Below are 56,803 nucleotides of genomic sequence, written 5' to 3'. Positions count from 1 at the left end.
AAAAATATTATTCAGAAGCTTTTTATTGCAATTTGCATAACGCAACAAACATTGAAGCAATATTTTTGTAACTCGTTTTATACCACAGTTTGGTAAAAGTCTTCTTGAGATGTCAGTCAATTAGAATCATAATTCAAATGTTTAAGCGCAAAATAAGTTAAACAAGTTTCATATATGTATGGAATATCTATATTTTTGCTTTTTTACAGTTTCCTACTTTAGCCAAATTTGAACTTTTTTAACGCCTTACGAAATATGATTGGTTAAAAATTTGACAAAATTTCAATTTTCAATTACTTTTGAACGTTCAACATTTCGGCTATTTGTTTCGTAAAATTGGTATCAAAGCACGGAATAACTATTACATTTGAGCAGTTCTCTACGAAATTGGTCTTTTTCTTAAATTTTAATTTTTGTATTTTTTAATCCGACTGAAACTTGTTTGGTGCCTTCGGTATGCCCAAAGAAGCCATACAAATTTGGCAGCTGGCCATACAAAAATGATGTATGAAAATTCAAAAATGTGCACTAATTTTAAAAATGAAAAACTTCGACTATTTTCAAAAAAGTCACCTAAAAATGGATTTAACTTAAAAACGGTGCACTTTATCAAAATTTCACTAAAGTACTTTTTGATTGCAAAATTGATTTTACATCGAAAAATGAAGTTGAAAAATTTTTGCGACCAATTTTTCGATTTTTTGAAAAAATCAGTATTGGTTCAAAAATTCATAACTCGCTCAAAGATTTTTGAACAACCTGGAAATTTATGAAAAGTTGGCATTTGATGTCCTCTAAAACATATCAAAAAATAAAAAAAATAAAAATAGTGTTTTTTTGCAAATCAAGTTTTAGTGACAAAAAGTTAAATAAAAAATCACCAAAAATGTTTTACCGTGTATCATTTTTTTCCAGTGTAGTCCATATCCATACCTACAACTTTGCCGAAGACCAAATCGATGAAAAAATTTCTTCAAAAGATACAGATTTTTGAATTTTCATACATCATTTTTGTATGGCCAGCTGCCAAATTTGTATGGAAAATTATATGGACAAACTAATGATGCAAAATGGCTTCTTTGGGCATACCGAAGGCACCAAAAAAGTTTCAGTCGGATAAAAAAAATACAAAAAAAAAAAAAAAATCGAATTACCGAAATTTGAGAGAACTGCTCATTTATATTAAAAAAATAAATAAGGTTCACAAGAAAAGAAAATGTCATTACAAATGGATCAAAGGGCCATTTTACATGATCTTTCAAAATGGATCTGCGGGCCACAAAAAATCACCTCGCGAGCCATACTTTGGACCCCCCTGCCCTACAATGTAATTTTTTCAACCATAGCCTAACTTCGGATACCCTTGGATTTTTACTCAAATCGTAACACGGCTTGTATAAAGGTTATTTTTTATAGAACTTGAATGAACCTCGCTAATTCACCTTGGAGCTTGTTTGGGGGACTGTCCCGACTGTTTTTCAAAATCTTCTATCGGTGAAAATTGGTATTTACTCAATTTTATATAAATACTATAAATATGCTTAAATCTGTTGTGAATGTTGTCATTTTTAAACCACACTGCACAGAAAAAAATCAATTCCCGTAATCGTGAATTAAGTTCACGAATGTGAGATCCACGAAGGAATTTATTCATGAGTATGGTGCATTTGCACCATAAACGTGAATATATTCCTTCGTGGTTCTCATAATCGTGAACTGACTTCACGGTTTCGAGAATTGATTTTTTTATGTGTGACGTATCAGGAACCGTCCTAATAACCAAATGAATGCAATTTTGGGCAGAGAATCCCGGAAATTTGAGGCTGATCCAAGTGAAATTTTAGTGACATTTTCTGGATTTGAAACCCAGCACGCCACTAGTCGAAACCCATCCCCTACCGGTCAGTATTCCCAGTGATCTAATCTAATCTAATCTAATCTAACACAAACGCAGCCAGTCCGATGAAAGCATGCTGGAAAGTCTCGTGATTAGATTACGCCCCAAGCACTTTTCTTGTCATTATTAATAATTGCAGTACATCCGAGAACACCCGAAAATGTATTGCAAAAATTAAAGCGGCCAGCCCTACTACGTTGTGTTTACCGCAGAGAGGATTCTGAGAACGGATCACATTTCACAGAACCTACAGGGGAGGAAGGATGCGTGGACATACCGTACCAAACGCTCCTGTTTACAGTTTCATTTGTGTTTTGTATGATGTGTTAAGTGTAAAATATAGTGTGGTTATATAGTCAAATAAATATAATAATGCAATATAATGATCATTTAATAAAATCCCTTCACCTATATATAATAACCAAGCACCCCAGCACACAAACAGCGGCACAAAAGAAATGAAAATGAGCATGCAAAAACAAGACAGCGCGTCCCCGTGGTCAGCGCACTAATGATGCCATTATTTAATTATAATAACCACGCACCCAAGCACACAAACAGCGACACAAAAGAAATGAAAATGAGCATGCAAAAACAAGACAGCGCGTCCCCGTGGTCAGCGCACTAATGATGCCATTATTTAATTATAATAACCACGCACCCAAGCACACAAACAGCGACACAAAAGAAATGAAAATGAGCATGCAAAAACAAGACAGCGCGTCCCCGTGGTCAGCGCACTAATGATGCCATTATTTGATTATAATAACCACGCACCCAAGCACACAAACAGCGACACAAAAGAAATGAAAATGAGCATGCAAAAACAAGACAACGCGTCCCCGTGGTCAGCGCACTAATGATGCCATTATTTAATTATAATAACCACGCACCCAAGCACACAAACAGCGACACAAAAGAAATGAAAATGAGCATGCAAAAACAAGACAACGCGTCCCCGTGGTCAGCGCACTAATGATGCCATTATTTAATTATAATAACCACGCACCCAAGCACACAAACAGCGACACAAAAGAAATGAAAATGAGCATGCAAAAACAAGACAACGCGTCCCCGTGGTCAGCGCACTAATGATGCCATTATTTAATTATAATAACCACGCACCCAAGCACACAAACAGCGACACAAAAGAAATGAAAATGAGCATGCAAAAACAAGACAACGCGTCCCCGTGGTCAGCGCACTAATCCTACCGGTCAGTATTCCCAGTGAGCACATTTACTCTTTTAAGGGATCTTTGCTGAGCCAGACAGAAATCGAACCCAGAACCTTCCGCTTACAAGGCGAAATCCGTAACCTCACGGCCACGGTAGCTCAGCGATTGAATTTGAAAATAATGTTGAATTAGCAGAAAATTTCACAAACGTTCTATTTCAAACAATTAAAATCTAATTTCTAACTATATCAAAAAACTAAAAGATATTGTAAATACTGCGGAAAACAAGACACATGAAGAAAAGGTCATGTACAGTATGTAAAAAAATATTCACACCCCTTGGGCACAATACACATTTTGTGATGAAACATGTTAACAATTTAAAGTTTGACAGAAACCCAGTACAACCTTTTGTTCAGAAACTCATGCCGAACATTTTGCTACAAAAAGCTTATGAAAAGATGATTTCTATAAAAAGTTATATAACAAATACTATTACAGAAATCAAAAAAAGGTGCAAAAAAATTTGTACACCTTTCGAAAAATTTACATAAATAAAGTTATTTGTTGACAAATCACCACAAATCCAGTCTCCCAACTCTAACTAGGCATCCTTGACTGGTTAAAAAAAAATAATTTGGATTGAATATAAAGTTTACTAACTACTTAGTATAAAAGTTTACATAACTCTGTAAATTCTATATAAAACTTATCCAAACTGAATTTTGCAAACTTTTAATTTAACTAAATGTCAATATATTACCATAGAATTGCTAAATTAACATTCTGGAGTGGGTATGACACCGTTTTGGGAGTCTTTGTATCGATAGAATAGATTTATCGTTGGAATTTCGTACTAACCCGGAATTACGTCGTCGGGAAATTCGCCAGCATCCGAACCGGTCCACGATTCACAAGCCAACCTATGTGGCATCGGAAAGGGCTTAAAATTTCCGATCTTTTGATACCCAAACATCTACGGTTTCTATAAAACCCACGTTTTTAAATACCTGTATCTTCCCAAGGATTGGACATAGGACAATTGTCAATATGGAGACTTCTATGTAAAAATGTCTGGTGAATCGATCCCCACTACTGGTTTTAAAAAATATAGACGTTTAGACCACTTAAAAAAAAACAGTTTTAGTAAATGATTTTTGTATTTTTTAGGAAAGACATACCATCCTGCATTTTTCGTCAGTCTTTTGGTAACATTTTAGGCTATTTTCTCAAAAATTTTGAACAAAAAAAAATCATAACATCACCTTTAAATTTAAGTTTTAGACTTAAAAATCTAAAAATCTCATTGCTGTGGCGTGTATTTTTTTTCAGAAAGCACGTCCAATTTCCTAAAAGTTTGTCTTTGGCCACTTTTTGATACGACGCAACGGCTTCGAGATACAGTAATTTTTAAATTACAAAATACAAAAATATTTAAATACCTTACGCCCTCCTCAAATGTTATTTTCGAGTACTATTGGCTCCATATACACAAAAATGACTTATATAGGCCTAGGATAACATGTCTACAAAGTTTCATTGAAATCGGAGAGGGTCGTGTAAAAAGTACCAGAAAAATTCCTGATTTGAGCTGGAATTGCTCATAAGTACTGTTACCATGGGCTGCGGACTTTTTTGGTTGGGAAAATATCCTATCGTGCAGCTTTAAAAACTTGACAAAGTCGTTGATGACTATACCATTGTTGTACTTGGTGAGTCATTTCTAGTTCAAAGATCGAACTTGAAATCAAGCAGCCTCGCCTTTATGCCATCTTAGTCTGGCTGCACAAGAGATTCTCGACCATTCTCTCAATTAAACGCAAGAGTAACGTAACCGTACTGATAAGGCGTTCTTCTGTTTACTATTCTTATCAACTCTTTCTCCCTCCAACAAGACAATGCCAGCTTCTGAAAGTAAAACAAACACCGTAACTTCTGTGTTTAGAACACTCTGATTGCATCGGCCAACAAAACTCATTGAGTTAGGTCGCAATTTAATTTTCTAGTTCACTGTCATGCGATCTCGATGGCACTTGAGCTTGAAATAATTCAGCGGGCCAAACATTTCCCATCGAGTGGTGTTTGGGTAACATTTGGCCGCAGGAAATGAAGTAAAATAAACATTGCGATGTATCAAGTTTTTGGCGCGCGCTTCGAACAAACTCGGGAATTGTTAATTCTCGCTGAAAATCGCTACACAGCTTGGCATTATAAACAAAACTGATATCCCTTGATTGTTCTAGATTTTCCTGTTTGTTTCAGAACTTACATTTTTGCTGTAATTTAGACTGACCCGTTAAGGGTTAGCAATACCTGCCTTGCTGGGTTTATCCGATGAGCTACTGCTCCGGTGTCGATTGTTATGAGCTGTGGAAAGCTGCTCATGACGTGAATGGTTCAAATATTTTCGGCCAAATTGACCTGGAACCGCTCCGAACCGACAGGCGAATCGAATTTTCATTTTTCAGCTGCGGTTTTAGGTTGGTTTAGGTACCGTGAAGTGAGTTCATCTGAACCATTCACAGTCATTTTTTACCAACTTCAAAAGTGTTCAAACTCATCTTCCAGGCACGGTAACTATGCACCAATGGATGGTGCATTCAAATTGCAGCCGGTCGCGACGTGTGAATCCACGCTAGAACTTGATACGCGAATGTTGGCACGCGTTCAACAGCTGATTCAGAGCAGGGAACTGCTGCTGAGTGCAGTGAATGAAGAGATCCTCTGCAGTAGACAACCAGAAATTTTTTGAAATGTGGATGGATATTGACGAACGGTGAAGGAAGTTGGCGGTTGACAATCGAAGAAATTGTTGACCTTTTATTGCAGATGATTATTTTAAACGAATTTGAACTCCGTTACATCCTGCTGTTTCTGCGAGATGCAGCTGTTAATTTCAGCTAAAGGTTAACCTCATTTGACCTATTTGAGTCGTAAATAGCTTCCGTAATCGGGCGAAAACAGAGAACTGCAATTGAAAGTAATTTGGCCTCAAATCTGGTTCAATCCGGCCCAGTATCAGTTCCAGCTGTTTTATATGATGCAACAATTCTGACTTTAAAAGTGAATCAGCGACATGGATTTGTTTCACGACGCTAATCTGAATGTTGTGCTCTATGGAGAACATTCTGTGTGACCTGGAGAGATTTGTTTTTGGCTAGCAACGTTAAACGGCGATTACAGTTCAGTGCACCAGAAAAATAAAATGCCTAAATTCAAAAGCTGTTTTATTGCAAAATAAAAAAAAAATCATCAAGAAACATTCGTTGCATTTATTCAAAATTTGCTATCTTGATTCTGGTTGTCACAAACTTTCAAATACCGTAAACCCGAGCATGGGTAAATAACAAGGGAAATGCGTAATAATACCTTTCTCTGGTATCAATACCAAATTTTGGTATTCCTGGACCCTTTAAAATTTGTCTTAAGGATTATGCAAGAGCAAAATGTGGTATCATACCAATTTAAGGTATTGCACAGTTGGCGAAATGGAACCCAAAATCGGACTTAATTGAACGCGGCTGGTTCCCTGGTATGAAAAATAGTGTTTCTTATGTAAAAAAATCCGGGAAATTGATTGGTGATGGTTTCATCCACCGCACGAAACGGCAAAGGGTCCATTTTGCCCCAATTGCCCATTTTTTCACATTTTTTCTTGAAAATCGGTCTGTATTTAGAGCGGAGGCTTTAAGCGGCCATCCAAAATGCACTTAACTTATGTGAAAATGTCCCAGGAATCCAGAAAAATAACCACATGCACCGCAAAAATTATCTAGGGTCCATTTAACCCCAATTCCACTATAAAAGCATTTTTGGCCATTTTCAAATGTTAGGTCAGATTTTACAAATCTGAAAATATTTTTTTCGTAAAGATCAGACAATTTTACATAAGAATGACGATTTGCATTTGATAGTTTAACACATTTATGTTGATAAAAATAAAAATTATGTAAAAGGCAGTTTATTCTGCGTTTGGGAAAATTGGGCCGCAACTGATTCTTCAATCTTTTTATTTAGTTTAATTCCTATATCAACATAAATATGTTAAACTATCTAGTGCAAATCGTCATTCTTATGTAAAATTGTCTAATCTTTACGAAAAAAAATATTTTCAGATTTGTAAAATCTGACCTAACATTTGAAAATGGCCAAAAATGCTTTTATTGCGGAATTTGGTTTAAATGGACCCTAGATGATTTTTGCGGTGCAAGTGGTTATTTTTACTAGATTCCTGGGACATTTTCACATAAGTTAAGTGCATTTTAGATGGCCGCTTAAAGCCTCCGCTCTAAATACAGACCGATTTTCAAGAAAAAATGTAAAAAATGGACAATTGGGGCAAAATGCACCCTTTGCCGTTTCGTGCGGTGGATGAAACCATCACCAATCGATTTCCCGGATTTTTTTACATAAGAAACACTATTTTTCATACCAGGGAACCAGCCGCGTTCAATTAAGTCCGATTTTGGGTTCCATTTCGCCCACCGTGTATTGTTTTGATATTGCAAAATTGCAGAATTTGTCAATGGTCGAACACCACATTTTGGTATTCTTTTGGTATTACAGTATTTTATCAAATTCCTCTGAAACTATGGGAAAATTTTGACCACTTTTGACCAAATAATTAAAAAATGATGTCTCAAAGCGAATGCCTTCATTGAAAACCGGAAATTTCAAACTTGATTTTAAACATTTTTGACATACCCCCTAAAGAAATGACTTGAAATTGCGGTAAAATTTTCGAAGTCAGGATGGTACATTTTGGTATTATTTTGGTATTGAAAGGTTTCATCAAATTCTTCAGAAACTATGGGAATTTTTTTTATAAATTTTGACGAGATGATTAATTTTGCACTAAAATTACTTGAAACCCAAAAATGTTAAAGCTGATTTTATTATTTTGTAAATACCCACAAAGATTTTTTTTTAGAAACGTTGAGATTTCTCTAAGTCGGAAAAACCAAATACTTTGAAAAACGAGTTAATCGACAGATTATTGAATTTTGGTGAATTTCAATTCAGTTTCATTTTAATAACTCTTATTTTTCAATCTTGTTATTTTTCAGAATCTTCAAGAACTAAAAGCACAGGCCGTTCATCAATGACAAGTGCATTCGATGTGGTGAAGAATATCACTAAGAACAATATGGAATCATCAGGTGAGTAGATTTGGTTGTTGCATATGGATCATTTCCGTTTTTTCACTAACTGAAACTGCTACACTAAACATGGTATGAAAATACCAAATTTTGGTATTACTTGTGCAAATACCAGCGACCAAAATGTGCTCTTGGTTGCCCAGTAATAGATGGTAAAATACAATGAAATCATACCAAAATCATTTATGTGGACCACAGGAATACCAAAATCTGATTTTCCAAGGGCGCGGTAATACCTAAAAATAAAATCATGGTAATACAAAGTTTTGGTATTCAAGCAATGTTCAAAAGTTCAGAAGACCTCAACTTGGTATTGAAATGGTTTTATTTTGAGGTGGCGTTAATAACATATTGAAATTTAAATTTAATTTAAAAGACAATCAAATATTCAAATTAGACTAAAAAGGGGTCGCTCATCGGGAAAAAGTCTTTCAATATTAATTCCAAGATGTACATAAAAGTAAAAACGAGATAATATTGATAGCACTTCAATTTATTTTACAAGTATTTTACTACTGTCAACCCCATTTTTTTAAAAATGCTCATAGTTTTCATGAATACTCAGAAACCTTATATTTAACCCTTTGAGGCCTGACTTTATTTTTTTATATTTTTGTAGTTAATGATGGGAAAATAATTCTAATGACCATTAACCATTTCATGGTTAAATGTCCTATTATTTATGTTATGAAAACATTATAATTATTTACGAATTAAAATAAAAGAACAAATCATAATATTAAATGTCCCATATGCAAAATCAACAAATAATTGCATGACAAGTTTGTCCTACACATAAGGCCACGTGGATACTAGATATAATCTAATTTTGTGGAACAAATTACTTCAATTTTTTTGTTTTATTGAAACTTCACTTGATTTAAAATCATTCTGCATTATAAACTAAAATATGATACAAATGCATATGGGACATTTATACGAACAGGGGTAGAAAAGCTTTCAAAACAACAGAAAAAACTTGTTCAGGCAGTTGCTTTGTTATTTTACCATTTCTGTATTATGCAGTTGAAAAAGTAACTTTTTAAACTTAAAAGCAAAACAGAAATCAGACTTCACCCCTGTGGACTTTGTTACACAACAAAGTTCTCCCGTGGGTAACTCAAACACACACACACACATTACTGTACAGTAGGGTAAAATCCATGTGCCTCGTATTAGATGATTCGTTATGAAATCTCGTGCGAGTGCTCGTATCGGAAGCCACTCTCATCCTGCGCCGTAGAGCGAACGCCACCCGTCCATCATCAACAGGCTGCTGTCGGCAAGTGCCGCTCCTCCTCTCTTTCTCGTTCGCTCTCTCAATCGATACCTTCTCATCAAAGTCTTTGGTCGCTGCACGGTTTGATAACAATAATACGGGGAAGCGGTGTTTGCGGCTGAATAGTTTGAGGAAAAGCAATGCAGAAATAAAACCTTTTAAAAATAATTTAAAAAAAAATAAAAAATGTGTTTTTTGTATGTTTCTTTTTATGTCGTTGAGCTCAAATTTGACTCCAAAAATTCATTAAAGGGAAATTTAAAATATCAAAGTAAGTAAAAAATATATATCGTTATTGGATGGTTCTACCAACTAATATTTAGAAGTTTCGGATAATCGAAACTTCGGAAAATTGAGACTCCACTGTAAAAACTATGTGTTATATGGGTCGTTCCATCTCAACTAAGCACGAAAAAGTGCAAATTTGAAAATTACCCTCTCCGATCCTGCTCAAATTTGGCAGAGCTGTTGATACTATCAAAACATGCAAGAATCCCGAATTTTATCCAAATCCGACCACCCCCTCTATTTTTGTACCTCCCCAAAAATTCGACTTTTTGGCGATTTTTTACCAAACCTCCTAGTTTTAAACGGCGATAGCTCAGGAACCACAAATCTTAGAAGGTCGGTCTTAGACTCAATTTTGAAGGCAATTGGACATCAGCTTCATTCACCGCTAGAGCGTCCAATTTCCCGGGGTTACAAAATTCCCGGGAAACGGGAAATTTTCAAAAAAAATCCCGGGAAATCCCGGGAATTCCCGGGAAATTTGAAATTTAACGAAAATTATTCTTATCCTGTTTCTGATGAATCTTTTGCAACGAAATTGTATAGAACAGCAACTTTAATGGTCAAAATGAGTGTGAGGATCAATTAATGGCTTGACTGCTTGTAAAAAATCATGCAACTTTGAGAAAATATATAAACTTTCTAATTTTAAAATCTTTCAAATCGTCCCAAAGGAAAAAAAATATTATTAGTATTTTTGTTGAGAAGGATTTTTTAAATCATTGTGTTTGGACAGTGAAAATCTATGCGCCACAACCATAAAATTTGTCTCAGTGACCATAAAGTTAAAATTAAAAAAACCAAAAAAAATCAACTTGTGAATAAATAAATAATCATTGAAATTACCTTAAAAATCTAATTTCTAGCGCTTTTTAACCTGAAACACTATTTTTCAACATGAAAATTTGATACGATGTTGTTTTTTAATGGTTTTTCATGGTTTTATGATATTACTTTAGTTAAATGGTATTCAGCCTAATAAATCAATTAGATTAAAATAATTTTGAGCATTCAAAAGTGGTTGAAATTCAACAAAATTTTTCTATATATAACCCTCTTACGCCCTTGGTAGCTCACGTGCTTCATAAATGTATAACTTCAATCTGTAATTTCTTGAATACTTAGAAACAAATTCTTCTTACACAAACCTTTTTTAAAAAATTAATTATATAAGTTAAATTTCCATCCAACATGTTCAAAGTAAAAAAAAGTCAAACAAATCTCAATGTTGATCTTGGCCAGAAGATGTAAATATATTATTTTCAAATGATATTACAAAAAAAACATTAAAAAAGGTTGTCAAAAATAAAATAGCTTCTATTCATTCCATAACAGCGTAAGTTTTGTTGTCCAACATATAAGCAAACAATATTCCTAGTGGTGAATGCATCAGAAATAAATATTACCTGAATTAAATCTTGACATGAAATATACAGACAAGCTGATTTGATAATATGAACAGTAGATGGAAATAAAAAAATCAAATCTCGAATTATTATTTTTTGTATAATTTCAAAACATTGGTGCAAAAAGGGTGGAAAATGTATACTTCTGCTTGTATTTCGGGAATTCCCGGAAAATTTACAAATTTCCCGGGAAACGGGAAATATTTGTTTCCGGGAAATCCCGGGAATTCCCGGGAATTTTTTTCCCGGGACGGGAAATTGGACGCTCTATTCACCGCATCTGCTAGAAGCACACAGGCGGGCTGATCAATAACTGCTACCTGGTGTTCTGGGAGATTATTAATTCAATTTATATTTTTATAATTTTACGCAAATATTTATTCAAATGGCTAATAGGGTATATTCTCGTATGTTTGGCAGGTTAAGTCCTTGCTCCTAGTTTCGTCAAATTTGCTCATTTTCACTATTTATACAACAAATTTTACAAAACTTTTTGTAAATACTTGCTTGTTCACTTCTTATTGAACTATTTATCACTCGATTTCAGTTGAAAACGTTTCTAACCAGCTGTAATTGAATGCCAAAGCGCTGATATGGCAACATTATAAGAACGCTGGAATTCGATGCTGTTCCCCTACCTTGATCAATCTATTTTTGTGAAAGGATTATTTATTGGGTTATTTTGAATGCACCGTTTTTTACGTGTTGCTAACCGTTTTAGAGTACCTCCGAGGCATTTTTTTCAGTAAATAAAATTTTGTTTTATTTCGTCGCTTTAAAATCCAGGGGTTTACAGAGTAAGGGATTCAGCACATCTGCTTTTCAGGCTTAGTTATTACGGTGTTCAAGTGAACTGCAATTTTTAAACTAACTCTAAAGTCTACATTGCGCATTTCAGGCTGCTGTTTTTTGAATTATTAAAATATCCTACCTAGCTTAATCAGAAAGCAACTCCTCCGAGGCTATGACTAGGGCCTTTATCGTGACAAAATAGTGCCATTCAGCAAAAACCCCAAAACCTGCTTTATTATTATTATTATATTTTATTATTGACACTTTACCATAATTTGGCAAATCTGATTTATGGTTTAATAGATTGATCATATTAAATCAATTTTTATATTGTGAGCCAGCTCCATTTCAATAAAAGATGATTTTGGTCAAGGTACATTTAATTTCAAAAAATTCTTATACGCGAGGACACCCAGTCAAATCAATCCGAATTCTGAAACGGAATCTTTATTGGTTTGTTATTGCAATAAAAACATAATAACAGTTTAAGTTATTCTTCGAACAAATCTTTGTTATTGATTTTTTGTTATTTTAACAACTAATCCGATCATCCCAATAACATATTTCGATCTTCTCACAATATCAAAAACTGACCTTCCCAAGTTATTTCCGTCTGCTCGGGTATGTATATGGACAACACTGAAATAAATGATAAAAAATGGTGTTTTTTTATTTAACTCTTTGTCACTAAAACTTGATTTGCAAAAAAACACTATCTGTAATTTTTATTTTTTTATATGTTTTAGAGGACATAAAACGCCAACTTTTCAGAAATTTCAAGGTTGTGCAAAAAATCTTTGACCGAGTTATAAATTTTTGAATCAACACAAACTATTCAAAAAATCAAAATATTGGTCGCAAAAATATTTCAACTTCATTTTTCGATGTAAAACCAAATTTGCAATAAAATAGTACTTTAGTGAAATTTTGATTCCCTTGTGGACCACCAATCAGTGAGGTACTCCTCGATATTAGCTCCTGCAAAGTGCTAAAAAGTGCAAAAAATGCCTCACGGCAAGAAAAAGAGGGGGTCCTCACCAGCAGGATCGGCATATTTGAAGAAGCTAAAGAATGCCGAAGCGCTACTTGCAAAGCCAGGCAGTTTGAGCAAGGACGCTCAAAATTCGTCCAAAAACCAGTTCGCTACCCTCCCTGTGGACGTGAGCGAGAAGGAAGAATTTGAACGACGGGAAAAGTTGCCACCCATTTTTGTGAAAACATCGTCATCGGATTCGGTGCGAAAGTGGCTGACCGGGTTTATCAAATCTGGTGCTTTACGAGCTTCCATTCGCTTGTGTGCTGATGGACTACCTAGCAGAAAGGATTACAACTACGTTTGGGGTTTCTTGAACGACACAAATATTGAATACTACAGCCATGACGATCCAGGTAAACGCCTCATGAAACTGGTCCTCAGAGGACTGTACGCCATGGATGTTAGTGTGCTGAAAGAAGAGCTCAGAACTCTTAAGTTGAACGTGATCGAAGTCTTCAAGATGACGAGACACAACAAGGACATCACGTATCGTGATCAACTGTAGGGGAGTTTGGGGTAATATGGACAGGGGGGGGTAATTTGGACACCCCTTTAAAAATCACGTTTTCTTCGGATATAAAGTGATAATGACAATTTAAGTGATAAGGCTAGTACTAGTAATGGCCTAGGAGTATGGACAAACCAAGAAAGTTAGAATAGGTTTAGTAGTTTTGGTTTAATATGTAAAAGTTTCATAAGGCCGGTTGGCACTGCCTTAAATTCTAATATTTGAAGGTTAGGAAATAAGGTTTTGCAGGAGTTATATGGCAAAAAAGTGGACATTTTATGTTTAAGGGGGTTGCTTGGACGATTCCTGAGATATGTACGTATCAAAATTGTGCATTTTATCCATTTTTATCATCAAAAATTGCAATTTATGATAGAATATGCTATGGGGGTAATTTGGACATGGCTTGTGGGGTAATTTGGACATACCTGAAAGTCTACCTGTCAGGCAACAAAAAAGTAACTTTCATGGTTGAATGAGTTTTTAAAGCGATTTAGATAAATTAAGAGGGATTTAATATGTCAAAATAATCAAAAAGAAATGTGAGCAATGAGAACTTTCACAAAACTCCTATTTTTTAACTTAGATAAATTTATTCCAATATTCGAATTGATGAAAATCTGATAACTGTACATTTGGCGTTCAACAAGACTCTAATGTTGATTGCTTTTAATTAATTTCTTTGACATTTCTAATTTCTATGCTGGTTTACAATAATATTTAAATTTAAAGGGCTACAGAATGTAAAATTAAAAAAAAATGATATTTTCAGGCTAATAAATTTTATATAAAGATTGATTTATATAAACATAGACGATACCTTAAACACTAAAAACTATACTTAGCATTAGCATTAGCATTTGGAGGACGCCCCACCACCGGAAGGCTCCACAACGCTTATCCCACTGTTTGGTCTGGTTGTGTTAGACCCTCATCCGGAATAATAATCCAACACGGGAGATACCATGTCTTCATCTTTTGATGAGTGTGTAATACAGCCCAGGGCATAAGGGGGTCCAGGCCGGGTCCAAGCTATCCTCAGGGAAGGGGAGGATCGTTAGTAAACACCTATCTAAAGTGCGCAAGGACCCCTACGTCATCTTAGTGGTATAGATGTTTGTAGGGAGGTTTTGGACTCAATATTAGTAGGAGAGGTAAAACCCTAGGATACACCTCGAAAGGCGTTGCGGGTTGGTTGTAACAGTATTCCTAATTCCAGTTTAGGCTCACCAAGTCGCCATGGCCTAGTGGTTAGCATTTTTGCTTACCAATCCAAAGGACGGGGGTTCGAACCCCGCCACAAGTGACTTTGATTTTTCGTTCATATTCAGCATTTTCAAGTTTTTCTATGTCCTTAACTTTCTCGATAGGAGCAGATGGGAATCGAACCCAGAACCATTCGCTTACAAAGCGAACACCGTAACCATTCAGCCACAGCCGCTCCTACTAAAAACTATACTTGTGCCTAATCCAGAATCAATTTTTAAATCATTTCAGTATTAATGATTAAATTATATATACTACACTGAACTATTTGTTATCTTCCTATTGAATTATAGTTCTATCAGAAAATCTTTATTTAAACCTTTGATGAAATATTGTGAGCAAAACAACTCTTCAAAATATAAAGCAATTACAAAACCAGGTTGAAGGATAAAAAACATGCTCAAAAAATCAAATGTTAAACTTATTCTTCAACATGTGTCCAAATTACCCCTCAAAAGGTGTTCATATTACCCCACAAGGTATGTCCATATTACCCCACAAGGCATGTTCAAATTACCCCACAAGGCATGTCCAAATTACCCCATAGGGGTGTTCATATTACCCCCACACAAAAATGTGGGGGTAATTTGGACACCTTTTAATTTTTGCGATAAAAATGGGGTTTTCATCAAAATTTATCGAAATAGATGACATTTCTCCATCAAATATGGTCTCTATTATCCTCTGGTGTCATCCACATTCCTTTAAAATATCCATACAGCCCGTGACAGAGCAATTTCCTTAGGGTGTCCAAATTACCCCACACTCCCCTACCTGGTTCATCTCGAGCAAGGATCGACAACGCCGTCTGAGCTAAAAGCAGTTCGGGCTATTTTCAACATCATCGTGTCTTGGGAACGTTATCGTCCAGTGCACCGTGATGTGACGCAATATTCGAACTGTTTGCAGTTTGGGCATGGTGGAAGGAACTGTTTCATCAAGAGTCATTGTGCAACCTGCGGAGTAGAGCACAACACTCAAGCTTGCAACACAATCAACGAGAACATCGAGGCCAACTGCTTCAATTGTGGTGGTGACCATTCGACCAAGAATTGGAGCTGCCCAAAACGAGCTGAGTTTGTAAAAAATCGGCAGCAAGCGTCGACGAGGCACCAGCCAAATCGTCGCAAAACACCGACAACTTTCACGGACGTGGATTTTCCTGCTTTGGCGTCACCTGGAGCGGGATCTGTTCGAGTGGTTCCAAATCTGCAGCCATTGCCGTTGAATCAGCGGCTATGAGTTGCAGAGAATACAACATCTCCAGGTTTCAGTCAGCAACCGAGGGAAAACCAACCAGCATCAACGGGTAAAGGCAGTAGTGACCTGTTTTCACCACACTTCTAAACATTTTCATTGAGATGACAACAACACTGCGTGGTTGCAAAACTCGTGCAGAACAAGTGAGAACCCTTGGAGGATTTATCTTAAAATACAGTTCGTAGTTCACTCGTTCTAATGATTTTGAATATTTCAATGAATTTGCTTTTTTAGTTTTAAGTTAGGATTAGTTGTTGAAGTGATTTTTTTTCTTTTTTACCCAAATGTATTCGATTCAATTCAAAAATTTAAAACAATTTGAAGTAAATAAATGAATGTGAACAGTTAATAAGAAAACGAAAAATATAACAAAGATGAAGAGCATGTAGCCATACCACTTGGAATGTAAAAGAAATGTAATTATTATAAGCAATTTCAATAAAGACATATTTAATTTCAAATAGAATTTTCAAAATATTTTCAAGAACCTTAATTTTATCATTTTTTTCCAAAGCAAAACATCGTCCTCGCAATCACCAGTCCACTTACGAACATCTGTTGTTTTTGTACCTGCGATGGGTTTTCCACTTCTCTCATCAAAAGAAAAAAAAAGTTTCTCAAAAGGGAGAGAAAAATCTCCGGAAAACTTCCTCTCACCAACCGAATTCTCTCTCACGAGATTGAGTACCCCGTGGAAAAGCTAACATCGAACCAGCAGCTAGGCCAGAGCGCGTTTGTTGTGTTGTGCTGTTTTTTCCCGAAAGACGACCATCGCGGGCCGCCACGTTCAGTACTCGCGCACGTTCCGTCGGAATCTTGCCTTTCGAGACCAAGTAAATCAATTTTCACCCCGCTCCACACTCATCCGCCCCTCACTCATCTCTCTGTGTGTGTGTTTGTTTCCCAGCCTGATGGCCGATCAGTGAGTAGTGTGGGGTGGGAAAATCTGTGTGTGTGCTTTTTCCGTGCACAATTTTCCTGCATTTTCCACGGCTATTGTTTTCGTGTGTCCGAGGTGGGGGAGGAGAGCTACCTGAGCTGGCAAAGGTGCAAGCCTCGGCCAATTGGTTGGCGAAGTCGGGATTTTTTTTTGCGATGGAAAACTAGAAGAAAGGAAAATCGCGGTGGAAAACTCGGCTTCGGCAAGAGCCTCACCTGGGAAAGTGTTATTTAGGCAAACTCGCACAAGTGCACTCAACTTTGCCAGAAAGACGGCCGAGGAAAGTTTGGGGGGCACGGAGGTGGCCCGCGGAGTGTGAATAGTGTCCAGGTCAGTGTTCTTAAGTGCCGTTCACGGGGTGGGTTCTGCTGCCAAGAGAGGATTATAGAACCCGAGGCCGAGAAAAATGTCTGCAGTCCGCCGAGTCGCCAATTGATTACGACGGCCAAAGTAAAGTGAGTCCTGTTAAGGTGCCTTCACGAACGGAAAGGACCTGTCCAGACGCGGCACGTAAACGAGGAGGAATTTTCCTGCCGGAATAGAAATGTAAGAAAATCGAGATGAAAAGTGCTGTGCCATATTGTAAGTGTGTGTGTGTGTGCGCATATGGTTGGATATATTGATGGAAAGTGGAAAATCGCATACATCATTAGTGGATAATTAATCGTTGGGTAGAATATTCCCCATCCCACCCGTGATTTCAGCTGCTAGAGCTGAGTTCAAGTGAGCAGAGGTGGGAAAGAAACAAATGCCCCTAAATTTATGCATCAGCGAATCTTAGCACAAGAGTGGATCGTCATTGTCGTAGTCACCATCGTCGTCGTCGGAAACGTTTCACGCCAATAATGCTAATAACAACAACAGCACAGCAGCAGAGGAATTCTTTACGAAATCAGTTTTTCAGACATATTGTTTTGATTTTTTTTGTGAATAAAAATGTTAATTAACGTCAGTTAACGTGTACATTAGGGTGACAATAAAAAAACGACATCAGGGATACCCTCTGGATTCGATTCCTTAGGCATTAATAAGTGACTGAGCACAGAAAAAAAAGTAGAATTTTGGAATGTGGAAAATTTGGTAGGTTGAATATTTCCTCGTTTTTTGAGTAATAAAACACAAAAAAAATGTGTAAAAATGTGAACCTGATGAATATTCATCAAAAACTGATGAAAATTCATCATTTTCTGAGGTAAAATTAATTATTTTTTTGACACAAAATCTGTCACCATTTCCTGATGAATATTACCACATTTTTTTCTGTGTGCCAATTCAAGCAAAACAATGCCAAAGGGCCGTTGTGGGTTTGTAAACAAAGAGTGTGTCCTGCTCACGCTAGAGGATGTTTACATCTGGCATGAAAGGGATACACTCTTTGTTTACAACCCCACAACGGCCCTTTGGCATTGTTTTGCTAGAATTTTTAGCCAAATCGGTAATGGTTTAAGAGTCGCTTTGTATCGTTTGTATGGGGAAAAACCCAAAATCGTTTCAGTATTTTTCTGCCAGGTGGCGCGGGTATCGCCCAAAACTTTCCAAGTGTTTGATTCTTGTAGAAAATTTATAAAAGTTGAAAAGTAGAACTTTTCAGCATTTATTTTGAAAGGTTTCTATTCGATTCTGTTTTTTTTTGGTACAGAAGAGTAGTCCTTTTCGTCGTTCAGGAATGACAGGAAAAGTAAGTAGTTTCACGACGGAATGGCAAAAATGAAGTTGTACTTCAGGAAGACGAGCAACTTTTTTTTCAACATGAAAACATTGATAACTATTTCATTTGAAAATGTTTCTTAGGTGGTCTTATTTGCTAACATTCTTTCGCTCAAAGCCGTTTTCAACAACAAGAACTTTATTATAAAATACTTTCAAATAATCAAAACAAAAAAGGAAATTTTTAATTTTATTTAATTTAACTGAACTTAATTCTCCAAAACGAGGGGCAAAAAATGTTAAAAATAAATAATGAATAATTTGAGTTTTCAGACCACAAACCGGAAAAAGACATTATTTTTTTTCTGGAAAAAATATACTGTCATAAATTTATTGATATTTTGCTATTCTTTTGTAGTAACTGTAATTATGTATACAGTGATTCCACGACAAACCAGCACGATCATTATTAAAAATATCTTATTTGGCTAAAATTGGAGTTTTTTATGTCCAACAGCCATGCCAGATATCTGTATTTTACAGATTTTTCGATGTAAAATATCCAAGATAACTGTACGTACAGTTATTTTTAAATGATTAAATTCAAACATTTCAACAATTTAGTAGTTGCATTACGCTTTAACATGACTAAAAATCTTAAATCTTCAGTTGAAAATGTAATAATTCCATCTATGGCTCCGAATTTTACACGAAACAGATAAAATTAGAGCGTCCAATATCCCGTCCCGGAAAAAAAATCCCGGGAATTCCCGGGATTTCCCGAAAAAATAAATTTCCCGTTTCCCGGGAAATTTGTAAATTTCCCGGGAATTCCAGAAATTCAAGTGGAAGTATACATTTTCTTGACTTTTTGGTATTGTTTCTTAATTTACAAAAAAAAAAATAAAAATAAAAATAATAATGAAAGAACTCAATTTTCTTTTATTAAATTCAATTTGCTGTTCTTATTAAACTTTGTCAGTTCGTCTAAAATCTCCATGTTAAGATTTATTTCAGATTACATTAATTGCTGAAGCATTCACAACTGAGAATAGATTTTAATTATTTGCGGGGCAACACAAATTACGATTTTATGGAATAATATCAAATCATTATAATTTTGGTATTCTTTTAAAACGAAAATTGATGTTATATCATTTGAAAAAGGTACCTCTTTCTGCCAATATCAAAATTAAGCTTCAAAAAAAGTTTTTTTTTTCGTTTTTTTACCATGTCTAAATTAGATGAAAATTGAATTGGTTTCATTAAATGTCTCAAAGAGGGTTGTGCAAGCAGCATTACGTTAATTTGTTCAAAAGTGTTCGAGGAATTACAGTTTCAAGTTGAAAATTTATAGATCACAAAAGCTACCAAGGGCGTAAGAGATTATTTTAAACTACTACTAAACTACTAAACAACTTTTTCAGCCATGAAAATTATTTTAACCAAAGTCATTTACTAGGCTAAATTATTTAAAAATCATTAAAAAAAACTGTTTCGTATTATATATAGCTCAAACCAGTAAGATTTGTTCTGGAATAAATATTTGCCATGAAAAACATAATTACTTCATTTTTTTTTCTCTCATTTCAACTTAATTATCAATATTATTCTTTATCGTATTCTTTTCAAGTGGCAAATTTAAAAACAATTGTGTGGTGTTAATACCAAATTCTTTACAAAAAATACTTATCACAATTTTTCAATATTTTGAACGAATTTAAAACTGTATGTTTTTTTTTTACAAGCAGTCAAGGCACTCATTGATCCTCACACTTATTTTGACCAATTAAGTTGCTATTCTATACAATTTTGTTGCAAAATATAAATCAGAACTAGGATCAGAACAATTTTTGATAAATTTCAAATTTCCAAGGAATTCCCGGGATTTCCCGGGAAATTTGTTGAAAATTTCCCGTTTCCCGGGAAATTTGAAATCCTGGGAAATTGGACGCTCTAGTAAAATACAGACTATTTTTAGGAAAATACAGATATCCCATAAAATAATCTGGCATCGTTGATATCCAATAAATATCCAATGGCGAATTTAGCGATCCAACTCGAACGGGCTTTTACCACCCAGTCCATTAAGACAGATAAATGTCGGATGGACAATAAAATAAAAATAACAAAATAACAAAATAACAAAAAAACCAAAAAAATAAAAAAAAATATAAAAATTGAAATAACAAGCCATGGTCTCAACATTTGAATGGAAAAAGTGTTTTAAAGTGCATTTTACATCTGCCCAGTTGTTTTGCAACCATTAATTATTTCAAGTATTGAAGAGATTTTTTGGGGTTCTTTACATTGGAATTCCACAAAAAATGAAAAATGAGATATTTTGCGGTGCATTGGAATTCCAAAAAAAAAATGAAAATATTTTGATCGACCCCAGACATTCTAAACATGATTTGAAACGCAAGAAAATGCATTTGTAATTGTTTTCAGTTAGTTAATGACCTTAAGCGCTGTAATTAAAGTACCATGCGTCTCCAGCAAGATGTACTGAGACATTTAGTACATTTGGTTTGATTGATTTACCGAAATCCGATAATTATTTTTTTCAGAAATTCATATCTCAGATTTCTATTAATGTATTTTTCTTTATTTTTGGATTTGGTACCGAAAACATAGAAACATATTTTCAGCTATCAAAATTTTAATTTGATCTGTAGGAAATGTGTTTTTTATCGAAAATCCTTGAAAAACGTCCTTTATTGGACTCCACCTCAAGCTAAACAAAAAAAAATAGGTTCTCATTACTTTGGCCAAAGATTTCCAAGCCAAATTTGAGCCAAATCGGAGATTGTTTGAGTTAGGTCCTGCTGGTTTGACGTGGATTCACTGTATGAAATGGTTTTTCATATAGCTTGATATAAATTTATTTAAATTTTGCTTAAAATTTATTTTTTTCCCAACTGGACAAAAGGATCACTCTGTTTAACGAACTGCTCGTTTCAACAGAATTGTAAACAGAACAAAATGTAAAAACTATTAAAGAAATATAATTGTTTTGAAAGATTATAAAAATAAAAAAAAATAGTCAGACCAGACTATTGCTTCTGATTTCCTTTGATAAGGTGCTCATGCTTAAAAGAACGGAAACGACCTTTCTCCTATCAAACTTATGTCTTTCGACCTTTTAACATGTCAATCAAACCATCCACATTAACGACCCCCGGGTCTTTTGTGGTCTCTATTGCAAGTTTCTGCTCGAACCAAGGAGTCCGAAGGCTTGAATGGAGAGAGCACCCAAACCTCTTTCTACTCTAAGGAACCTTCCACCCCAGTGTTTGAACTGACGACCTTTGGATTGTGAGTCCAACCACCGCCAGCGATTCCACCGGAGTAGGCTTGGTTTGGTGTGTTGTTTGTACTTATGGCATGGAAACGACTCCTACACCTGGAATGACTTAACGGCCTAACAACCAAGGCCGGGACCGACATTTTACTTCCTCATCCGATGGAAGGTTGCAGCAGATGGGAATCGAACCCAGAATCATCCGCTTACAAAGGGACAGCGCAACCATTCGGCCACGCACTGCCATGTATCGAACATGTATCGATGAATATTTTTTCCTTTATGATAATTAACTTTCGATTATAAAACCTCAATTTATTATGAAGTTTCAATACTTAATTCAATATTGCTGATTCCAAAGAGAATATCTCACTACCAACGTCAAATCGGAGGCCCTGAAAGCATAATCAGCACCATCGCTTCGTCGTCCTCGTAATGGTGGATGGGTGGTTGTTGTGCTGTTGTTGTTGTTGTTGTTGTTGTTGTTGTTGTTGTTGTTGTTGTTGTTGTTGTTGTTGTTGTTGTTATTGTGACAGGAGCATTAGCCGGAAACGCGTGTGGTGTATGTGACATCGAGAACCAATCAGGCGATGATGGGTTCTTCTCATCTCGGGTTGACGAGTCGTGAATGTCATTGCTGTGCCCGCGATGGATGATTTTGATGAAGGATTGATGAGTTTTCAACTTCAAACTTGAAAGGATTTAATGTGGGTGGGGGTGTTTTTTGTGCTGAGTGGTTCCGCTCATGGCGCAAAAGTGGGAAAACGCACTTAAAATAATAACACACCAAATATTTTGATATAAAAAATAAAACAATTTAAATAAGTTTTAACTTTTAGATCAAGCAGACAGTAACGTTATTTGATTTGTCAGGACTTTTCAGAAAATGCATCTTTTAATCCCATTGGAATGACTTCTCACAGCCCTTGTCCAAATTGCAGCGCACATTTCCACTCGACATGAGTTGTCTTCTGGTTTCTTCACAATATTAAAACCTTTGCCTGTATTCCGTCAGAAAATATGAACACGTTACATCAAAGTCCCGACAGGTCGGTCTCAAAACGCGTCCCGTTCGCCCCTCTATGGAAGAGTCTCGACGGGCTCTTCCTTCGAGGATCACACTACGTCCGTCAGACGGTTTAATCAAAAGTTCTTTTTTTGCTCTCCTCCTGGCGTTACATGTCACTGTTTTACGATTCTTTTCATAGTTTTTTTGTGTGTGTTTTTGTGAAGCAAGAAGAAGAAAAAAGTTTTGGATGACTTGGGGCAAAAAGATACTGGGAAATGTGCCCTTGCCCCACACTCCACGTGTCCTGCCATTGAAAATCGAGAGGAAAATTCCACAAATGGGACTCCCGGTGTGTATGAATGTGTTTGTGTTCGTTTGCGGGTGACTGTGACATCCTTTGAGAGTTATTCCGGCTCATATTTCGGAACAAAGATATGACTTCATTCAACGAGGAATTATTGCAATGCTTGTTCTGATTATCTGATGCATTTCGTTGTATGCATTTAATAGTTTTCATGTTATTAATGATTCGTTTTATGATCCCTATCCCCGGTGCAAAACTATTAACTACAGCTAATGATTTTTCATTGCAATAAAGAAATTTTGCGGTTTATCCCGGGCAGGTGGAAATAACAAAACGGAGGTTATTCCAATAACAAGCCCTGTAAAAATATGTAATTTTGATTTCCGATAATCATAATCATCACTTAGTCTAAAAATGTTATTGAACAGATCTTATGAGAGAGTTAGTTATCAACAACTCGAAGAATATGAAAAAATACATTCAGTCAAATCTGTTATTATTTTTTATTGTTGAATTTTACTTAAACTATTAGAAAATTTTGAGCATTATTCCATCGGTATCAAATTATACAACCAAAAATCAATGCATTGATTGAAACATTTCGTTAGCTGTGTGCTACCTATCTTGTGACAGCGACCGTTTAGTACTTTTCGAGAAAATCGATTTTTAAAGTTTGATGATAAATATTTTCAAACCATGAATTTGTACACTATCGCTTAACAAACGCTCCAAGTTTTAACTAATTTGGTTACACCAGTTAAAAGATACAGTAAATTATTTGATCAAAAATCTGAAAAACACGTGTCACAATTGTGTTTCGGAAGTAGATTTGTACTACGTGTCACAAGTGTGCACAGAATTGGGTCCTAAAATGAAGCTTAGATTGCTGATATTATTGTTTACAGCGATAAAGCTTATTTTTCTGAGTACAATGAACCTTTGTACGATCACAAAGAATTTAAAATGGATTTTTAAATCAATTTTGAAAAATTAACCTCGCGGTCCTTCTTGACAGAAAAGTTCCTACTTGACAGCTCGTTTCAAGGGGACCATAGTTGATCCATCGAAAAAATGTTGTCTAGTCAAAAAAAAATTGCATTAAAATGAAAAAAAGTGATCAGAAATTGTTTTTAATCGTGTTATTTACCGTTGTACATAAAAATTGACATAGGGCTTTAGTACCCAATTCCCATACAAACTAAAATAGGCTCAAATCAATAGTTTAACCGACTTAATCAGTATATTTTCAAAAACAAAAGATTGCATTGCCTTTAGAAAGTGTGTATCAACAAAAATTTGTGAAAAACATTAAAAAAATTCCACAGTTTTCCAACAACAATCATGCACAATCATTTTGATGAAAAATTGGCCTATGTCACAAGTGTGTATTGCGATATCCGGGAAACGGAAGCGAGTTTCCAAAATCGGGTTAAAGCATCTTGTAGTGTTTGTTAAGTATAGCAAAACGCCATCATTAACTCATTTTCGACCTAAATGGTCTATGTCACAAGATAGCACACAGCCGACGATTTGTTGACAAATTGAACAATATTGATATCGAGAAGATCGACAGCCAGATTGTCGACTCTAATTTTTATTTTGAATAATATGGCTAGAACTATGGGAAAATTTTGACCAATTTCGTCAACGACATTATTTTGGCCATGAAATATAGTATTTGAACCAAAACTTTTATGAAATGTGAAACATTTGAAAACTAATTTTTAAAATTATTGGCATACCTCCCAAAGTTATCAATAGTTTGATTGTTTTGCAAAACTAAAAAACTTTACCGTCATCTGGGGCGAATCGTGGCTCATGGAGCGAATTAGGACAGCCGTGTTTAACCATATTTTTGCACAATCTTTTGAAATTTGTTAGTGATTTCGGCAGAAGAGATACAAAACAACAAAATTACTGCAACAATTTTCTCATTTTATGCCAATATTTTTTTTTAAATTACTGTTTTATTAAGACTGTAGACCCGATTCGCCCCAGTTGATGGTATTTTTAATGCTCAGTTGAATATTTTTCCTGGACTGTGTTAAGGTGAAGCCGTTGATCATTTTCGAAGGAAATCAATCATCATTATAAATAATTTTGTATTAAATTCAATTTAACGAATTTCAGCACCAAAAGGAATCAGCATGTTCCGGTTGTTGCCTTCTTGAAGCCACTGAAGGAATTTTTGATTTAAATAAATTGTGCTTCAAAATTTATATAATTTTGTGGCACAGTCATTAACGCCCTAGTTGTTAATCATTGATTAATGACGATTTCCATAACTTAACAAGGAATGGGATAATCGTTACCAAAAGGAATCAGCATGTGTAGGGCACTATTCTAAACAACTTGTTGAAGGAATTTTGTCATAATATTGAAAGCGACGCAAAATTTATATCTTTGAAGGAAAAAACATGACAATGATGGAAGTCTTCACGTTAACTTTCACATTTTTTTTCAAATGTAACTGATTTTATTCAGTATTTGAAAATAATACGTTATTTTTGAATGTTTGGCCCTTTTGAACAGTTAGTCTTGATTTGAAAATTTTGAAAATATTGTTTTCGAAAAGATCGGAAAATTTCACTAATGGTTCATATGTGAACTTTGTAAATCGGACCATTAGTTGCTGCGATATCGACGTTAGAAAATGGTGGGTTGTTTGGGTGAGTCTAAGAAAACATAAATTTTCATGTTTTTGAACCATTGCATGGCAATATCTCAGCATATAAAGGTCGTAATAACAAAGTGCAAAAAAGCAAAAAATAGAGACTTTTCTCAGCCTTTCAAAAATATTTTTTTCAAAAGTGGCAATTTACACTAATTTTAAAAAATTAATATCTGCGACTTTTTTTCAAAAAAGTTACTTAAAAATGGATTTAACTTCAAAACGGTGCACTTTATCAAAATTTCACTAGGATACTTTTCGATTTTAAATTTGATTTGAATTTGAATGAAGTTGAAAAATTTGTACGACCAATATTTCCATTTTTTCTGTATTGATTCAAAAAATCATAACTTGATCAAAGATTGTTTGCACTACCTGGAAATTTCTGAAAAGTTGGCATTTGATTTTCCCTATAACATATCGAAAATAAAAAATAAAAATAATGATTTTTTGCAAATCAAGTTTTAGTGACAAAAAGTTAAATTGAAAATCACCATTTTTTTTACCGTGTAACATTTTTTTCAGTGTAGTCCATATCCATACCTTCAACATTGCCGAAGACACCAAATCGATCGAAAAATTTCTTCAAAAAATACAGATTTTTGAATTTTCCTAAATCAGTTTTGTATGGACAGCTGCTAAATTTGTATGAAAAATTATATGGACAAACTAATGATGCAAAATGGCTTCTTTCGTCATACCGAAAGCACCATAAAAGATTAAGCCTGACTAAAAACTTCAAAAAAAAAAAAAAACGAATGACCTAAATCTAAGAGTATTGCTCGTATGGAAAACATACAAATATTTTTATCTCCTTTTAAAATAAACTTTATGAAAATTTACATTCGTATGCACACGGGATCAGTTAAAGTAGTCTTCACCAAAAAAAATTTTGAGCCAATTTGATCAAAGTATAGTGTTAAGGATTTCGTGCATTTAACCAAATGCCTTCAAATTATTTTTTAATTGCTAAAAATGTTTATTGTAATGCCCTGAAAATATATTTGAAAAAATTGTTAGTGTGTGCTCATACCAACTCCCGAGCAGACGGAAATAACTTTGAAATATTTTTTTTGTTATTTGAAAATACTAGGCTAATAACATTTTATGTAAATAATAACACGATTTGTTATTTATTGTTATAATTTTTTTGTTATTGGATTCCCGCCCGGGCGGAAAGTGAGTTGGTGGATATAACTTCGAACTATCTTGGCTTGTTTATTCGCATCTTGCTGTAAACTCTTCGAGTTATGACGACTTTTGAAACCGACTGCGTATCATGGAAAGTATATTCCATGATCATACTGCATTATCTACAGTTGATATTGAGCTGTTAGTGGTAGTTTTTAGACTTAGCAAAAATTTCGAAAATTTTATTTTTCCAAAATTTTACCCGAACATCATGAAATGATTATTTTGACTTTATTTCAAATTTATACTGGACTTAAAATTTGCAGTCACTGACAGAATTTTCAATTTCCGACACTTCGAATAATCTTCATGAGCTGATATTTTAAAGCTTGATTTTATTTATGCTGGACTTTGAAATTTTGCGTATATTTTTAATTCTTTACTTTTTACAGGAAAAGCATTTTTGGGACTTAGAACATTTTCGGGAGTTTGGAAACATGATAAATTATTTTGATGTTAATTTTGCTTTGAACCAAAATTTCGGAAAATCGACGAAATTACAGAAAGTTTTTGTCCGATTTTTACAAAAACATCAGTTTGTTCCTAAAATAATGTCCCTAACAAAACTTCTTCATTGAAATTTTGAAATTCGAAAGTCGGTTTTAATAATTATTGATATACCCCCTACAAAAATCGTTCCGGCACTTAGAAAATTTACGGGATCCGTATCACGACAAGATTTTCAGTAGAATTTATTAGATTTTCAGGACTTAGCAAAATTTTGGCTTTTGGCCAATAAAATTTCGGAAAAATCGTCGAAATTACAGGAAATTTTCGTCCGATTTTAACAAAAACATTAGTTTGTTCCTAAAATAATGTCCCTAACAAAACGTCTTCATTGAAATTTTGAAATTCGAAAGTTGGTTTTTAATAATTATTGATATACCCCCTAAAAATCGTTCCGGTACTTAGAAAATTTACGGGATCCGTATCACGACAAGATTTTCGGTAGAATTTATTTGATTTTTTGGACTTAGCAAAATTTTGACTTTGGCCAGTAAAATTTCGGAAATCGTCGAAATTATAGAAATTTTCGTCCGATTTTACAAAAACATCAGTTTGTTCCTAAAATAATGTCCCTAACAAAACGTCTTCATTGAAATTTTGAAATTCGAAAGTTGGTTTTAATAATTATTGATATACCCCTACAAAATCGTTCCGGCACTTAGAAAATGTACGGGATCGTATCACGACAAGATTTTTGGTAGAATTTATTTGATTTTTGGACTTAGCAAATTTTGGCTTTTGGCCAGTAAAATTTCGGAAAAATCGTCGAAATTACAGGAAATTTTCGTCCGATTTTTACAAAACATCAGTTTGTTCCTAAAATAATGTCCCTAACAAAACGTCTTCATTGAAATTTTGAAATTCGAAAGTTGGTTTTAATAATTATTGATATACCCCTACAAAAATAGTTCCGGCACTTAGAAAATTTACGGGATCCGTATCACGACAAGATTTTGGTAGAATTTATTTGATTTCTTGGACTTAACAAATTTTGGCTTTTGGCCAGTAAATTTCGGAAAAATCGTCGAAATTACAGGAAATTTTCGTCTGATTATTACAAAAACATCAGTTTGTTCCTAAAATAATGTCCCTAACAAAACGTCTTCATTGAAATTTTGAAATTCGAAAGTTGGTTTTAATAATTATTGATATACCCCTACAAAAATCGTTCCGGCACTTAGAAAATTTACGGGATCAGTATCACGATAAGATTTTTGGTAGATTTTTATATTTTCAGTACTTTGCGAAATTTTTGCTCTCAGCCAGTTGAATATTTTTTAACATTTTGAAAATTATTTTGATAAGAAACATTACCAGGCTTTTGGAATTTTACTGTGATTTTGGACTTATGCAATTTTAGGAATATTTTCATAAACTTTTATTTTTAATTTAAAAAATGGAATATAGAGACTTTGGATTTTCGTGATTTGGAAAATTATTATGACATTTGGCAATTCAACGCTTTCTCCACAATTTTTTAATGAGTTTTAAAGTAAAATAATGTTTCAACTTTGAAAAATCTTGTTTTGATGTAAGTGCGTATATTCCTGCAATATTACTCATATTTGTGAAGAGGAAGAAGGGGAGGAGGGGGTCTGAATTGTGGCGGGGTGCAATAAAACCAATAAAATTATTTTGGGATCAAAATCTACTTTATGAACTTGATATGATTTTGGAAGATTTCAGTTGTTTGCTACTATAAACTCAACTTGATGTGGCATTGTTGGTCAAATAAACTCAACAAGATTTTCGCAGATACGCCTCGAACAATTTATGTTCGTGGCCATGTTCGGTTATCTCTTAACCATACCCTGGGGTGAACTTGACTTGTTCGTGTTTTTACGAACATGGGTAGATTTTTCCAAGATGCAACTTTCTGCCCGGGCGGGCAGAAAGTTGCATCTTGGAAAAATCTACCCATGTTCGTAAAAACACGAACAAGTCAAGTTCACCCCAGGGTATGGTTAAGAGATAACTGAACATGGCCACGAACATAAATTGTTCGAGGCGTATGCGAAAAATCTTGTTGAGTTTATTTGACCAACAATGCCACATCAAGTTGAGTTTATAGTAGCAAACAACTGAAATCTTCCAAAATCATATCAAGTTCATAAAGTAGATTTTGATCCCAAAATAATTTTATTGGTTTTTATTGCACCCCGCCACAATTCAGACCCCTCCCCTCCCCTTCTTCCTCTTCACAAATATGAGTAATATTGCAGGAATATACGCACTTACATCAAAACAAGATTTTTCAAAGTTGAAACATTATTTTACTTTAAAACTCATTAAAAATTGTGGAGAAAGCGTTGAATTGCCAAAATGTCATAATAATTTTCCAAATCACGAAAAATCCAAAGTCTCTATATTCCATTTTTTAAATTAAAAATAAAAGTTTATGAAAATATTCCTAAAATTGCATAAGTCCAAAAATCCACAGTAAAATTCCAAAAGCCTGGTAATGTTTCTTATCAAAATAATTTTTCAAAATGTTAAAAATATTCAACTGGCTGAGAGCAAAAATTTCGCAAAGTACTGAAAATATAAAAATCTACCAAAATCTTATCGTGATACTGATCCCGTAAATTTTCTAAGTGCCGGAACGATTTTTGTAGGGGGTATATCAATAATTATTAAAAACCAACTTTCGAATTTCAAAATTTCAATGAAGACGTTTTGTTAGGGACATTATTTTAGGAACAAACTGATGTTTTTGTAATAATCAGACGAAAATTTCCTGTAATTTCGACGATTTTTCCGAAATTTTACTGGCCAAAAGCCAAAATTTGTTAAGTCCAAGAAATCAAATAAATTCTACAAAAATCTTGTCGTGATACGGATCCCGTAAATTTTCTAAGTGCCGGAACTATTTTTGTAGGGGTATATCAATAATTATTAAAACCAACTTTCGAATTTCAAAATTTCAATGAAGACGTTTTGTTAGGGACATTATTTTAGGAACAAACTGATGTTTTTGTAAAATCGGACGAAAATTTCCTGTAATTTCGACGATTTTTCCGAAATTTTACTGGCCAAAAGCCAAAATTTGCTAAGTCCAAAATCAAATAAATTCTACCAAAAATCTTGTCGTGATACGGATCCCGTACATTTTCTAAGTGCCGGAACGATTTTTGTAGGGGGTATATCAATAATTATTAAAAACCAACTTTCGAATTTCAAAATTTCAATGAAGACGTTTTGTTAGGGACATTATTTTAGGAACAAACTGATGTTTTTGTAAAAATCGGACGAAAATTTCCTATAATTTCGACGATTTTTCCGAAATTTTACTGGCCAAAAGTCAAAATTTTGCTAAGTCCAAAAAATCAAATAAATTCTACCGAAAATCTTGTCGTGATACGGATCCCGTAAATTTTCTAAGTGCCGGAACGATTTTTGTAGGGGGTATATCAATAATTATTAAAAACCAACTTTCGAATTTCAAAATTTCAATGAAGACGTTTTGTTAGGGACATTATTTTAGGAACAAACTAATGTTTTTGTTAAAATCGGACGAAAATTTCCTGTAATTTCGACGATTTTTCCGAAATTTTATTGGCCAAAAGCCAAAATTTTGCTAAGTCCTGAAAATCTAATAAATTCTACTGAAAATCTTGTCGTGATACGGATCCCGTAAATTTTCTAAGTGCCGGAACGATTTTTGTAGGGGGTATATCAATAATTATTAAAAACCGACTTTCGAATTTCAAAATTTCAATGAAGAAGTTTTGTTAGGGACATTATTTTAGGAACAAACTGATGTTTTTGTAAAATCGGACAAAAACTTTCTGTAATTTCGTCGATTTTTCCGAAATTTTGGTTCAAAGCAAAAATTAACATCAAAATAATTTATCATGTTTCCAAACTCCGAAAATGTTCTAAGTCCCAAAAATGCTTTTCCTGTAAAAAGTAAAGAATTAAAAATATACGCAAAAATTTCAAAGTCCAGCATAAATAAAATCAAGCTTTAAAATATCAGCTCATGAAGATTATTCGAAGTGTCGGAAATTGAAAATTCTGTCAGTGACTGCAAATTTTGCTAAGTCCAGTATAAATTTGAAATAAAGTCAAAATAATCATTTCATGATGTTCGGGTAAAATTTTGGAAAAATAAAATTTTCGAAATTTTTGCTAAGTCTAAAAACTACCACTAACAGCTCAATATCAACTGTAGATAATGCAGTATGATCATGGAATATACTTTCCATGATACGCAGTCGGTTTCAAAAGTCGTCATAACTCGAAGAGTTTACAGCAAGATGCGAATAAACAAGCCAAGATAGTTCGAAGTTATATCCACCAACTCACTTTCCGCCCGGGTTGTCATTGTAATGACAGACTTATAACATTTTTAGTTATTCTTCGAACAATGCATTCACCCAACCGGCGGTCGCATGATTTTGATGCATGGCAGCATGAAAGTATATCAGAATCTGCATGAAAACTGTCCTCATGCATTTTTTGCGATATAGGGGTATGACATTTTTGCCCGTTACCGACAATTATCGACATTACCGACGGCAGATTGATTGTATTGCAGAAAAAAAAAACCTTAACAGATCGAGGATTGAACCATCAACTTCTAGGTTGCTGATCCGACACGCTACCACCGCGCCATGGACGCTTGATGAATAGTGAGGGACAGAGCGCGAACATAATGTTCTCTCTAGATTGTTGCTCGGGGACGCGCCAGCATTCTATGTGTTGGTGAGAACTGCAGATCGCTGACGTGTTTACACGCGGGCAAAAATGATCTATGGGCTTGCTGCAAAAAATGTAATAAAATATAACATTTTCTGCAGCAAATTCACTGTTGCAGATTTTGAGATATATTTTTCGTTTGGGTGTAACATAAACTGTTTTCAACTCTTATGCCAACATTGATTTTTCAAGAAGAATCCATAACACTTTTTATTTTAACAGTATTTGTTATAGAAATGGCATAAATTTAGTTATTACCGTCTGTTCGGGCTGAATGAACTTAGTGACGTATACATTACAAACCCATAACATCCTTGGACCATTCCTTTTAAAATTGACCCTCCAGCCTCAAGTGCTTGGCACTTTTGCTAAAATTTTCCACCAGGATCTTAAAAACGAAAACTTTCCCAGCTAAAGTCAATATTTGTTTGAGCAGCAGGAAATTGCTTGAAACGGCAGCTCGTGCAAGGATGCCGGCAAAAGAAGAAGAAGTCGACATGTGAATTGCCCAGCAGCTGTCGAGACAGGGGGAAGGACGATAATCTTTGACATTCACCTAAATCAAATTCTGGAATCTGCAAGTGGGTTTCTGTTTGCACTTGTGGTGAAGGTGAACACATGTATGGTTGTGGAGCTTGAGTTGTGTGCATGAGAGCAAATAGTTATGGATGGAAAAATGATATTGATTTTTGTATCAGTTTTGAGAAAAGTATTGTTTTTTCTTCAGAATTTAAATTTAGTAATTTATAAAGCCATAATTTCATCCGGAGAGATTTCATCAAAATCCCGTTAGGTAGATTCGAGCTTGACATTTCGAGGTCGCCAGATTCGGTCTCTCATTTATGTGCATCCCGTGCCATCATCAGCCGGGTCGGGCTCCATACTGCACAGATGAATGAGTTCGACATGCCCTATCAGCTGGCAGTTTGGATCGGACGATGACGACGATAGGAAAAGTGGAAAAGCGTCGGAAAATTTGGGCACGAGCGCTGCAAACGGAGCGGAAGCCTTTGCATTGGCCACATGGATGAAATCGAGCGTAACTTTTCGAAAAGGCGAATAAGCGTTATGAACTTAACATGAGTTTTAGTAAAATGTAAAAAAAGTTAGTAATTTGACTATTTGTATGAAAAAAAGTTTGTTAATTGAGCTCCAATTGAAAAAGTTTTTCTCGAGATGATCACGATAGTGGTAGTACTTGTGGTATTTCAGTATTTGTGTATATGTGTGTATGTATGCGGACAGGATTAAGTATCGTACATATCCCCGGTCCGTGGATATGAATATGGAATACTTTTGTGAGCACAGATCTTCTGGTTGCTACCACACTGTGGAAAGATGAGATGTGCCACCGTTAAGGAAAATGAAACGAGGAGGAAACCTCCGTAGTTGGGCTCTTTCATCTCACGTTCACCACGTGGTCTGTGATCCGAAGCAATTACAGTTTTGGCACACGTGGTGTGGCACATTACATGCCTCATATCGTGCCGGAATTGATGGAATACGCCGTTGTGTGATTAAGATGAGGAAAATCGATTGAAAAATATGAGGTTTGTTTTTGAAAATTGTTTCACGTATTTTCTTTATTTTTGTCGGTAGTTTGAACAATATTTGAATAACCTAACAAATCGTCACCATCATGCTAACTTGTCACACGTGCATTTTGGGCCAAATTGAGTTAAGAACACCATTTTGTGTAGCTAGAAATGCCTTTTGACCTTCACAGATCCCCGAAATTCGATTTCAATTCTGAGATATTCCAGAAAACCGAAAAAAAACTCCGTGCATTTTTGTCACTTTCATGTGAAAAAAGTTTCAATCTTGATGTAATATCTTGACACAGCCTTAAAATTGATATAAGTGCGACAACTGGCCAAAGGGATTTCAGGTCAGAACGCGTTTGACGCACGTACAAGTTAGACTAACGTAAACATTTGTAATTATAACTCGGGACTACAGCAACCAACTTCAACCAAACTTCGGGACAATGCACATAACGGTCAGCCAATCAAAACGTGTTTGTTATTGTTTACATTGCGTGCTGTACTTTTTGTTTATTCAAGGTCAAACATTAAAACGTGATTTTCTCGGAACGTCAAAATGGCGGTTGCGACAAGATTGCATGAAGACGTCGATTTGGTACTTTTCGAGAAAATTGATTTAATAGTTTGATGGTGAATATTTTTAAAACTATGAATGGTCTAGTCAGACTTTTTGAAGCAATCAGTTCGTATTCTATCGCTAAACAGATTAACAGATTCTCAAAAAATGTCCACTTGGTTTATGGATGGTCCCATAGTATAAGATCCATTTTAAAAAAATGTAATCAAAACACATCTGTAAAAAAATTAAGTTGAACTTAGTACTCTAGTTTCTTATAAATAAGATTGCATTTCAATGGACGTCTGTTGATTGCAATTGTTGTGTTGGGAAGCCTTTTCTCCAATATACACATGTGTATATTGGAGAAAAGGGAACAATTGCAATCAACAGAAGTTCATTTTAATGCAATTGAGTCCTTTGATCTTCGCATAGAAAGCAACTACGCAAAAAGCATAAAAAATTCGATCACCTAAAAAACCGTGCGTCTCCTTCAAAGTGTATGGGCCTGAAACAAATATATGGAGGCGTCTGGCTCACGTAAAAAGAAATCTGTTTTTGCAAAACAGGTGGACATTTTAGAGGGGATTAAATCTGAAATAGTAAATTGTACACAGTAAAAAAAGTTTTATGTTGCAAGATTGATAAATTTGTTGGTTGAATATTACCTTTTTTGAGTAATTTTGCCTAAAATATTTTTTAAAACGAGAAAATCAACAGAAACTGATGAAATTTACAATTTTTTATAATAAAAAATCTGTCACCATTCCCAGTAGGGGAGAGTGGGAATACTTGATCCCCGGGGACACTTGATCCCAAGCCTGTATCTCGTCAGCATGTGGGTTAAAAAATTAGTTTTTTTTCTAGAAAGTTGTTCGAAATCTAATCTAATCTAACCCTAGCGCAGCCAGTCTTTCGAGGGCATCCTGAAAAATGCCTTAGGTTGATTAACGCCTAGCATCCTCTTGTCATTATCAACAATTGCAGTGCCCCATTGCAATAAATTGCTTTGAAACATCACAAACGTTAAAGCGGCCAGGCCAACTGCGTAAAGTTAACCGCAAAGATGATTCGTCGAATTGGATTGAGTTTGAACACGAATGTTCAAACATCAATATAGTTCTGAATCTACAGGGGAGGAAGAAACGTGGGGATCCCCCGTTCACGTTCCTGTTTGTTAGAGCAATGAATCGTTGGGAGCACCATGCTAAGAAGTTTTCGGTGCTCCGGGACCCTCGGGGATGGGACATTGTATTTCCACAAATGCCCTGGACACTATTTGCCGTGGTCATAGCACCACAACTCGCTCTTTTCTAGAAAGTTGTTCGAAATTGACTAAAACTCATTGTAAGAAAACAAAGAAAAAAATAAAAAATGTTTAGATTGAGTTACATATACTTTTCTAAAAAGTGCTTCAAAAAACCTCCAAAAGATCTTTTTTCTTTGTTTTGATATGTATAGAAAACACTCAAAATTGGCTGGGTTTTCGTACATAGTTTCCTTTAGTATAGTTGTACATAGCTTACTGCAGTTTGAACCATTTTTCAAATGTTTTGTTAACCAAAAATACCAGCTTTTGTAAACATGCTCAATTATGGTCTAAAAAAGAATATTTTAAGTTTTGAAATATTTTACATACTAAACTTGTTTTATTTTGAACACAAAAGTACAGGTTTTATGTGAAATTGCTGTAACTTATAAAAAAATGAAAGTTTGGATGAATAAGAAACATTTTGCTTAAGGGATTACATACATGTAAATCAACAAAAAAGTCAGAGGTTGGTGTGAACACACACTTAATTTTATATGAAATCTGTTTCAGGGCATATAAAATATTTTCATGTATTATCAAAACAAATTTGAAGACATTTGGTTGTGCCGAGATATAGTTATTTGAAGTTAGCAGTTTCAAAAAACGGGTGCCACGTTATCTCAACACAGCTTTGACCAAATCGGCACAAAATTTCGGTGAAGACTCGTTAAACCAGCCCTGTATGCATGAAGAAGGCCGATTTTCAAAAAACTTATTTAAAAAAAGACAAACATAGTTTTGTGTTTTTCATATAAAAAATCTTCAGTTTTAGATTTTTGTATTTAAAAAAACAAACAAAATTTCAAAATCGGGCTTTGTCATGCACACGGGGTATGTCTTGGGAGTCTTCACCCCGAATTTTAGCCAATTTGGTCATTCCTTTCTCGAGATATCGTGGCACCCGTAAATCAATTCAGTGTTTCGAGAAAAACACTCAGAAAGTTTGACAGTCCACTTTGCGCACGGCAAAATGTTGAGCTTAAAATCGTCTCTAACTCAGTTTAATCATGGAATATCTTCATGAATATTTCAGGAGTGGTTAAAAATCATGTTTTTAGTGGAATCAATAAATTTTCTGTAATATGGAATTCTGTAATTTTCTACATGTATGTAACCCTTAAGATTTCTTCAAAATGTTGAAAGGGAATCAAGTTACCCCTAACATTTTGAAAATGCCGGTTTAAAATATTTTTTTAAACACTTGGCATCAAGCTTGGCATGATTCGAAGAGTCTGATGAAATACCCTTATCATTCAAACAAAATTGAATGTTTAAGCTTTCAATTGATGCAATAAGTTCAAAGTTTTGTGAGAAATTGACAGAGATATGTGCGATACAAAAAAGGAGATCAAGTCTCCCCACTCTCCCCTAAAGTCATGCAAAACCGAGGCGTGCACAACTAAGGCACGGAGCTTATGGGATTTTGGCTATATAGGAGACATTGGCTATAATCCTTTAGTAAATCATCTAAACTTAAAAAATATAGTGTTTGCAATTATAATAACATGAACATTTTCACAAAAATTCGTATTTTTCTTGTATTTTGAAAATGCAATTTTTCCTCGAAAAAATACAAGAATAATTAAATCAAATGATCGAGATTTTTCATACATTTTGAAGGTTACAACACATCATTGAAAGTACTCAAAATTTTCACAAAACTACGTATTTTCGAAAAAAAAACAAAAAAACAGACTTTTATAATATGGGCATCAAATGATCGGATTTTTTCATACATATGAAAGCTATTACACAATATCTTGAAAATACTTAAATTTTCACAAAACTGCATAGTTTTTGTAAAATACTCAGCATTTCAGTTTTTTACAATATGCGTATCAAATGATCGGTATTTTTTCATACATTTTGCTTGTTATAATATGTTTGGTGAAATACTCAAAATTATCACAAAATTACTTATTTTTTTAAAAATACTTTAAATTTCAGTATATTGCATTTGGATTATAATAAAACTTTCTGTGACATACTAAAATTTTTAACAAAACGTTGGACGTTCACAATTCGAACGCCATCTTCGATTAAAAACCTGGATAGCCGGGGCAGTGCAAAACCGAGGCGTGCAAAACCGGGGCATGACTGTATAATATTACCATTTATTTACTGCGTTTTTACCATTTAAATGGAATGTTATAAATATCTAAAAAAACGTTACTTAATCCACCAGAAGGTGGTTGCTGCCTTCCTCCTAAAAACCTTGCAACTACACACTACGAAAGCTTTGGTTAACGCTTACTTAGTAAAGACACTATACATCTGAGAGCTGCCATCTATGATAAATTTAATTAACCATTTGAAAGCACTGCAGTGTTTGTGTGCGTGCACTGAGCGGAAAGTTCCGACAGCTATCCGCCGGAGCTTTCAAATTATGTTAATAATGAACCTTTTTTTTTGTATCAACCAAAACAGTTTTCTACCATAACTTTTAAAGTACTGCACCAAACCGGATGAAATTAAAAAAAGACTTAAAGAACCAAAGACATAGATCCGGATAAAATCGGTAGAGCCAGTTCCGAGAAAAGTGAGTGAGAAAAAAATTCTACGTCCATCCACACGCACAGACATTCGCTCAGAATTTAATTCTGAGCCGATATGTATACGTAAAGGTATATCTTGGAGGCTTATTTAAAAAGTTCATTTTTTGAGTTATTTTATAGCCTTGCCTCAGTGAGGTGAGGAAGGCAAAAATGGTAGTTTGAATTATTTTACAATGTAACACAAACTTTGCGAAAACTAAAATGTCTCCACTCCCCAGACCCAATGTCAACCCTGATGCCAGAATTTAAAAAATGTGTTTGAACAATTTCCATAACAGGCAGTTTAACGTTCCCATGAGTGCACCATTTGCTCATACAACATTTGGGACTTTTTTGTTTGAAAGCTTTGAAATGAATTACGACATGTGAAATACGAAAAGCACCAATAAAGCGTGTAATCATCGATCAGTACTCACACCCTGTCAGGGGAGATTCGTCAATCGTTGTACTGTGTCATGTTATTAAGATTGCTTTACATATTTGAACAAACAATTAAGGATCTCGAAGATTTTTAGTAACAGTAAATTTATTTTTGGTTACATAATTAGCAATTCGCCCCACATATCCGCAAAGGGACCGAAATCAGGCACGCGACAGCAGTAAAAACGATGGCCAGTCAATTGGGGAAATGAATGAGTCCATAGCTAATTAAAGGATCGTTGACGAGCGTGAAATCACTGAAAATGATACCTGGTCTCCCCACCGACCGGCTGCCGAAACCTGTCACGCGATGGTCGTGTCGTCCCGGTGGGTAATTGATGAAGTGGAACCGGTGAGTCGGTACCCTAATAGAATAGACACCATCTAGGTTGATGAAAATAAAGCTCACGAACACACGTACACCTGAAGGATGCTGGCGCAAAACTGTCAATCAACGTGACAATTTACGCCATGAAACCCCAGCAGAAATAATGCGAGGGATGTGATGAATTTTTGAAACGGAACATTAATTCTGAATAAGCGAAAGGAATTAAGGTACAGCTCAGGTTCTGTCACATTTCTGGGGAAATGAATGACTGAGATTATTTTTAGAAACGGTAGATTTTGCAGTGTCAATTGCATTTTTGTGTTCAAAATTCGAGGAAAAGGCGGTGTTATTTTCGTTGGAAAAGCCTTCAAAAAAAAAAAAAAAAAACTGATAAATATGTTCTTACAACAATTCCATTTGAAAAGAGCCTAAAACGAAATAAAGTTAGGATGGCCTACACCGTGGTCCCAAAATGTCCAGTTTCGTCATTTTTGGCAAAACCACATTTTTCAAAAAATAATAGCTCCACGTCATTTCATCTAATTTTAGTTGTCTTAAGCGCAAATCAAAGGTGATAAGTTGGTACTTAAAATTTTAACAATGGCTTTTACAGCAATTCCACACAAAAACAGCATGATTCGAAAAAAGTTCTCAGTATTTTTGGTTGGCCATTAGGTTGACCTACGCCGTGTAAGGGTGGTCCGAAAATGACCATTTTCGTCGATTTTCGCATAAACCACTTTTTTCAAAAAATCATATCTCCACGCCATTTAATCCGATTTCAACTGTCTTAGAAGCAAAACAAAGGTGATTAGTTTGGCTATTTGGGAAAAATAGTGAGAAGTTTCAAAAATCTAGCTTAACATTTCAAAGGCCGTATGAAAAATAAAATGATGTTTTGAAAGTATCGGGACCAAAGAGCCTGTGCCTTAAAATATTTTTACATAATTCCTTGGAAAATTTTACATTATATATCAAAAAATTGTGAAGTTATGTTTTCAATTTTCTGAGATACGATTTAAAAAAAACTGGGTTTTGAGACGCGTTTTTGGAGATCGTATGGGAACTCTTTTTCTCCGTGTATACATGTTTGAGTACCAAAATTTTCGTAATAAAAAAAAACACAACTCTAGACTCTAGAAGGTTATTGCGCGTATTCCCGAGAAAGACACGCGGCAAACCAGCCTCGAAACGACGCGCCGCACTTTCGGCATTGATTGTTGATCTTCTTCTTCGAATCGCATGGCATTGTTGTCAGGTATGTTTTATACTGCACCAAAAGTGCAGACAATCGCTGGCAACAATGTCTATGGCATATTCTGAAATGCCGCGCGGCGTGCACCTTTGAAAGAAACGGACAATAACGTTATGATTCGAATTCCCGGACGCTTCGAAACCCGGACACTTCATCTTGTTTTATCAATTATTTGGATATAAGTTCACATTGTGAACGTCAAAACTGTGTTATTTAATGAATTCCAACATCAACTTTCAGTTTGTTAGAACGCTGTAGTTAATGCCAAAACAATTAAATACAATAAAATTATAAGTTTACCAAAAATGCGAAACATTTCACTTGAAATATTTCATAGGCGTTCGAAGCACCGGGAAGGCAAAGCAGAAATTTATGTTTTCGATTTCCTTAAATTCTAGCAAATTTTCATATAAACTATCGATTGTTTTAATGTTAACAGCTTATTTGAGACCTAAAGAATGCCATTCACTAACATTTCAGTCCAAATTTGTGCGATTCATAAGTAAAATCGAGTGTCCGGAATTCGAAGCAAAAGTGTCCGGATTTCGAATCACCCTTTATTAGTGTCCGGTATTCGAAGCACAACAAGTCATTTTAATTTTAAAATTCTGATGAAAAATTGTTAGAAAAGACATATTTTGCATGCATTTTCTTGGAACTGACTGTTTATACTACGTCCTGATGATATTTCTACATTTCCAACTTATTACATGATTTTTTGCCAGCTATAACAAAAATGATATGCTACTAAGTGTCCGGATTTCGAATCATGACGTTATTCGAACAAAAAATCCTGCACGCAGAAAAATTAGGCATATTTGAATCAACAAAACGTTTTGTAGATTTGAAAATCAAGATTTTTGTTGAATCAACGCTAAACGTCAAAGCAACTTTTTCAAAACAACAAAAGATTTTTGTGGAATTGAGAAAATCAAGGTTTGTTTTAACGCAAAATCGGTGTTGATTATATTCAACAAAAAATTTGTTGAATTAAACCTCGTACGGGCTGATTCTACAAAATATTTTTCTGCGTGTGTTGAGCCTGCGTAGAAATATTTTTGGTCAGCGTTATGTAACTGAATTATTTGAACATTACCAGAGTTATGCTAAAACTAAAACAACATAAATTTTAAACCTAACTTCAACAAACTGGTAAAAAAAACTCCAAATAGCTGTGTTATCTTCCACCACCTTCGCACTTACACCAATTTCACAGCCGTCAAACCTGCTCACCGTTCGTTCGTTCGTTCCTGCCTGCGTTATTCCACTTCTCGCACAAGCACTCTCCAAACTCTTGACTATTTCCTCCTCCTCCTGGTCGGTTTCATCCTCCGGGATTCCGTGCTTCCCAAGCCGTTCCGCACGAGATGCTTTTCAATAATTCGTGAATAAATGCTAGCTTTTCCCGCGCCCGTCCAGGTCTCCCCTCCCGAAAAGTTCCCGGAGGTTGTGTTTACACCTTCATTCCGGCTCTGGGTTCAACTTTCAACCCAGGTTAACCTGTCAGGCCGTGTTTGGTTTCACTTTGTCTCTCCTCTGATGCTGGCGGCCACCAGCATCTCTTGCGCCGACCTTGGCACTTTCCAACGACGCTAATGGTTGTCCATTTGAGCCTAGTCCAACCGCCTCCGGGATGACGACTTCAACGGACGGGCGGATGCTTCGGACTTTATGGGACAACAAGGATCCGAGAGCTGGCTGGAAAAAGTTTTTTTCCCTTTTGTGCAAACATACACAACCGGACCGGACCGGCCAGAGGACAGCGGCCCTCTGAGAAGCCAGAGGAGGAAAAAAAACTTTTCTTTTTCCTGCCTGTTCATTTGGGAAGGCCGGCTTCAAAATCAGTGTTCCGAGTAACTCGACACGACAGGTAGCCAACGGCAGCCGTATGGTTAAGGTAGATAAATGGACGCTTATGGAGTAGACAATGGAGACCGTTAGAAGACTTCGGGTTTGAGTCTGAGTCTATTGTTGGAGGGTCGAGCGTTTCGGGCTTGTGTTACCTTCTAATTACCGAGTGAATTGTTGTACGGGTGATTTCCTTGTAGGTATTCTGAGTTGGAGATGCTGGCCATGATTAGATTCTGCGAGTGTTTACTGTAAAGGATGCTATCAATAATGACCAGATTAAGTTCTTTATAATTGATATCAAATAATTACACTGGTCTCATAATTCTGCATGGAAGTATATCAGAATCTGCATGAAAACTGACCCCATGCATTTTTGCAATATAAGAGGATGACAATTTTGCCCGTTATCGGGCATCAGTTTATGGATATCAATTAATTCTGTGATATCAAGTTATAAAATCTGTACAACTGTACTGAAAAATGGTTTTAATGACCATACTAAAAATATCCTGGGATCTCGTATATTCCCAGGATTTGAAAAATATGCTTTCCTTTTGCTGGAAAATTCCACAGCTGGGAAAATTGGATGCCTAATTAACAAACTATCACACTTTTTACTGTGAAAGATTGAATGGGAAAAGCATCAATATCTCTTTTTACATCAAGATCCTTTCTATTGAATCCCACCGCTGTCTGTCAACTCTACAGAAGCAGAACAAGGCAGGTACTTTTTTTTGTCCAAAATAACTCCAGGGAGACTACTGCTACACCTGGAATGACCTATTGACCTAACATGACTCTCTGGCCGGGACCGCCATTGAATTGCCACTCCAACTGATGCTATCCGGGGTCGACTCACAATGCCTCACCTGTTGACCTTTAAAGACCTAATTTTTTTTTAAATTAAATATGTCTTTATCGAATTTTCTTATAATCATTACATTTCATTTACATTCTAAGTGGTATGGCTAAATGCTTCTCATCTTTATTGAATTTTTCGTTTTCTTATTAACTGTTCACATTCATTTATTTACTTCAAATTGTTTTACATTTTTGCATTGTATCGAATACATTTGGGTAAAAAAGAAAAAAAAAACACTCTAACAACTAATCCTAACTTAAAATTAAAAAAAAATCATTGAAATATTCAAAATCATTAGAACGAGTAAACAACCAACTGTATTTTAAGATACATCCTCCAAGCGTTCTTACTTGTTCCGCTCGAGTTTTGCAACCACGCAGTGTTGTTGTCACCTCGATGAAAATGTTCAGAAGTTCTTGTTGTGAATACGGGTCACTACTGCCTTCACCCGTTGATGCTGGTTGGCTTTCCTCGGTTGCTGACTGAAGCCAGGAGGCGTTGTATTCTCTGTAACTTTTTGCCGCTGATTCAACGGCAATGGCTGCAGATTTGGAACCACTCGAACAGATCCTGGTGACGCCAAAGCAGGTAAATGCACGCCCGTGAATGTTGGTGGTGTTTTGCGACGATTTGGTTGGTGCCTCGTTGTCGCTTGCTGCCGAATTTTTACAAACTCAGCCCGTTTTGGGCAGCTCCGATTCTTGGTAGAATGGTCACCGCCGCAATTGAAGCATTTGGCTTCAATGTTCTCGTTAAATGTTTCGCAAGCTTGAGTTTTGTGCTCACCTCCGCAGGTTGCACAACGACTCTTGGTGAAACAGTTCCTTCCACCATGTCCAAACTGCAAGCAGTTCGAACATTGCGTCACGATAACGTTCCCAAGTCACGATGATGTTGAAAATTGCCCGAACTGCTTTCAGTTCAGACGGCGTTGTGGATCCTTTCTCGAGATGAACCAGGTACAGTTGATCACGATACTTGATGTCCTTGTTGTGTCTCATCATCTTGAAGACTCCTCAGATCTCTAAAATTTCGATTTCAATCCTGAGATATTCTATGAAAACCGAAAAAACTCTATGCATTTTTGTCACTTTTCTTATGAATGAAGTTTCAATCTTGTCGTGTTATCTTGAAACCGCCTGAAGATTGATGTAAGTGCGACAACCCAAGTAACATTTTTTTCCCAGGAGTTCTACAAGAGCTCTTCAAAATAGCTACAGCATAGCAGTTTGGACCGCGGTAGGATAAAACTCTCTTCAAATACTCTTCCAAACTCCTGAAGAAGTTTTGAAGAGAATTTTATCCTACAGCGGTCCAAACTGCTATACTGTAGCTATCTTGAAGAGCTCTTGTAGAACTCCTGAAAAAAATGTTACTTGGGAACTGACCAAAGGGATTTCAGGGCAGAACGCGTTTGACACAGATACGAGCTCGACTACCGTAAACCTGATCAATTATATTTCATTTCGTTTTTATTTCGGAACTCCGGCAACCAAACTCAACAAAACATCGGGGCAATGCACAGAATGGTCAACCAAACAAAACGTGTTTGCTATTGTTTACATTGCGTGCTTTCGGTTTTGTTTATTCAAAGCCACACATTAAAACGCGTTTATCTCGGAACGTCAAAAAGCGACGTACGACAAGTTAGCACGACGGCGTCGAAATTTAGTATTTTAGCATTTTTTTTTTTTTATAAAATCTTTAGAGCAATTCATTTATTTATTAAAACATGTTTGCAGAGTAAGTTGCACACATTTTGACATTGAGAACATATTTCAATTTTTCATTTGACATGATTTGTGAGAACGTTTAGGGGGAGAGGGGGTAATATGCAACCCGGGGCAAAATGAACCCCGAAATATTGAATTTTATGGTTGAGAGTTTAATAATTACCGTAAATTGGGGTGAATCGGGACTACAGTTTGAATGACCCAATGGCAGTCTCGTAACCCTTAAAGGGGGTAACATTGGGTCAAATGAATCTAAAATTATGAAACTAAAAGATTCGGTAAAACCAAGTCATCCAACAGTGATTCAAATCTGTCGATCCTGCTGGTAAGGACCGTCTGAGGGAATCGTATTGACATGCTACAATGTTTGAATTAGAGATTTTCAAACATTTGGGTATTTTCAAGCAATTTCAACAAAAATATTCAAAAGTTGATTTTTGTGAGGTCATTTTTCGCCAAAAACGTACCTCAACATTAAAAAAAAACTACCAAAATTCCAGGATTTGTTTTAGGAATGAGATTTTTTCAGCTAAATAATCTTAAGTTGTTCCCTAGTGTTCTTTAGTTTAGCTTCATTGGAAACTCGAGAAATTGCAAAATCTGTAAAAAATCACTTTCACCCAATTTTACTTTCAGACCTTGTTTCAGACCCAATGTAACCCACCCTGGCAGTAGTCATTATTTTCCGACCCGTCTTTGATTTTCGTGGAACTTTGCTCTTATGTATAATTTTTGTTCCTGATCACGAATACGAGGTCAATTTCTCGAAATCTCATGATGGTGGGGTGGTATGACTCCTTTAATTTTTTGGATTTTTACACGTTTTTAAGGGGTTACATACATGTAGAAAATCACAAAATTTCATATTACAGATAATTTAGTAATCCACTTAAAAGATGATTTTCAATCACTCCTGAAAGTTCCATGAAGATATTTCATGATTTAACTGAGTTAGAGAAGATTTAAGCTCAGAATTTTGCCATGCGTAAAGCCAACTGTTTAACTTTCTGAGCAATTTTCTCTGAACACCAAGTTGATTTACGGGTGCCACGATATCTCGAGATGGGAGGGACCAAATTGGCTGAAATTTTGGGTGTAGACTCCCAAGACATGTCCCATGTGCATGACGAAGCTCGATTTAGAAATTTTGAATTTTCAAAAAATACAAAAATCAAAAGCTGGCGATTTTTTACATTAAAAACAGAAACATATTTTTATCTTTTTTTTAAAATAAACTTTTTGAAAATCGGGCTTCGTCATGCACACGGGACCGGTTCAAAGAGTCTTTACCAAAATTTTGAGCCGATTTGGTCGAAGCAATGTTGAGATATCGTGGCACCCGTTTTTTGAAACTGATAAATTCAAATAGCTATATCTCGGCAATGATACAACCAAATGTCTTCAAACTTGATTTGTTAACAGATAAAAATGTATACTTTCATGCCCTGAAAACAGATTTTGATAAAAGTTTAAGTGTGTGCTCAAACCAACCTCTGACATTTTTGCAGATTTACATGTATTTAACCCCTTAAGTGATTTGTAGCTAGAAACCGTGCAGAGATAGAAATTTGGTGTCAGAGAGACTTATGTGTTAAATTGGACGCCCGATTTGATGGCGTGCTCAAAATTTCGAAAAAACGTATTTTTCATCAATTTTTTTTTAAAAGTTTTGAAATCGCTGCAATTTCCCGTTACTCAACTGTCAAAAATCATGAGACATTCCATTTTATGGGAAATTCAATGTACTTTTTGAATCTATTGTGCTTGAGCCACAACAAATGTTCAAAGGGTCATTCTTATGCAAAATTAGCTGAACTATACTAAAAAAACTTGTCTTAGTTAAAATCCAGAAAAATTTAAATTTTAACCGCCCCATCGTTACGAGATATCGAAAAATTGACACTATATTCATGATAAGGAACCAAAATTACCCCTTAGAGCAAAGTTTCACCAAAAACCAAGGGGGTCGGGGTAACTTTTTCGGTTTTTGTGTGAGTTAGCGGAGCATTATTCACTTTCAAAATTCAATATACCGTGAATTTAATGGAAAACCCTCATCAAAAAATTTCACTAAAACAGTAAAAAAATTACAAACAGGATAGTGAGGTCAAATCTTAATTCATAGGTATTTCATTTTTTTTGGCAAAAGAGCGAAACTTTGAGGATTTGCCTAAAAGAGGGGTTGGTTGATAATCGGGATTCTTGCTTCATTTTGATGATATCAACAGCCCCACCGAATTTGAGCTTAATCAGAAAGAGATGAAAACCATAAAGCAATAAATTACCTTCAAATGGTAAACGTTTGAACGAGGCACGTTTAAAATCAATTTAATCTGTCCCCATTAATCCACCACCTAAACCGAAATTCTTGAGCCCCGAGCCATATGGTGTCCTCGACCACAACCCCACCCACACAATGCGGTATCCTCGACTCTGAAATGAATCGGGCATATTTCATCAGTGGACCACTTTTACCCCATGCAACACCTCTCTCCACCAGTCTAACCTTGTTTCCAATCCTGCTCGCAGAGACAGAGAGAGAAAACAGGCGGAAAATAATTGCATTCGTCTTTTCCCAACGAATGTTTAATTCACACAATCTGTTGAACACTTTCACATTTCAACCTCGAGCGGAGAGCCCCTGCCTGCCTGAGGGACCCACCCACACACCTGGTGCGTACTGCAGGCCCGTGGACCGTTGTCCAACATGTCCTGGTGGGAGTGACCGAAGTAGGACATGTTGGTACAGTGCCACCTTAATTCAATTTTATTTCTAATGCTGATGGGGCAAACTCGTTTGAAGGGTTAGGGATGTTCAAATTTCAAATGTTTGTTTCAAATTTCAAGATATAATTTCAATTACTGTTGGAGAATTTGAACGCTCAAAAAACTTAAAAGAAGTTTATTCTTAAACGTTTGAACATCCCACCCTAAAAATGACAAAGCTTTCATTGTCCCACATTTTCGCATCCGGGGTGCATTCTGCTCGATGAAATGCCACAGTTCCAAGCAGGCTGAAATGGCCCAGATGCAACGGTGTTGGCAACAGCATCACAGCGTATTCACCGGTACCATTCATGCATCTTATAATTGAATCATTTATTAAACGTTTTACTTAAATCAAAGAGATGCGTCCTCCACTCAGGGGAGGCGACATGGAACGATGGCGACGAGCATCGTGCATGAAATTCCCAGGACACGTGATGACACAATAATGGAGCGACCGCGTTGAAGCTGCGCTTTTCCTCGCATGTTTAGGTCACCAATGGGCTGCGGTGGCCAATTGATTTATGGTTGGTGATGTGAGTTGGTGGAGTGGTGATTAATAAAGGTCATTCTTGAATTCAATTATTTCATTTATCGCCCATTCTTCTTTTGTTGCTTACCAGTCAAGTTTTATTTAATATTATCTGTTTTCCCCAACCGTGTGGAGCAATCGGACCGCGCACTGGACTTACAACCCACATGGGTAATTCTCCGCCAACTCACACAGCAGTTGCCCCGACCCCTCTTCGATTTGCGTGAAACTTTGTCCTAATGGGGACCTTTTGCCCCTGATCACGAATCCGAGGTCCGTTTTTTTATATCTCGTGACGGAGGTGAGGTAGGACCCCTTCCATTTTTGAACAACAGTTTTGCAGCCTGAAACGGTGATGAGATAGAAATTTTGTGTCAAAGGGACTTTTATGTAAAATTAGACGCCCGATTTGATGGCGTACTCAGAATTCCGAAAAAACGTATTTCTCACCGAAAAAAAAACATTAAAAAAGTTTTAAAAATTCTCCCATTTTCCGTTACTCGACGGTAAAAATTTTTGGAACATTTTATTTTATGGGTAATTTAATTTACTTTTCGAATCTACTTTGGTCAAAGGGGGGTCTACATTGGTCAAAGAAGGGTCATTTTTTCATTTAGAGCAAAATTTTTCATTTTAAAATTTCGTGTTTTTCTAACTTTGCAGGGTTATTTTTTAGAGTGTAACAATGTTCTGCAAAGTTGTAGAGCAGACAATTACAAAAATTTTAATATATAGACATAAGGGATTTGCTTATAAACATCACGAGTTATTGCGATTTTACGAAACAAAGTTTTGAAAATGTTGGTCGTCGTTGATCATGGCCGTTCATGGTCACCCGCGACAGACACGGACGACGAAACAAAGAGAAACGGAAAAAGTAACTTTTTCAAAACTTTTTTTTCGTAAAATCGCTATAACTCGTGATGTTTGTAAGCAAACCCCTTATGTCTGTATATCAAAATTTTTGTAATTGTCTGCTTTTTTTTTCGATGAAAAATACGCTTTTTTTCGGAATTCTGAGTACGCCATCAAATCGGGCGTCTAAATTTACATAAAAGTCCCTTTGACACCAAATGTCTATTTCATCACCGTTTCAAGCTGCAAATTATTGAAAAAACACCTCTTTTTTCGCATGTTCAAAATTGGAAGGGGTCGTACCGCCCCTCCGTCACGAGATATCAAAAAACGGACCTCGGATTCGTGATCAGGGACAAAAGGTCCCCCTTAGGACAAAGTTTCACGCAAATCGAAGAGGGGTCGGGGCAACTTTTCCCGATTTCGTGTGAGTTGGTAGAGAATTACCCATGTTTCATCACAAAATGTGCATAGTGCCCAAGGGGTGTAAATACTTTTTTAACATACTGTATTAACATTTTATAATTTCCAACTATAATTTGATTCAAGTGATGAGGCATCTTGTGTCGAATAGAATATTTAGAACATATCTTGCACGCTTTTTAAACAGCACTCTCAAATCCTTTTTTCCGTTTTCCAGATGTTCCACTGTTTACGAATCCCACGTCCAACCCGCTAATCGCCGCATAAAGAGACAAGCAACGTCCGGTAATATTCAACCCGTAACACCCGCAACAAAGCGCGCACAACAACGAAAATGCGGATCCACGTGGGATAAAAGCACCGGGTGTTGATCGCCGAGAGAGGACACCATAACCCACCACCATGAAGGCCAAGACCAAACGGGCCATCAGCCGTAGCCGTAGCTGAAGTGTGCGAGCGTGGGTGGGGTGGGGTTGGCGAGGGGGCGGGGATTTCGAGTGTATCGCGCAAAACATTTTGCATGTGCCAAAGCACATCACGACGAGATACGAGGCGGTGGGGTTGACACTAGGATTAGGACACCCGTTGCAGGCTAGCTGCACGATAGGACATCGCAGGACATACTAAACGCACACACCCACACACCGACTTCTAAGGGAGGAGATGCATTTTTGGATCGATAAGCGCTCGCAAGCTTGTGGTTTTGGAAGAGCACGGGTGGCGGCGTCCCTGTCCAGTGGGGGCGGACTTGGCTTTGGGCATCCCCGGCGCATACCGAGAAAATCAATGGTTACCCCAATTCATCGGTTTCAAACGGTTGACTGCACCCGGCCACATCCCTACCGGAATCAGCAGCAGACTCAGTCGCCGCAGCAGAACAGTAACCATCATCAGCATTATCAGCAACAGCAGCAGCAGCAGCAGCAATCGAGCAACAATCAGTCGCACATTCAGCATCACCAGGCTCAGTTGCACAGTAGCAGTAACAACAGTGGCAGCGGTAGTGGTGGTCACTATAATCAGCATAATAGCATAGTTCCCGCGGCAACGCAGCATCAAAATCATCTCCATGGACAGCAGCAGTCACAGCAGCTGCAGCAGCAACATATTAACAGTAGCAGCTATCATGTGCCGGTCCCAGTGAATCATATTTATAGGTGAGTTATATTTCAGAGATGGATCTTGGGTTCATGAGGTGCCCCTGCCACTTGTAGGTGTCAGTATAAATTGAACTAGAATTACATTAAATTAGATCATCATTTTAAAGTGAAAAGCGTCGCTAGGGAGATTTGACCGTATCCAAAATATTATAATATTATTTGGCAGAGACATTGAACCGTGCCAAGACCTAATCACGATCCTAAAAACTGGCACTCGAAGCACTCAGACAATTTATAATATCCTGAATTTTGCACGGATGTTCCTGGAACTTTGATAAAATTCGGTAAAGCGCGTGCCTTTTGACGCAAAACAGTCTGCATTTATTTGGCAGTGATAAACTTCCTGGAATCGCAGAATCGTGAAAAGCAAATTGAATAACTTTCTGAGAATCCGGATGGAAATGTTTTGGTTGATGTTATCTTTTACTTCTCTATATTATGCATTTGAAAAGACATTTTGATTTCGTTGGATCCACCAACAGTGAAAAACAAACGTGCGACCGACGAATGTTTAATTTTGCGTGGATCGGTTTTTTTTTTTGCCACATTTAAAATATTTTTTACATTATTCGGTAAACAATCACGAATTATTAGAAATCGTTGTTAAAACACAATTTTAATCATAACCTCAATTATTCACTCCCCACTTTAGTAATTCGTCCCCGCAGCCAAATGCCATCGAGATCGACCACAGCGGGACGCTCGGCACGCTCAACCAGCACGTGGCACACGTGGGACATGACGCCCAGCTGCTGCCGGCGCACCTCAAGTGCGGCATGTGGGCCTCGCTGGCGCTGGCCACCGTGTTCGTAGCCGGGGCCAAGTTCTACTTTGACCATCAGGTAATTGCTCATAGAAGAAATTGGAATTTTTATTCTCACCTTTATCTCTTTGCTTTACAGGGTACCGGACTGGAAGTGCTCATATTCTGTGCATTTTCCGCCACCTTTTTCCTAGCGGCGTGCACGGTTTCGCTGTGCCGGAGGCCCCGGGACCTCCAGATGCCCGCCAACAATGTGATATCGGAGACGATCTCCAACGCGGAGCAAACGTCCCTGCAGGTATGGTTTCGTCATTTAGGCCTTTGAGCCATAATATGATTAAGGTGACATAATTTACATTATGTTTCGCTGTACCTACTTGAACGAACTCAAATCGCATCACGTGTGGTAATGTTATTTCTCCCTCCCTTTTTCCGCAGAATAATCCGGACCTAATGAACGGCAACCCGTCGCCGCTGCTGAACGGCAGCGTGGGCGGGATGATTCCGGCAAATTCGCTGGCCGTGCTGGCGCCACCACCGCCCTACCACATTGCCATTCTGCTGCCGGAAAGCACGAAGGACCTGGACGAAACGCCCCCGCCGTCGTACGATAAAATATTAATATAATCAAGGGGCTGTGGAAAAAAGATGAAGAAGAGGGAGAGGCCACAGGAAGGGGGCATTTGCAGTTGGCGCTGCAGTCGAGAGCACACGAGTTACCAAAGTACCAAAAGCACCTACATCCGAAACGGCACCAGGTGTGTCACCACACTTTCAGTCACAGACAGTCAGTCATATTCATTCAGTCATTTAGGAGAACGGGTTAAGGATAGTATATAGGGCAAAGGTAGACAAGACAGGGTAGGAGTGGTGCAATTGCACCGATGGAAATGCACTTATTCTGTAGTGGTGAAGTGAGGGAGCTTCCCGGTTTTAGCGTGATTATTTTATGCAACGGAGACTTCATACAAAAATCTTTATATGCTTGATTATAACGACAAAATTGACAAGCATTTAGTAAAACAAAATTAGGGGAACTATTCTCAGCCTATTTCTATTATCGGCCTATCATCACTTTGATCATGAATTACAGCTTTCATAAAGTGTTTTTGACTGTTCCAAAGTAATACATAGCTCAAATAAAAGTGAGCACGCAACTCTCCTATGTATCCTATCTCCTTAAGGTGGGCCTCATTTGCCCGCCCGAGGGAAAAAATCTGAACTTTTTTTCTTCCACTCGCAAAAACACTGCAATTTTTTCGAAAACCGCATTCCAAACATATAAGTCGGTGTAGCCAACATTCTAACGAAGACAATGATGTATAGCAATATATACGTTTTATATAAACTATTTGATTCTAGTACAAAATAAATGAAATTTTTAGAAAAATCGTCCATCAAAACTGGTCGCGACGACGACGACGACGACCAACCAAGCAGACACACACGGACACGGGTGGAAAGAGAGAACGAAAATAACGGCAAAATTCGAATGATGTGCAATGCTGGCGAAAACAAAAGTTTCGGGATTATTATTTTACTGAGAATTATAAAGAGAATATTGGTAGAACCGACTTCTGAATAAACCGACCACATTGGAATCGGTTCCAGGGGTCCCCGGGGAATTCGGATCATGGTCAAATGGGAGATGGATTGCAAAAATAGTTGTGCTTGAAAGTGAAGAAAAACAAGCTCAATTTTGAAAAAGAATAATCATGGCATAATTCAGAATGGTGTTTCACTATATTGGCCACTTTGTAATCGATTCCTGGTGTCCCCAGGTAATCCGGATCATGACCAAAAGGAAGAATTTTTGAAATATTTCTGCTTGCAAAATGGAGATAAACAATCTCAAATTTGAAAAAGAATAATCATGGCATTGGCCAGAAAGACGATTGTCCGTATTGACCACTTTGTAATCGATTCCGGGTTTCCCGGATAATCCGGATCATGGTCAAAAGGAGATTCATTTCAAAAATAGTTGTACTTGAAAAATGGAGATAATAAATCTCAATTTCGGAAAAATAATTGTGACATTTTTTAGAATAGTGTTTGTCCGTATTGGCCATTTTGGCATCGATTCCATGTGTCCCCGGGGAATCCGGAACGTGGTAAAAAGGGAAAACTTGCTTCTAAATTAGTTGTGCTTGAAAAATGGCGGAAAACAATATCAATTTCGGAAAAGAATAATTGTGACATTTTTTAGAATAGTGTTCGTCCGTATTTTCCATTTTGGCATCGATTCCATGTGTCCCGGGGAATCCGGAACACCATCAAAAGGAAAAACGTTTTGCAAAAATAGTTGTGCTTGAAAAATGTAGAAAAACAATCTAAATTTTAAAGAGAATATGATGGCATTTTTCAGATTGGTGTTTGTCCGTATTGGCCACTTTGGAATCGATTCCATGTGTCCCCGTGGAATCCGGATCATGGTCAAATGGGAGATTGATTGCAAAAATAGTTGTGCTTGAAAATGGAGCTAAACAAACTCAATTTTGAAAAAGAATAATCATGGCATAATTCAGAATGGTGTTTGACTATATTGGCCACTTTGTAATCGATTCCTGGTGTCCCCGGGTAATCCGGATCATGACCAAAAGGAAGAATTTTTGAAATATTTCTGCTTGCAAAATGGAGATAAACAATCTCAATTATGAAAAAGAACAAACATGGCATTGGCCAGAAAGACGATTGTCCGTATTGGCCACTTTGGAATCGATTCCATGTGTCCCCGTGGAATCCGGATCATGGTCAAATGGGAGATTGATTGCAAAAATAGTTGTGCTCGAAAATGGAGCTAAACAAACTCAATTTTGAAAAAGAATAATCATGGCATAATTCAGAATGGTGTTTGACTATATTGGCCACTTTGTAATCGATTTTTGGTGTCCCCGGGTAATCCGGATCATGACCAAAAGGAAGAATTTTTGAAATATTTCTGCTTGCAAAATGGAGATAAACAATCTCAATTATGAAAAAGAACAAACATGGCATTGGCCAGAAAGACGATTGTCCGTATTGGCATCGATTCCATGTGTCCCCGGGGAATCCGTCAAATAAGAGATTCATTTCAAAAATAGTTGTATTTGAAAAATGGAGATAAAAGATCTCAATTTCGGAAAAGACTAATGTGCCGTATTGGCCACTTTGGAATCGGTCCCAGTTTTCCTGAGAAATTTGAATCATGTTCAAACGTGAGATTTTTACGAAAATAGGCGTGCCTACAAATCAGCATTATTTTTAAAAGGATTATAGAGGATTTTATCAGAATGGTGTATCAGGCACATTGAATATAATAATATATTTTCAGTGCAACTTTTACATCACAAATCATTTATTGTAAAGAATATAAAGCCCTTTGTGATTTTTAACCAGGTGAATATTTTAAAATAATTTCCTTTTTCTAAAGTAATATTTAAAAAAATGGACGCACTTCCAAATGAACTTCAACCATTCTGCGTTATAATTCAAATATATGTTATCATATGATACATCTTGCATCATCATGATCCAGATTTCCAAGGGACACCTGGTACCAATTGCAAAGTAGCCAATATGGACAAACTCCATTCTGAAAATGCATCAATAATCCTTTGAGAAACTAATTTAGCGCCAATAATCTGCCAATTGCAAGCAGAACTATTTTCGCATAAAAATCTCCCATTTGCCCACTATCTTAAAAATGCCATCATATTCTCTTCAAAATTTAGATTGTTTCAAACACAACTGAGCAATTCTTTGAGATTTCGGTCATTCAATTTTTTTTGTATTTTTAATCCGACTGAAACTTTTTTTGGTGCCTTCGGATGCCCAAAGAAGCCATTTTGCATCATTAGTTTGTCTATATAATTTTCCATACAAATTTGGCAGCTATCCATACAAAAGTGGGTCTCGTGGCGCAGGGGTAGCGGCTTCGGCTGCCGATCCCGATGATGCTATGAGACGCGGGTTCGATTCCCGCCTTATCCACTGAGCTTCTATCGGATGGTGAAGTAAAACGTCGGTCCCGGTTTCTCCTGTCTCGTCAGAGGCGCTGGAGCAGAAATCCCACGTTAGAGGAAGGCCATGCCCCGGGGGGCGTAGTGCCAATAGTTTCGTTTTTCCATACAAAAATGATATATGAAAATTCAAAAATCTGTACCTTTTGAAGTAATTTTTGATCGATTTGGTGTCTTCGGCGAAGTTGCAGGTTATTATACATGGTAAAAACTGTTTTAGTGGTTTTTAATTTTACTTTTGTCACTAAAACTTGATTCGCAAAAAAACTTTTTATTTTTTTTTAATTTTATGATATGTTGCCCACTTTTCAGAAATTTCCAGTATGGGCAAACAATCTTTGACCAACTTATGAATTTTTGAATCAACGCTTTTTTTCCAAAAAATCGAAATATTGGTTGCAAAATATTTCTAACTTCATTTTTTGATGTGAAATTGAATTTGCAATCCAAAAGTAGTTTAGTGAAATTTTGATAATGAGGACATTTTTCAAGTTATAGCCATTTTTAAGTAACTTTTTGAAAATAGTCGCAGTTATTCATGTTTATAAATTGGTGCCCATTTTGCCCACTTCTGAAAAAATATTTTTGAAAAGTCGAGAAAATTATCTATATTTTGCTTTTTGAACTTTGTTGATACGACCGTTAGTTGCTGAGATATTGTCATGCTAAGATTTATAAACAGGAAAATTGATGTTTTCTAAGTCTCACTCAAACAACCCACAATTTTATAATGTCGATATCTCATCAACGAATGGTCCGATTTGCAATGTTAAAACATGAAACATTCGTGAAATTTTCCAATTTTTAGAAAACAATATTTTCAATTTTTTAATCAAGACTAACATTTTAAAAGGGCCAAAAATTCAATATAACGTAAGAAACGGGAAAACATGGATACTAATTTTAAAAAAATGAACAACTCTGACTATTTTCAAAACAGTTACTTCAAAATTACTATAACTTGAAAACGGTGCACTTTATCAAAATTACACTAAAGTACTTTTTGATTGCAATTTCAATTTTCATCGAAAAATGAATTTTGATATTTCGATTTATTGAAAAATCAGTATAGATTCAAAATTCATAAGTTGGTCAAAGATTGTTTGCCCATACTGGAAATTTCTGAAAAGTGGGCAACATATCATAAAATTAAAAAAATAAAAAGTTTTTTTGCGAATCAAGTTTTAGTGACAAAAGTAAAATTAAAAACCACTAAAACAGTTTTTACCATGTATAATTTTTTCAGTACATTCCTTATCGATACCTGCAACTTCGCCGAAGACACCAAATCGATCAAAAATTACTTCAAAAGGTACAGATTTTTGAATTTTCATATATCATTTTTGTATGGATAGCTGCCAAATTTGTATGGAAAATTATATAGACAAACTAATGATGCAAAATGGCTTCTTTGGGCATCCGAAGGCACCAAAAAGTTTCAGTCGGATTAAAAATACAAAAAATTGAATGACCGAAATCTCAAAGAATTGCTCAGTTGTGTTTGAAACAATCTAAATTTTGAAGAGAATATGATGGCATTTTTAAGAT

The 56,803-nt window shown here is 36.0% G+C and overlaps 1 protein-coding gene across 3 annotated transcripts; it reads left to right on the top strand.

Annotated features, from left to right (window-relative positions):
* Window positions 1-16,799: 16,799 nt before the first annotated feature.
* On the top strand, window positions 16,800-52,417 carry LOC6035464. Of its 3 annotated transcripts, none has more exons than XM_038257433.1 (5): window positions 16,800-17,554; window positions 49,552-50,491; window positions 51,147-51,336; window positions 51,397-51,555; window positions 51,696-52,417. In XM_038257433.1, the coding sequence occupies exons 2-5, from the start codon at window positions 49,998-50,000 to the stop codon at window positions 51,882-51,884; spliced, it is 1,032 nt and encodes a 343-aa protein (XP_038113361.1). In that variant the 5' UTR covers window positions 16,800-17,554; window positions 49,552-49,997; the 3' UTR covers window positions 51,885-52,417. The 3 variants fall into 3 exon arrangements, with proteins under 3 accessions (XP_038113361.1, XP_038113363.1, XP_038113364.1); XM_038257435.1 differs by having other exon boundaries at window positions 16,800-17,590; XM_038257436.1 differs by having other exon boundaries at window positions 16,830-16,901.
* The last annotated feature ends 4,386 nt before the right edge of the window (window positions 52,418-56,803 follow it).

The sequence above is a fragment of the Culex quinquefasciatus genome, chromosome 2 (assembly GCF_015732765.1).
Source record: "Culex quinquefasciatus strain JHB chromosome 2, VPISU_Cqui_1.0_pri_paternal, whole genome shotgun sequence".
In the NCBI taxonomy this organism is placed as follows: domain Eukaryota; kingdom Metazoa; phylum Arthropoda; class Insecta; order Diptera; family Culicidae; genus Culex; species Culex quinquefasciatus.
This window is presented reverse-complemented; position numbering and strand designations above follow the sequence as displayed.

Coding starts and splice junctions, on each gene's coding strand:
- LOC6035464 (XM_038257433.1), top strand. CDS start 49,998: ATGCATTTTTGGATCGATAAGCGCTCGCAAGCTTGTGGTTTTGGAAGA. Junction 51,337..51,396: donor AGTTCTACTTTGACCATCAG/GTAATTGCTCAT, acceptor TTTGCTTTACAG/GGTACCGGACTGGAAGTGCT. Junction 51,556..51,695: donor CGGAGCAAACGTCCCTGCAG/GTATGGTTTCGT, acceptor CTTTTTCCGCAG/AATAATCCGGACCTAATGAA.